Raw genomic sequence first — 72,089 nt, 5'->3', positions numbered from 1 at the left:
GGAGAAGGTTGGAGGAGGTTGGAGGGATTGCCACACACACAGCAGGGGAACAGCTGACGTTACTGAACCCCAATAACAGAGGAGGGACTGTTGACTGTGCGTACAGCACTTCTGGACGGCAACTGGCGGTGTTGGAGCCCAGGGACAGGTGGAGGAGGAGGAGGTTGGAGGAGGTTGGAGGGATTGCCACACACACAGCAGGGGAACAGCTGACGTTACTGAACCCCAATAACAGAGGAGGGACTGTTGACTGTGCGTACAGCACTTCTGGACGGCAACTGGCGGTGTTGGAGCCCAGGGACAGGTGGAGGAGGAGGAGGTTGGAGGAGGTAGGAGGGATTGCCACACACACAGCAGGGGAACAGCTGACGTTACTGAACCCCAATAACAGAGGAGGGACTGTTGACTGTGCGTACAGCACTTCTGGACGGCAACTGGCGGTGTTGGAGCCCAGGGACAGGTGGAGGAGGAGGAGGTTGGAGGAGGTAGGAGGGATTGCCACACACACAGCAGGGGAACAGCTGACGTTACTGAACCCCAATAACAGAGGAGGGACTGTTGACTGTGCGTACAGCACTTCTGGACGGCAACTGGCGGTGTTGGAGCCCAGGGACAGGTGGAGGAGGAGGAGGTTGGAGGAGGTAGGAGTGATTGCCACACACACAGCAGGGGAACAGCTGACGTTACTGAACCCCAATAACAGAGGAGGGACTGTTGACTGTGCGTACAGCACTTCTGGACGGCAACTGGCGGTGTTGGAGCCCAGGGACAGGTGGAGGAGGAGGAGGTTGGAGGAGGTAGGAGGGATTGCCACACACACAGCAGGGGAACAGCTGACGTTACTGAACCCCAATAACAGAGGAGGGACTGTTGACTGTGCGTACAGCACTTCTGGACGGCAACTGGCGGTGTTGGAGCCCAGGGACAGGTGGAGGAGGAGGAGGTTGGAGGAGGTTGGAGGAGGTAGGAGGGATTGCCACACACACAGCAGGGGAACAGCTGACGTTACTGAACCCCAATAACAGAGGAGGGACTGTTGACTGTGCGTACAGCACTTCTGGACGGCAACTGGCGGTGTTTGAGCCCAGGGACAGGTGGAGGAGGAGGAGGTTGGAGGAGGTAGGAGGGATTGCCACACACACAGCAGGGGAACAGCTGACGTTACTGAACCCCAATAACAGAGGAGGGAGTGTTGACTGTGCGTACAGCACTTCTGGACGGCAACTGGCGGTGTTGGAGCCCAGGGACAGGTGGAGGAGGAGGAGGTTGGAGGAGGTAGGAGTGATTGCCACACACACAGCAGGGGAACAGCTGACGTTACTGAACCCCAATAACAGAGGAGGGACTGTTGACTGTGCGTACAGCACTTCTGGACGGCAACTGGCGGTGTTGGAGCCCAGGGACAGGTGGAGGAGGAGGAGGTTGGAGGAGGTAGGAGGGATTGCCACACACACAGCAGGGGAACAGCTGACGTTACTGAACCCCAATAACAGAGGAGGGACTGTTGACTGTGCGTACAGCACTTCTGGACGGCAACTGGCGGTGTTGGAGCCCAGGGACAGGTGGAGGAGGAGGAGATTGGAGGAGGTTGGAGGGATTGCCACACACACAGCAGGGGAACAGCTGACGTTACTGAACCCCAATAACAGAGGAGGGAGTGTTGACTGTGCGTACAGCACTTCTGGACGGCAACTGGCGGTGTTGGAGCCCAGGGACAGGTGGAGGAGGAGGAGGTTGGAGGAGGTAGGAGGGATTGCCACACACACAGCAGGGGAACAGCTGACGTTACTGAACCCCAATAACAGAGGAGGGACTGTTGACTGTGCGTACAGCACTTCTGGACGGCAACTGGCGGTGTTGGAGCCCAGGGACAGGTGGAGGAGGAGGAGGTTGGAGGAGGTTGGAGGAGGTAGGAGGGATTGCCACACACACAGCAGGGGAACAGCTGACGTTACTGAACCCCAATAACAGAGGAGGGACTGTTGACTGTGCGTACAGCACTTCTGGACGGCAACTGGCGGTGTTGGAGCCCAGGGACAGGTGGAGGAGGAGGAGGTTGGAGGAGGTAGGAGGGATTGCCACACACACAGCAGGGGAACAGCTGACGTTACTGAACCCCAATAACAGAGGAGGGACTGTTGACTGTGCGTACAGCACTTCTGGACGGCAACTGGCGGTGTTGGAGCCCAGGGACAGGTGGAGGAGGAGGAGGTTGGAAGAGGTAGGAGGGATTGCCACACACACAGCAGGGGAACAGCTGACGTTACTGAACCCCAATAACAGAGGAGGGACTGTTGACTGTGCGTACAGCACTTCTGGACGGCAACTGGCGGTGTTGGAGCCCAGGGACAGGTGGAGGAGGAGGAGGTTGGAGGAGGTAGGAGGGATTGCCACACACACAGCAGGGGAACAGCTGACGTTACTGAACCCCAATAAAAGAGGAGGGACTGTTGACTGTGCGTACAGCACTTCTGGACGGCAACTGGCGGTGTTGGAGCCCAGGGACAGGTGGAGGAGGAGGAGGTTGGAGGAGGTAGGAGTGATTGCCACACACACAGCAGGGGAACAGCTGACGTTACTGAACCCCAATAACAGAGGAGGGACTGTTGACTGTGCGTACAGCACTTCTGGACGGCAACTGGCGGTGTTGGAGCCCAGGGACAGGTGGAGGAGGTTGGAGGAGGTAGGAGGGATTGCCACACACACAGCAGGGGAACAGCTGACGTTACTGAACCCCAATAACAGAGGAGGGACTGTTGACTGTGCGTACAGCACTTCTGGACGGCAACTGGCGGTGTTGGAGCCCAGGGACAGGTGGAGGAGGAGGAGGTTGGAGGAGGTTGGAGGAGGTAGGAGTGATTGCCACACACACAGCAGGGGAACAGCTGACGTTACTGAACCCCAATAACAGAGGAGCGACTGTTGACTGTGCGTACAGCACTTCTGGACGGCAACTAGCGGTGTTGGAGCCCAGGGGCAGGTGGAAAAGCAGAGGAACACAATGTAGGCCGAAGCCTGAGAAAGTCGAAAGGGAACCTTTAACCCCCCCCCCAAGGCGTTTGTAGCTGAAAGAGCCAGCTTGTGCAGCACAAAAGATGCAAAAGGAAAAGGTGGCTCTTTTCATCATGCTCCTTGCAAACACAGAACTAAACACTTTTAAAATGTGTCCCCTGAAGCCGTGAAACCGTCCCGGAGGTGGGACTTTCCTTCGTAATATGACGCAGCACAGCCATCATTACTACCCCCCCGCCGCCGTGCCCCGGCTCCTCAGCGTTGTTTGATTCCGTCCCGGAGCCTGCGCTGTTATGTTATCCCGTGGCCAGGCACACTTAGCGCTGCCCATCTTCTGACATCATTTGGTGTCAGGCTGGCTGCGCCTGTGCGGCCGCGCTGGCCGAGAGCCCGCCTCGCAGTGTCTTCTGATGTAATCCCACTGGGGGCCTGGGATCCATGGCCATGCGCAGTGCATATCCTCGCCTCTCACTCCCCTCCCTACGGCTTCTTTTTCAGACTGTGCGGTGTCACGGCCGTGGCATGCTATTAGGGACCAGCTGACACCGAACAGTCTGAAGAAGCCATAGGGAGATGAGTGAGAGGTGGAGGTTCAGATATGCACTGCGCATGTCCATAGATCCCAGGCCCCCAGTGGGATTAAATCAGAAGACACTGCGAGGCGGGCTCTCGGCCAGCGTGGCCGCACAGGCGCAGCCAGCCTGACACCAAATGATGCCAGAAGACGGGCAGCGCTAAGTGTGCCTGGCCACGGGATAACATAACAGCGCAGGCTCCGGGACGGAATCAAACAACGCTGAGGAGCCGGGGCGCGGCGCCGGGGGGGTAGGAATGACGGCTGTGCTGCGTCATATTACGAAGGAAAGTCCCACCTCCGGGACGGTTTTACGGTATCAGTGGACACATTTTATAAGTGTTAAGTTTTGCGTGTGCAAGGAGCAAAACCAAAATAGCTACCTTTTTCCTTGTGCAGCATTACTGCTGCACAAGGTGGCTCTTTCAGTAACAAACGCCTTGGGGGGGGGGGGACAGATTCCCTTACATTTCAGTTGTTGTGTCAGCGTGGCGGTCGCATGACACATTGCCGGCTACACAGCTGGGGATCAGCTGACGTTACTGAAACCCAATAACACTGGGTCGTATGTTTTGACTGTGCAGACGGCACATCTGAGCCTCAACTGGCGGTGTTGGAGCCCAGGAATTTAAGTTCAGGTGGTAGAAAGATGAACACAACAGGAGACCTGGATAACGTATACAGTGACCTAATTATTTAATCAGGAGGAGGAGTGGCAAATTCCTGCGAGATCCAGGCCTTGTTCATTTTCAGGAAAGTAAGCCGGTCAACGTTATCGGAGGATAGTCGCATGCGACGGTCAGTTAGTACACCACCTGCAGCACTAAAGACACGTTCCGATAATACACTGGCCGCAGGGCAAGACAGCACCTCCAATGCATACTGGCTTAGCTCTGGCCATGTATCCAGCTTTGAGACCCAAAACTTGAAAGGGGAAGAGCCGTCTGGGAGTACAGCAAGAGGGCAAGACATGTAGTCTGTCACCATCTGACGGAACCGTTGCCTCCTGCTGACTGGAGCCGTCTGTGATGGTGTAGACTTTTGTGGGGGGCACAGAAAACTGTGCCACAGTTGGGCCATACTGGTCTTGCCTTGGGCAGAGGCACTGCTTCTGCTCCCTCTTTGTGCAGAGCCTCCACCACTGCCTGGACGCACTGAGCTGCTTTGGAATGTACTAGCAGCACTTCTCTCAGTTGGAATGGAGAAGATGATGGAACTGACCAGTGTGTCTTGGTACTCCCGCATTTTTCGCTCCCGGTTCAACGGTGTGATGAGGCTTTCTACGTTGTCCCGGTAGCGAGGATCGAGGAGGGTGAACACCCAATAATCAGACATGTTGAGAATGTGGTCGATGCGGCGGTCGTTTCTCAGGCACTGCAGCATGTAATCCACCATGTGCTGCAGACTGCCAACTGCCCAAGAAACGCTGTCCCCAGCTGGAGGCGTGATCTCTGCCCGCTCGTCATCACCCCACCCTCGCTGTACACACTGAGTACTGGACAATTCGGGAACTCCCTCCTCTGGACGGATGTCTTCCTCCTCCATTGACTCCTCCTCATCCTCCTCACAAACTGTCCCCTGCCTACGCGTTTGTGAGGAACCACGTGGCGCTGACTGTCCAGAAGATGATGGAAGTGGTGAATCCTCATCCTCCACCTCTTCCACAACATCATCCCTTAGCACTTGCAGTGATTTTTCAAGCAGGCAGATAAGGGGGACAGTCATGCTGACTAGTGCATCATCTGCACTCGCCATCCGCGTGGAATAATCAAAGGGACGCAAAACCTGGCAGACATCCTTCATAGTGGCCCACTCTGTGGTTGTGAAGTCTGTACGGCGCTGACTGCGACTTTTTTGCGCCTGATACAGCTGGTACTCCATTACAGCTTGCTGCTGCTCACACAACCGCTCCAACATATGTAACGTGGAATTCCACCTGGTAGGTAGGTCACATATGATGCGATGTTCCGGCAGGCGGTGTCGGCGCTGCAGAGCCGCAATGCGCGCTTTTGCCGTGCTGGAACGCCGCAAGTGAGCACACTCTAGGCGGACCTTGTGCAGCAGTGCATCAAGATCCGGATAGTCCCTCAAAAAACTCTGCACGACCAAATTGAGCACATGTGCCAGACATGGGATGTGAGTGAGGTTGCCGAGGCCCAGGGCTGCCACCAGATTTCGGCCATTATCACACACTACCATGCCTGGCTGGAGATTCGCTGGCTCAAACCACACATCGCTCTCCTGCTTGATGGCATTCCAGAGCTCCTGCGCTGTGTGGCTACGATTCCCCAAAAAAATTAATTTCAAGACGGCCTGTTGACGTTTGGCCACGGCTGTGCTCATGTCGGTCGTAACAGGTACACGTTCATCACGGGTCCATGTGGAGGTGGACTGTGACGGCTCCTGCAGCGATGATTCTGAGGAACTGGTGTAAGAGGAGGAGTCAATGCGTACAGAATGGATTCCTGCAATCCTTGGAGTGGGCAGGACACGTCCTGCGCCACTCGCACGGTCTGTACCCGGCTCAACTACATTAACCCAATGGGCAGTGAGGGAAAGGTATCGCCCCTGTCCATGTTGACTGGTCCACGCATCGGTGGTGAGGTGGACCTTGCTACTGACGGCGTTCAGTAGCGCGTGTTTTATGTGTCCCTCCACATGCTTGTGCAGGGCAGGGACGGCTTGCCTGCTGAAGTAAAAGCGGCTGGGCACACTGTACTGTGGGACTGCCAATGACATCAAGTCACGGAAGCTGTCAGTCTCCACCAGCCTGAATGACAGCATTTCCAGTGACAGAAGTTTGGCAATGCCTGCAGTCAGAGCCTGTGCTCGTGGGTGGTTTGACGAGAAAGGCCGCCTTTTCTCCCATGCCTGTACTACCGATGGCTGTAGACTGGGCTGGGAGTGTGTGGTTGACTGGGAAAGTGGTGCTGCGGGTGGAATGACAGCGGGTCTCTGGACAACAGGGCCAGAGGTTCTTCCACGGCGATCCTGGGAGGAAGCCGAACCAGCTGCGTGTGAGCTAGAGGAAGAGGCAACACGAGCTGAAGAGGTGGTAGCTGCCGCTGTTGGTTGGCCTAGCTCTTCAGTGTGTTTGTCTAACTCCGCCGGGTGCCTGTTGCGCACATGTTTCCACATGTTGGAGGTATTGAGGTTGGCGACTTTTTGACCTCTTTTGATTTTTTGATGACACACCTTGCATCTGACATAGCAAATGTCATCTGCAACTGTGTCAAAAAAGGACCAGGCACTGCAAGTCTTGGGAGCCCCCCTTTTGACTTTTGGAAGAGACATGCTCCTTACGGGTGCCAAAGCGGAGGCTGCAGGATCCGCAGTCTTCCCCCTCCCTCTCCCTCTTTGGGCCGTACGGGGAATCTCTTCCTCAGAGCTGCTCCCACCACCTTCCTGTCCCTGACGCCAAGATGGGTCAAGGACCTCATCATCTACACTACCCTCTGCCCCCAACTGCTCCTCCTGGGTAGTCTCAGCAGCAGAGCACGCACCAGTAAGTGGCACCTGAGTGTCATCATCAGCTGATGCGGCCTGCGAGGTGGTGACCGGAGCCACTGGCCCACCCGCCTCTTCAGAGGAAGACAGAAAAAGCTGTTGGGCATCACTGCACCCTGCCTCTTCTTCCATTTCTCCAATGCTGCTTGGCTGGCCCCCTGTTTCCAAGCCAAGAGATGATTCAGAGAACAGAAGTAGAGACTGCTCCTGTCCTGGGATCTCTGTCTGCCTGGGCAATTTTGCAGGTGGTGAAGAGACAGATGGCTGCTCTCCAGTGCTCTGTGTCTGAGAGGATGTGGCACTAATGGAAGTTGATGCATTAGCTGCCATCCATCCCACAACGGCTTCAATTTGGTCTTCACGCAGCAGCGGTGTACGGCGCTCGGCGACAAAGCTGCGCATGAACGACTGTTCCCTTGTGAAAGTGGGTGCTGATGACTCACCGGTGCCCGCAGCAGGCACAGAATCCCCACGTCCCCTCCCTGCTCCGCGCCCACGCCCACGCCCACGTGCCTTACTCACTGCCTTCTTCATCTTGGTTGACTGATAAAGATAAGCAGAAAAGTACTAACGGCTTTGTGTGCTTATTCCTGAGCAACTCCTCCTAACAGGTATAAGACACACTAATTTTCTAAAGTGTGGACTAGACTTGAATATGAGCTAATGTGGCCTACACAAATGTAAAGTGGTGTAACTGGTGTGTTTGGTGAACTTTATTATTTATTTATTTTTTTGGGGCTGAACTGACAACGGATAGAGCTGCAATCACACGGAGACCGTGCAGACAGCCGTAAACGGCGCTGCAAGGCCCAAAAACCCTCCTCTACTTTATCCTATGTAGTGTTTTTCCACAAATTAGCTGGAGACGGGTGGAAAGACACTAATAGGATTTTTTAAAATAAATTAGCAGCAGACTACACTACTTTGAAAAAAAAGAAAATTGATTTGGCGGTATGACGCAGTGAAAAACCCTGAGCTGCAGACAACCAGGCTACGGCTGCTCACAGACTACAGGGCGAGCTGCAGTCACACGGAGACCGTGCAGACAGCCGTAAACGGCGCTGCAAGGCCCAAAAACCCTCCTCTACTTTATCCTATGTAGTGTTTTTCCACAAATTAGCTGGAGACGGGTGGAAAGACACTAATAGGATTTTTTAAAATAAATTAGCAGCAGACTACACTACTTTGAAAAAAAAGAAAATTGATTTGGCGGTATGACGCAGTGAAAAACCCTGAGCTGGAGACAACCAGGCTATAGCTGCTCACAGATTACAGGGCGAGCTGCAGTCACACGGAGACCGTGCAGACAGCCGTAAACGGCGCTGCAAGGCCCAAAAACCCTCCTCTACTTTATCCTATGTAGTGTTTTTCCACAAATTAGCTGGAGACGGGTGGAAAGACACTAATAGGAATTTTTGGAAAAAATGTGCAGCAGCCTGCACTACTTCAAAAAAAAAAAAAAAAGGACAGTATGAGGCAATGAACCACCCTCCCTGAACTGAATACAACCAGCTATGGATGGCCTATGTGGCTGCACTCAGACTAGAGAGTGGGCTGCACTCACACACACACACAGAGAGACCTTGCAGATCGCTGTGAAAACAGCGCTACAAGGCAAAAGGAAGGTGAATAGTAGGTGAACACAGCGGTTGCTAAATTAGCCTTTGGAAAGCACAAAGAAGCAAATCGCTATCTCTAAACTGTCCCTCAGTCAGCAAACAGCGTCCTGTCACTAACTGAATTCACAGCAGAGTGATCGCAAAATGGCGCCAGCGACTTTTAAACTGCATCATGACATCATTTCAGCAGCCAATCACAGCCTTGCCAGTAGTTTCATGCCCTCCATGCTAAACAGGATGTGCCCACACTTGGAATCTTTCTCATTGGCTGAATTTCTGAATTTTGAATAATTGAACTTCCGATTCCGGTATCCGATACGCGCCAAGTATCGGAATCCCGGTATCGGAATTCCGATACCGCTAGTATCGGCCGATACCCGATACTTGCGGTATCGGAATGCTCAACACTATTAAGGAATAAAGCCACTGAAGTGGTGTCTGTAGGCCAAAGCAAGAGCAAAGTCAAATGTAGAGGTCAGGAAGGATCCAGTATAACATTGCAAGTAACAGCAGGTACATCTCAGATTTAGAGAGAGATTCCTCCAGCCATATTCCAAATCAAATAGTAAGCTTTATTCCAAAAAGTTTAAAAGGTAGACATCCTCAAGTATATCTGAAGTTAGAAGTTATTTGCATATGCATTCAGACACCTGCTCAATCATTATTCATGTATTTATCACCAGAACCATCATCAGTGCATGAATACAAAACCAAAATCATCATCAATACATAAATAGAACATGAGAGCCATCAATAGTACATGGACATAGCACCAGAACCATCATCAGTAAATAAATACAGCACCAGAATCACCATCAGTTCATAAATACATCACCAGAACCACCATCAGTATATGAATACCATGCATACGTTATAAGTACCTGCTGACCTATTGACCTATTAACTGCCAAAGCAAAGCGATACTACTTTGTCCTCATCCAACTAGACCTGTCCTCTACCTTTGACACAGTGGACCATTCCGTACTATTACAGACCCTCTCATCTCTTGGCATCACTGACTTGGCCCTATCTTGGATTTTATCATACCTAACAGACCGGACATTCACCGTCTCCCACTCGCACACCACCTCCTCACCTCGTCCCCTATCTGTCAGAGTCCTGCAAGGTTCAGTCCTAGGGCCTCTGCTCTTCTCCATTGAGTCCCATGGCTTTCAGTATCATCTCTATGCCGACGACACACAGATCTACATCTCTGGACCAGTTATCACAACCCTACTAACCAGAATCCAACAATGTCTGTCTGCTATTTCATCCTTCTTCTCCACTAGATTTCTAAAAATTAAAATGCACAAAACAGAATTCATCATCTTTCCCCCATCTCACTTGACTCTCCCAACAAACTTATCCATTAAAGTAAATGGCTGCTCACTCTCCCCAGTCCCACACGCTCACTGCCTCGGGGTAATCCTTGACATTGATCTCTCCTTCAAACCACATATCCAAGCCCTTTCCACTTCCTACCGACTTCAACTCAAAAATATTTCCTGGATCAGTACATTCCTAAACCAAGAATCTGCAAAAACCGTAGTCCATGCCCTCATCATCTCCCGCCTTGACTACTGCAACCTCATGCTCTGTGGCCTCCCCTCTAACACTCTTGCACCCCTGCAATCTATTCTGAACTCTGCTGCCCCACTAATCCACCTGTCTCCCGCTATTCCCCAGCCTCTCCCCTCTGTCAATCCCTGCACTGGTTCCCCATTACCCAACGACTCCAGCTCAAAACCCTAACCATGACATACAAAGCCATCTGCAATCCGTGTCCTCCATACATCTGTGATCTCGTCTCCCAGTACTTACCTGCACGCAACCTCCAATCCTCACAAGATCTCCTTCTCTTCTCCCCTCTTATCTCCTCGTCCCACAATCGCATACAATATTTCTCCCCCGCATCCTCCATATTCTGAAACTCTCTCTTCCAACACATCAGACTCTTGCCTACCGTGGAAACCTTCAAAAAGAACCTGAAGACCTACCTCTTCCGACAAGCCTACAACCTGCAGTAACCACCGATACACCAAACCGCTGCACGACCAGCTCTACCCTCACCTACTGTATCCTCACTCATCCCTTGTAGATTGTGAGCCCTCGCGGGCAGAGTCCTCTCTCCTCCTGTACCTGTCATCACTTGCATTGATTAAGATTATTGTACTTGTTTTTTACTATGTATACCCCTCCTCACATGTAAAGCGCCATGGAATTAATGGCGCTATAATAAAAAATAATAATAATAATATTAAGTATTTGACTATGAGAATTGTAGTGTCAGATCAGCCTCATATACATTTGCATTGCACGAGGCTGCAACCCCCAGTATGTCCTTAACAATGGTAAGAAGATAGTGGGAGTTATTAACAGCCATCACCAGACTGCGGACAATATAGGAACCACAGTACTGATGAGATGCAGACAGTATCACAAATCAACATTACCATCCAAGTACATTATAGGTGATATCTTCTCTGATTGGGTCATTCTCTTCCTTTCCGTCTCCATCTTGTCCAGATGCCATGATAACTTTTAACAGCTACAATTTTTTTTCTGCAAGCTTGCCTATTCTGTAGTCTCCTGTAGCACATGCTGGTGCACTTATAATGCCCTCTGCATAAAAATATATTTTCATACTGTCTGCTAAATAAACCTCCCATGATATCATGATATACTGTATGGCCTCCACACTCACTGTCCTTATGACCTACCCCTGCAACACTGCCTGTCTTACTGAGCTATAAGGACCACACTGCCCTAATCAGCTATGACCACCACACCATCCATCTTTATGAGCCACAGCCTATACCATAGCTGTCACTCACTACTGTTTTCTCTTATGCTCTCTATAGCTCCACACTGTCCTGCCATGCTAATCTGTCTCTGAACTGTGCTCCATTTCATGCTACCCTCTCTCTATATCCATACTTTGCCCCTTCTTCAAACTATGCTTTCATGCTACCCATCAAGTGGCCCTCTCCAAACTGTACGCCCTCCTCACACTGTCTACCAACACATTATGATGGTCCCGAAAGCTGCCCATACAGTATGATATCCAACACAGCCCTTAATATACGAGATGATGTCCACCACAGCCCCTCATACAGTATGATATCCACTACAGCCTCCAATATAATGTCCACTACTGCCCCCATACCGTATGAAAACCACAGCCCTTCATAAAGTATGATGTCCAATACAACCCACATATAGTAAGAAGGTCTCCACAGCATGATAAACCCCACAGTCCCCTATACAGTATAATGGCTCCCACAGCACCAAATACACATTATAATGTCACCCACTACCCCCATGCAGTATGATGGCCCCCACGATCCCACATAGTGACATATAGATTAATGTCCATCCACCAGAGCCCAACTCATACAGTATGGTCACCACAGCCACCCCCCCCGCACAGTATGGTAACAACCACAGCCCGCCCATACATAGTATGATGTCTACCACAGCCCCATGCAGAGTATGATATTCCCCACAGCTCCTCATATAGTGTGATGCCAACCCCAGAACCCAGGCTCTCTATGTATAGTATGGTCACCAGCACAAGCCCACATATATAGTATGATGTCCATCATAGCCCCCATATACAGCATGATGGCCCCCAACAGCACCACATACGTTATGTTGGTTCCCCAATCCCTGATACAGTATAATAGCCCCCGCAGCCTCTTATGTACAGTATAATGTATACAGTATGTATACATGCCCCTCATACATAGATGCCCCATCATATGGGGGGCTGTACATATACAGCCCTCCATACAGTATGATATCCACCACATACCCCCAATATAAAGTATGATGTCTATCACAGCCCCCCCCCACACCTCAAATCCCTAATCCCTCAAATGCCTGAAATCCCCTGTATGGCGCCGTTCTCCAACAGGACACAGGCCGGAAGTAGTCTTGCTGGAGTAACCAATGGAGCAGGGAGCTGACTAGAGCGCCTTTGCTCCTGTCCCGGCACTCACATCAATTGTATTTGGGTCTTAAAGATGTGAATACAATTGCGAGTAGGGTTGAGCGAAACGGGTCGGCCATTTTCAGAAGTCGCCGACTTTTGGCAAAGTCGGGTTTCATGAAACCCGACCCGACCCCTGTGTGGGGTCCGCCATGAGGTCGGCGATCTTCTGAATCTGGTATCGGAATTCCGATACCGAGTTCCGATATGTTTGCGATATCGGAAATCGGTATCGGAATCCACATTTAAGTGTAAAATAAAGAATTAAAATAAAAAATATTGATATACTCACCTCTCCGGAGGCCCCTGGACATCGCCGCTGGTAACCGGCAGCCTTCTTTGCTTAAAATGAGCGCGTTTACGGCCTTCCATGACGTCACGGCTTCTGATTGGTCGCGTGCCGCTCATGTGACCGCCACGCGACCAATCACAAGCCATGACGTAATTCTCAGGTCCTAAATTCCTCATTCTAGGAATTTAGGACCTGAGAATTACGTCACGGCTTGTGATTGGTTGCGTGAGCGGTCACATGGGCGGCCGCGACCAATCACAAGCCGTGACGTCATCTAAGGCCCTTCACGCGCTCATTCTTAAGAAGGAAGGCTGCCGGAAAGAAGCAGGGCGCGTCCGAGGGTGAGTATATACCTAATAGGAATATACTCACCCTCGGCTTCTTTCCGGCAGCCTTCCTTCCTAAGAATGAGCGCGTTCAGGGCCTTAGATGACGTCACGGCTTGTGATTGGTCGCGGCCGCCCATGTGACCGCCACGCGACCAATCACAAGCCGTGACGTAATTCTCAGGTCCTAAATTCCTAGAATTAGGAATTTAGGACCTGAGAATTACGTCACGGCTTGTGATTGGTCGCGTGGCGGTCACATGAGCGGCACGCGACCAATCAGAAGCCGTGACGTCATGGAAGGCCCTGAATGCGCTCATTTTAAGCAAAGAAGGCTGCCGGTTACCAGCGGTGATGTCCAGGGGCCTCCGGACGGGTGAGTATATCAATATTTTGTATTTTAATTCTTTATTTTACACATTAATATGGATCCCAGGGCCTGAAGGAGAGTTTCCTCTCCTTCAGACCCTGGGAACCATAGTATCCCATTGCACTGCATTGGGTTTCATGTTTCGGCCGACCCCGACTTTTTTATAGGATCGGCCGATTTCGCTCGACCCGACATTTGAGAAAGTCGGGTTTCGTGAAACCCGACCCGATCCTATAAAAATAAAAGTCGCTCAACCCTAATTGCGAGCAGGGGTGAAGATACTGGTCGGAGCTCAGGTAGAGAGGGTTGGGCGGTGTTAGTGACTCCCTGACATTACTCATCTGTGTGCCTACGCCTCGGCCGTCAGTGCACTTAATACCTGCAACTAAAGGAAGGTACCAGGACGCTGCCAACACAGCACTGTCAGTTTTTGTTAATTGAAACTGTGCCCTTCAGGGAGGCAAGAGGTTGTGTCCTAGGTGGCTGCACCCTTGCCTAACCATCATCCTAGTAATGATAGTCATATGATGTGTGTTCTTTCACAAATATTTCCTGTACTGAAAAGCGAATGTAAAATGCAATGTAAACTTTAGTACACTTTCATGTTTTTATAGTTTCAGACCAGCTGCAGAAGCCTCTATTTCTTTGTTAAGACGCCCTTTTAACCCTTACAACAATACGTTTTTCTAGTTCTGCTTGTACAAATATGGTTTTCATTTTAAAGTTTATCCGTGGAAATGACTGTCTCCTCTATAAGGCCCTTCACCAGCTTTGCAAGATACTGTGTAAACATCCCATAAAATTAAATCATTTTATTTCCCCTGCCTCTCCCTAGTCTTATCCCTAATTTCCTTTTCGGCCAACTTTTGTCTGCTACGGTAGAACAGTAGGCTCATCTATGAGGATTTAGGTGAAGAGTGTTACAGAGGAGCATTTGCACTATGCCTAGATTTTATGTGGAATATTTGCACATTATTTGTCCAAGGAGGAAATAGTAGCAGTGTCTGTGTATGTGAATTCGGGTTTATACATATAATAATAATAATAATAATACTAGTAATAATAATAATATCCAGAGAAAAACTCTGCAAAGCTATGAATGGCCAAGGATATGACTGTGACTTTGGACCCTTAAACCCTTTGGGCTTATTGAGATTTAAAAAAAATAATTAAATAAATAATTTGCAGCTCCATCACTGCCCCTTTAATGGTGCCAGCCTTTATCAGCTTATTTCCTGCAGTGATCACACATTCAAATAACCACTGCAGCCATTCTTTCACCTCCGAGTTTATGATGAGTCGTACATGCGGGCATCACTGCCAAATTCAGTGATTGGCTGCAGTGGTCACATCAGTTAGGTATGGTATGTGGGCCCTAGAGTGTCGGGAAATATAGGAGAAGTGATATAGTTTATTTTCTTATTTAATCCATTATTATTATTATTATTATTTATTATTATAATCCATTCCCTGTTAGTACGGTAATTGTTTATGTATTCCGAAAAAAACGCTTAAAAGGAAGCTGTCAGCAGGATTTCACACTCATGTCGCCCTTTCAAAGACCAGCCCAGCAATACCTTCACATGACCGGCCCCGTCCTAGATAACCGAGAAGTTAGAATTTGAATTGATAGGCAAATAAGGCTCTGGGTCTAAAGTCTTCGTCACTCCAGCTCTATTCCCAGCCCAGAGCCACCTCCTCCTGCTTGACTCCAATGACTGAAGTCACACAGCACTGAGACTATAAGTCAAGCAGTAAGAGACGCGCTGGGCGTCCAGCTGGGCTGGGAGTTGGTGACTCTAGGCTCAGCACCTGTTCACACTTAGTCTATGTTTGGATGTGACGGTCAGTTTTTTCAAATGTATTATTTAGCCTTCTGACCGAGCACTCCGCCTCCTAGCCACAGGTGTTTTAATTGCAACAGGTCCATTACCCCTCCACAGAGAGAGAGAGAATGTTAGTCTAAGAAGAGGTTTTCATAGGTACCCATTCAGATGGAGATGTTTATTCTCAGCGAGGAAAGGAAAGCGTAGGACCTGGTATAATAGAGATGCCGTAAAGTGGCTACCAAGTACACATAAAATTGGCCATTTTTATGCGCTAAACGCTCTTATTTTTCATATTTCTAGTGCAGTAATGCAGTTCAATTTTCGTGTTTCATGTTTGCATGTCTCAGCGCTGCAGTGTGCTGCCTTATTTGCTTGACTATTTAAGAGTTGGTGACTCTAGGTTCAGCACCTGTTCACACTTAGTCTATGTTTGGATGTGACGGTCAGTTTTTTCAAATGTAATATTTAGCCTTCTGACCGAGCACTCCGCCTCCTAGCCACAGGTGTTTTAATTGCAACAGGTCCATTACCCCTCCACAGAGAGAATGTTAGTCTAAGATGAGGTTTTCATAGGTGCCCATTCAGATGGAGACGTTTATTCTCAGCGAGGAAAGGAAAGCGTAGGACCTGGTATAATAGAGATGCCGTAAAGTGGCTACTAGGTACACATAAAATTGGCCATTTTTATGCGCTAAATGCTCTCATTTTTCATATTTCTAGTGCAGTAATGCAGTTCAATTTTCGTGTTTCATGTTTGCATGTTTCAGCGCTGCAGTGTGCTGCCTTATTTGCTTGACTATATAAGAGTTGGTGACTGTAGGTTCAGCACCTGTTCACACTTAGTCTATGTTTGGATGTGACGGTCAGTTTTTTCAAATGTATTATTTAGCCTTCTGACCGAGCACTCCGCCTCCTAGCGACAGGTGTTTTAATTGCAACAGGTCCATTTCCCCTCCACAGAGAGAGAGAATGTTAGTCTAAGAAGAGGTTTTCATAGGTACCCATTCAGATGGAGATGTTTATTCTCAGCAAGGAAAGGAAAGCGTAGGACCCGGTATAAGAGAGATGCCTGTTGTGATCCGCTTTTTGGGCTCCCCTTGTGGTGGCTGGTGGTACTGGAGACTTGTGTGTTCTTTTCTGCCTCAGCTCACCTGCTTCCATCAGTTTTGGGAGTTCCCTATTTAGCCTTGCTCTCCAGTCACTTCCTTGCCGGTCATCATTGTAACCTGAGTCTTTCAGTTGCATGTTCCTGCTACCAGTCTGCTGATCAGCTAAGTGGACTCTTGTCCTTTTTGTTTTGTATTTTTTGTCCAGTTTACAGTTTGTCATTTCCTGTTACTGGAAGCTCTTGTGGACTGAAATTGCCACTCCTGTGTCATGAGTTGACACAGGAGTCTTAAAGTAATTTCAGGATGGGTTTTTGAAAGGGTTTTTCAGCTGACCGTGAAGTCCTCTTTTGTATCCTTCCTCTATCTAGTAAGTGGACCTCGCTTTGCTAAATCTACCTTCATACTGTGTATGTCTTTTCCTCTGAACTCACCGTTAATATATGTGGGGGCTACTATCATCTTTGGGGAATTTCACTAGAGGTAAGCCAGGTCTGTTCCTTCCTCTTCCAGGCGTAGTTAGTTCTCCGGCTGGCGCATGGCATCTAGGCAGCCGTAGGAATGCTTCCTGGCTACTGTTAGTTGTGTGGTAGATTTAGGTCACAGTCAGCTTGAGTTTCCATCACCCGAGGGCTAGTCTGTTATTTTGTGTTTCTGATGTTCCCATGCCATTGGGGAATCATGACAGTATGACCAGCCACTGTTAAAGTAATTGGCAGAAGAAAGGAGAGTAAAAGAAGTCTGTAGATTTTTTTTTTTTTTTTTCCTCACATGTTTGCTACTTAGTTGGCTCAGTTGTATTTCTGCTCTATTTACAGCCTTGCCTTTCTCTCCTTCTAATCCTTGAATGGCTCTGATCTCTCCGGTTTAAGGATGGACTCTCAGAGTTTGGCTGCAGGTTTAAATAATCTTGCTACGAAGGTTCAGAATTTACAAGATTATGTTATACGTACTCCTATTTCTGAACCTAAGATTCCTACACCAGAGGTATTTTCCGGAGATAGATCTCGGTTTCTGAATTTCAAATGTAATTGTAAATTATTCCTTTCTCTCAGACCTCACTCCTCTGGAGATCCTGTTCAGCAGGTTAAGATTGTGATTTCTTTGCTGCGAGGTGACCCTCAAAATTGGGCATTTTCATTGACACCAGGGGATCCTGCGTTGCTCAATGTGGATGCGTTTTTTCTGGCTTTAGGGTTGCTGTATGAGGAACCTAATTTGGAGATTCAAGCTGAAAAAGCTTTAATAGCCCTGTCTCAAGGGCAAGATGAAGCTGAGATATACTGCCAAAAATTTCGTAAATGGTCTGTGCTTACTCAGTGGAATGAGTGTGCCCTAGCGGCAATTTTCAGAGAAGGCCTTTCTGATGCCGTTAAGGATGTCATGGTGGGGTTTCCTACGCCCACAGGTCTGAATGAGTCCATCACAATGGCGATTCAGATTGATCGGCGTTTGCGGGAGCGCAAACCCGTGCACCATTTGGCGGTATCTTCTGAAGGGACGCCAGAGAAAATGCAATGTGACAGAATTCTGTCAAGAAGCGAGCGGCAGAATTATAGGCACAAAAATGGCTTGTGCTTCTACTGTGGTGATTTCGTGCATGTTATATCAGCATGCTCTAAACGTACTAGGAAGGTTGACAAGTCTGTTTCTATTGGCACTTTACAGTCTAAATTTCTTCTGTCTGTAACTCTGATTTGTTCATTATCAGTTATTACCGTGGATGCCTATGTGGACTCTGGCGCCGCTCTGAGTCTCATGAATTGGTCCTTCGCCAGGCGCTGTGGGTTTGATTTGGAGCCTCTGGAAGTTCCTATACCTCTGAAGGGTATTGATTCTACACCTCTGGCTTGTAATAGACCACAGTTCTGGACACAAGTGACTATGCGTATGACTCCAGACCATCAGGAGATGATTCGCTTCCTCGTGTTGCATAATTTACATGATGTGTTAGTGCTTGGATTACCATGGTTGCAATCTCATAACCCAGTACTGGACTGGAAAACTATGTCTGTGTTAAGCTGGGGATGTCGGGGGGCTCATGGGGACATACCTTTGGTTTCTATCTCGTCATCTATTCCCTCTGAGGTTCCGGCATTTTTGTCGGATTTTGGGGATATTTTTGAAGAGCCTAAAATTGGTTCTCTCCCTCCCCACAGAGAGTGTGATTGCGCCATAGATCTGATTCCAGGCAGTAAATTTCCAAAGGGTCGTTTGTTTAACCTATCTGTACCTGAGCATGCTGCCATGCGAGAGTATGTTAAGGAGTCCCTGGAAAAGGGACATATTCGTCCTTCTTCATCACCTTTAGGAGCTGGGTTTTTCTTTGTCTCTAAAAAGGATGGCTCGCTGAGGCCTTGTATTGATTATCGACTCCTGAATAAAATTACTGTCAAATATCAGTATCCGTTGCCGCTGCTTACTGATTTGTTTGCTCGCATAAGGGGGGCTAAGTGGTTCTCCAAGATTGATCTCCGTGGGGCGTATAATTTGGTGCGAATTAAGCAAGGGGATGAGTGGAAAACCGCATTTAATACGCCTGAGGGCCACTTTGAGTATTTAGTAATGCCTTTCGGCCTTTCTAATGCACCTTCAGTTTTTCAGTCCTTTATGCATGATATTTTCCGTGAATATCTGGATAAATTTATGATTGTGTATTTGGACGATATTTTGATTTTTTCTGAGGACTGGGAGTCTCATGTTCAGCAGGTCAGGAGGGTTTTTCAGGTCTTGCGGGAGAATTCTCTGTGTGTAAAGGGTTCTAAGTGTGTTTTTGGGGTTCAAAAGATTTCCTTTTTGGGGTACATTTTTTCCCCTTCTTCTGTTGAGATGGACCCTGTCAAGGTTCGGGCTATTTGTGACTGGACGCAGCCTACTTCTCTAAAGGGTCTTCAGAAGTTCTTGGGCTTTGCTAATTTTTATCGTCGATTTATAACTGGTTTTTCTGGTGTTGCTAAGCCTCTTACGGATTTGACTAAGAAGGGTGCTGATGTTGCCAATTGGTCCTCTGCCGCTGTGGAGGCCTTTCGGGAACTTAAGCGCCGCTTTTCGTCTGCCCCTGTGTTGCGCCAGCCTGATGTCTCTCTCCCCTTTCAGGTTGAGGTCGATGCTTCCGAGATCGGAGCGGGGGCGGTTTTGTCGCAGAAAAGTTCCCATTGCTCAGTGATGAGACATTGTGCGTTCTTTACATCGAAAATTTTCTGCCGCCGAAAGAAATTATGATGTCGGTAATCGGGAGCTTTTGGCCATGAAGTGGGCATTTGAGGAGTGGCGTCATTGGCTTGAGGGTGCTAGACATCAGGTGGTGGTTTTGACTGATCACAAGAATCTGATTTATCTTGAGTCTGCCAGGCGCCTGAATCCTAGACAGGCGCGCTGGTCGTTGTTTTTCTCTCGGTTTAATTTTGTGGTCTCATATCTACCAGGTTCTAAGAATGTGAAGGCAGATGCCCTTTCTAGGAGTTTTGAGCCTGATTCCCCTGGTGATTCGGAACCTACAGGTATCCTTAAGGATGGGGTGATATTATCCGCTATTTCCCCAGATCTGCGACGTGCTTTGCAAGAGTTTCAGGCGGATAGACCTGATCGCTGTCCACCTGGTAGACTGTTTGTTCCTGATGATTGGACCAGTAGAGTCATCTCGGAGGTTCATTCTTCTACACTGGCGGGTCATCCTGGAATTTTTGGTACCAGGGATTTGGTGGCTAGATCCTTCTGGTGGCCATCTCTGTCTCGAGATGTGCGTGTTTTTGTGCAGTCTTGTGATGTGTGTGCTCGGGCCAAGCCTTGTTGTTCTAGGGCTAGCGGGTTGTTGTTGCCCTTGCCTATTCCGAAGAGGCCTTGGACGCACATCTCGATGGACTTTATTTCTGATCTTCCTGTCTCTCAGAGGATGTCTGTTATCTGGGTGGTGTGTGACCATTTTTCTAAGATGGTTCATTTGGTGCCATTGCCGAAGTTGCCTTCCTCGTCTGAGTTGGTTCCTTTGTTTTTTCAAAATGTGGTTCGCTTGCATGGTATTCCTGAAAATATCGTTTCTGATAGGGGTACCCAGTTCGTTTCTAGATTTTGGCGGGCATTCTGTGCCAGGTTGGGCATTGATTTGTCTTTTTCGTCTGTCTTCCATCCTCAGACTAATGGCCAGACGGAGCGAACTAATCAGACTTTGGAGACGTATTTGAGGTGTTTTGTGTCTGCGGATCAGGATGATTGGGTTGCCTTTTTGCCGTTGGCGGAGTTTGCTCTTAATAATCGGGCTAGTTCGGCCACTTTGGTTTCCCCTTTCTTTTGCAATTCGGGGTTTCATCCCCGTTTTTCTTCTGGTCAGGCGGAGTCTTCGGATTGTCCTGGAGTAGATGCTGTGGTGGATCGGTTGTATCGGATTTGGGAACAAGTGGTGGACAATTTGAATTTGTCCCAGGAGAGGACTCAGCGGTTTGCTAACCGCCAGCGTCGGGTTGGTCCTCGCCTTCGTGTTGGGGACGTGGTGTGGTTGTCTTCCCGTTTTGTCCCAATGAGGGTTTCTTCTCCTAAATTTAAGCCTCGGTTCATCGGTCCCTATAGGATTTTGGAGATTATTAACCCTGTTTCCTTTCGTTTGGACCTCCCGGCATCTTTCGCTATCCATAATGTGTTCCATCGGTCGTTGTTGCGGAGATACGAGGTGCCGGTGGTTCCTTCTGCTGAGCCTCCTGCTCCTGTGCTGGTTGAGGGTGAATTGGAGTACGTTATAGAGAAGATCTTGGACTCCCGTATTTCCAGGCGGAGACTCCAGTATCTGGTTAAATGGAAGGGCTATGGTCAGGAAGATAATTCTTGGGTAACTGCCTCTGATGTTCATGCCTCGGATTTGGTTCGTGCCTTTCATAGGGCTCATCCAGGTCGCCCTGGCGGTTCTTGTGAGGGTTCGGTGCCCCCTCCTTAAGGGGGGGTACTGTTGTGATCCGCTTTTTGGGCTCCCCTAGTGGTGGCTGGTGGTACTGGAGACTTGTGTGTTCTTTTCTGCCTCAGCTCACCTGCTTCCATCAGTTTTGGGAGTTCCCTATTTAGCCTTGCTCTCCAGTCACTTCCTTGCCGGTCATCATTGTAACCTGAGTCTTTCAGTTGCATGTTCCTGCTACCAGTCTGCTGATCAGCTAAGTGGACTCTTGTCCTTTTTGTTTTGTATTTTTTGTCCAGTTTACAGTTTGTCATTTCCTGTTACTGGAAGCTCTTGTGGACTGAAATTGCCACTCCTGTGTCATGAGTTGACACAGGAGTCTTAAAGTAATTTCAGGATGGGTTTTTGAAAGGGTTTTTCAGCTGACCGTGAAGTCCTCTTTTGTATCCTTCCTCTATCTAGTAAGTGGACCTCGCTTTGCTAAATCTACCTTCATACTGTGTATGTCTTTTCCTCTGAACTCACCGTTAATATATGTGGGGGCTACTATCATCTTTGGGGAATTTCACTAGAGGTAAGCCAGGTCTGTTCCTTCCTCTTCCAGGCGTAGTTAGTTCTCCGGCTGGCACATGGCATCTAGGCAGCCGTAGGAATGCTTCCTGGCTACTGTTAGTTGTGTGGTAGATTTAGGTCACGGTCAGCTTGAGTTTCCATCACCCGAGGGCTAGTCTGTTATTTTGTGTTTCTGATGTTCCCATGCCATTGGGGAATCATGACAGATGCCGTAAAGTGGCTACCAGGTACACATAAAATTGGCCATTTTTATGCGCTAAACGCTCTTATTTTTCATATTTCTAGTGCAGTAATGCAGTTCAATTTTCGTGTTTCATGTTTGCATGTTTCAGCGCTGTAGTGTGCTGCCTTATTTGCTTAACTTAAAGGGTCTGTCAGGTCTAAAATTAGATGTCTGCAGTCACTCTGTGTGACTGCGGACTTGTGAATCCTGCCACGCGCATTGTGTGCTGCGAGAATTCTCCGATTTGTGGTAAAATGTGCAGCAGAACACAGATGATTGTGAGCACCCAATCAGCTTATTATCATGGAAAACCTGATACAAATAGGCATCTTTAAGTGTAGACAACCCCTGTGATGTGTGTCACAGAGGCTGACGAACTGGCTCATTTCAAAGCCTACCAGTTCCCGGTCAATATAGGAGCTGTGACAGAGATAGAGGGTTAGCTTTGCTGTTGAAATGTGCTAGTCAGTAAAACCAGCCCTCATTTACAAACATCACTGCTTTGGGGCCAACATAGGAAATACACAAACCAGAAGTGGAGCTGCCATTGAAAAATCAAGGCATCATTTTTTGGTTGATGTATGTGAGAAAGTTATATATCTTGCTATTTTACAAAATTTAACAAACTTTACTCGCACTGATTCCCTTTAAAATAAACTAGTGAGAATTACTATGACTGGAGTGTGAAAAGGAAATAGGAAAAAGTTTGTACCTTGTCCCTGTTTTCGTGTGGGTTTCCTCTGGGTTCTCTGGTTTCCTCCCACACTCCAAAGACATACTGATAGGGAATTTAGATTGTGAGCCTCAATGGGGACAGTGATGATAATGTCTGTAAAGTGCTGTGGAATAAGATAATAAACTTAATTCTGATTGTAGAATTAAGTTTATTGTTTATAAACTTAATTAATCCTCAACAGTGCATACTTGGAAGAAAAATTCAGGCAATTATGTTCTTTCTTGTTGCTTTGGTTTCCTCACTATCCACAATACATGGAGACACTTGCATCAAAGATAGACTCTGTATGATGCAGCATCATAGTACATAGAATAGCAGCACAAATTACACCTCACATATAACTGAATACCAGTTTCAGTTTTACCCATAGGAGCCAACTACAAATACAACCCCTCATAGGAATTTACCAGCATAAATGCCCCTAAAAATCAATAGCTTTTCAACAATCTCTTTTACAGATATTCACAGCTGTGCTCAGATGTCCTAAGGTCCATACGTGACAATTTAATTTCCTCTTAAAGAATGCGACAAGGAAATTACAGTAAATAGCGAGGACCATTTGGGAAAGAGACAGATTTTAATAAATTTCCTGTCCAATAATATACAAGGAACTGTAATAAATAATACATTGGGAGCAATTCCTGACATATAGGACCCTATCTTATTCAAAGTATGTTTTCCATTTCTTCAAGATGGTTCAGAATAGCATAGTGTAGAATATAAGTAACAAAAGGAATGCTGATGCTCTTCCAAACCATCATATGCTGAAGAAAACACTTTTATCACTTGTTGGGTCAATTGGCCTCATGTATATTTTTGGCAAATATGCAAAATGTAGTCCTTAAAAGCAATACTAACACACCCTAAGATAGGTATACTTGTCCTAAAGGGAAATATATGGGACTTTAAAAAAAATGTGCCTAAGCACTAACAGGAATGTAGAGTGGGTACGGAAAGTATTTAGACCCCTTTAAATTTTTCACTCTTTGTTTCATTGCAGCCATTCGGTAAATTCAAAAAAAGTTCATGTTTTCTCTTATTTGCAAATTTAATAAAAAAGTTAAACTGAAATATCACATGGTCATAAGTATTCAGACCTTTTGCTCATACACTCATACTTAAGTCACAAGCTGTCCATTTCCTTGTGATCCTCCTTGAGATAGTTCTACTCCTTCATTGGAGTCCAGCTGTGTTTAATTAAACTGATAGGACTTCATTTGGAAACGCACACACCTGTCTATATAAGACCTCACAGCTCACAGTGCATGTCAGACCAAATGAGAATCATGAGGTCAAAGGAACCGGCCAAGCTCAGAGACAGAATTGTGGCAAGGCACAGATCTGGCCAAGCTTAGAACAGAATTTCTGCAGTACTCAAGGTTCCTAAGACCACAGTGGCCTCCATAATCCTTAAATGGAAGAAGTTTGGGACCACCAGAAGCCTTCCTAAACCTGGCCATCTAGCCAAGCTGAGCAATTGTGGGAGATGAGCCTTGGTGAGAGAGGTAAAGAAGAACCCCAAGATCACTGTGACTGAGCTCCAGAGATGCAGTAGGGAGATGGGAGAAAGTTCCACAAAGTCAACTATCACTACAGCTCTCCATCAGTCGGGCATTTATGGCAGAGTGGCCCAACGGAAGCCTCTCTTCAGTGCAAGAAATATGAAAGCCTGCATAGAGTTAGCTAAAAAACACATGAAGGACTCCCAGACTATGAGAAATAAGATTCACTTGCCTGATGAGATAAAGATAGACCTTTTTGGTGATAATTCTAAGTGGTATGTGTGGAGAAAACCAGGCACTGCTCATCACCTGCCCAATACAATCCCAACAGTGAAACATGGTGGTGGCAGCATCATGCTATGAGAGTGTTTTTCAGCTGCAGGGACAGGAAGACTGGTTGTCATTGAAGGAAACAAGAATGCGGCCAAGTACAGAGATATCCTGGATGAAAACCTCTTCCAGAGTGCTCTGGTCCTCAGACTTGGCCAAAGGTTCAACCTCCAACAAGAAAATGACACTAAGCACACAGCTAAAATAACAAAGGAGTGGCTTCAGAACAACTTTGTGACCATTTTTGACTGGCCCAGCCATAGCCCTAACCTAAACCCAACTCAGCATCTCTGGAGAGACCTGAAAATGGCTGTCCACGAACATTCACCATCCAACCTAATGAGGATCCCCAAATGCAGGTGTAAAAAACTTGTTGCATCATTGCCAAGAAGACTCATGACTGTCCTAGCTCAAAAGGGTGCTTCTACTCAATACTGAGCAAAAGGTCTGAATACTTATGACCATGTGATATTTCAGTTTCTCTTTTCTAATAAATTTGCAAACATCACTACATTTCTGTTTTTTTTCAGTCAAGATAGGGTGCAGAGTGTACATTAACGAGAAAAAAATGAACTTTTATGAATTTACCAAATGGCTGCAGTGAAACAAAGAGTGAAAAATTTAAAGGGGTATGAATACATTCCGTACCCACTGTAGTTGTTAACAGTGGCAACTACCTGCCTGTTGTACCTGGCACTAGTCATTTACCACTCCTGCCAGAGGTACAGCAGCTCCCTGTCAACAGAGCAGTGGTTTGTCTTCCTCTTGACAGGGCAGGACTACTGGCGTCATGCTGATTGACAGACAGTTTCCCCCAATTAGGCAGCAGAGAGCCAGCTGTCAATCAGCATGACATCAGTAGTCCTGCCCTGTCAACAGGAAAAGAAACAGCTGCTCTGTTGACGTGACATCAGCGGTAATCTGTTACCGCTCTATGCCGGCGGAGAACGGGGCCAGGCCCAACTGGCTGGTAGGTAGCAACTATCTGCCCCTTAGTGCTTAGGTACATATTTTTTTTATTAAAGTCCCAGATATAAATTATAACTTTCTATTTTTCTGTGTTGGTGCCGCAGTCATAGCTTTTCTGATGTAGGTGTGAGCTATGAGATGACTACAGCCAAGTTGGAGTTAAATTCTCCTGAAATGCATATATAGGGCCAGGATCTGCTCTCTGGTCCTGCCTGCTTTCTCCCAAGATAACATTATCTTATCTCATATTAGGAATTCCCAGGACAGCTTCTATTACCCAGTGCTGATCCTGATTGCATTTGGTCTCTGAAAGCCACATTGTATCCTGCGCAAAACAGGCTCAACAAAGTGCTTTGTAACATATTTAACAGAAGAACAGGCACTTCCCTTTGCTTTAAATCAATTGCAATCATTTTTTTTCTCTTTCTCTTGGCCTGTCTGCTTTAATGCTGACAAAATAAAGAGAGGGAGAATTCCATGCATATCTGAGCAAAGCCGCGCTGCTTCTTACTCTTGTCAAGCCCTAATCTCCCCTAAAATGGACTGGTCCATGGAGGATTGGCCCAGTTGCCTTTTTTGCTGTCATTCCAGGCTTTCTCACTACGGGAGGTTTTGATCCCTCTTTGATACAGGGTGCCAACCCCGAGGTGATTGATTGACTCCTGGCTGGATATTAATAAGTTACACTTTTCCATGTTCCACCCAGCTGGAAACCCCCACGCATCTATAACCGAGGGGGGATTAGAGAAAGTGTTGGATTTGTCTCTGGGAAAGGGGGGAGCTCTTCAAATCCACACAGCTTCAGAGATTCTGAAAGTGTGAGACATCTGTTTATGCCTCAAATTGATGGGGTGACATATTGATAAGAGATCTCCCATAATGTCTTTAGGATACTTTGTATGCTCTCACCGTGCTGGACCTGGTAGATATATTCCATATCCCTGGCCTTTAATCCACTCAAGTCACAAAACAATGACATTTTGGAATAATTTAAAGAATTAAAAGGGTTTTAAAGAGTTTAACTTAGGCCTAAAAGCAAGTTATTGTGTGGACTGTGGCATCTTTTGATAGGATAAGCTTATCCCCAAAAGAATTATTTGGAGCATATGCTTCGCAGACAGACGTCTCTTCTCCAGGATACTATGTCAAAATGAAAAAGATTAGTAAGAAAGGGAGGAAAAGGATACATAAGAAGCAATACATCAGACATCCATACTCTACATATTATAGCATTATTTGGCGGGGCTGAATCCCCTGCACTGGATACTGCTTGTTGCAGACTCAGTTCATAAAAAATACGTCATTGGGGACAGACCTAATTGATTGCAGGGAAACATCAATGTGCCTGCACTCTTAATGATCCCGCGAAGTCCTGGTCCGTAAAACTTGATTGAACTTTTACTCTTGATAGTAACCTACATGGCCTGAGTCCCACATGTATTTCGCTGTATGTAAGAAAAGATCATTTGGCACTTGTATTCCTTCATTAATATGCTGTAAAGCTATGATGTTGTTGACCTCTCCCAACAACAAATGGCTCACAAGTGTGTACACAACAATGTGTGCAAGTGATATGAAAAGTAAACCTCCTTTTTCAAGACTGTATAAAGACATAACACAATATGGCTCAGAGCCTGGGAACTGCTGGAGACAAGCCTGAATTAGCAGCCGAGACTGGAATGGAGCACTATACTCCAGATCCCCAGCCTCCTGAGCACTGCAGATCTTTCAGTGCCGGCACTTGGGGCTTTTGTCCCTTTTACAGCCATAAGTTCTTTGGCACCAGTTGAGGGTCTAATGCGTTCCCCTGTGAATGGGACGGATTCTTCCTCTCCACAGCTTTCCATTACAGCATGAAAAAGCCACCTCCTGCTTTACGTTTTATTCCATAGCTATGGATCTAAATGATGTTACATTTCTGCCTTATTATTTTTTATTTGTCTTCCAGACTTTGTGTTCCAAAGAAATAATGAAAGCAGATGGGAAAGTCAGGGAGAAAAACAGTTATTTCAGATCTGATTCAACACTCATTCATCTATGATAAGTGGATGTATACTTAGAGTATTCCCATCTTATAAAGTGATGATATTTTGCTAGAATAGTCCATCACTTTATAATCGGTAAGAGTCAGACCTCTTGGATCCCCACCAATCCTGACAATAATTGGAAAGCACTGCTGGGGTGTAGCATTCTGGCCTTCTCAATATTCTTCATTAGTGCTCTGGCCACCCTCTGTGTGGATAACTGCGGCATGGCCCAATTTTATTGAACGTGACCAATTGTTGCTCTTTGCATATTTAGTTGACCGATAATATGGTTGTGCCGAAAAATCCTAAGAGGAAACAGAGGTCTAAATCAGTGCTACGGCCCTTTCATGAGGTCATAATCGGAGTTATACATGACCTTTACTTTATAAGATAAGAATGCTTTTTTGACCAATAATTTAATTCATTTAAGCACTACATATGCAATTCTTCTGAATTTAATTTTAAATAGTATAAAAGTTCAAAAACTACAAATCCTCTAATTGCCTGGAAAAGATATGTATAGCACTCTGAAGGCTCATAGTATGGAACTCCTGTCAAGGCCATTAATGCAAATAAAATCTTAGAAATGTCCAAGTAAGCTCAGCATATCATACTAGGCGAAAACGGATGGCAACCAATGATAACAAAGAACATACTGCACTAAAGACTTTTCTAGCTCTTTAAATTGTAAAAATGGCCCCAAACATTATCCCGTTTAGGCAATAGATGCCTGCCTTGTGGGGGATTCTACACAGGTGGTGCAAACGGAAGAAGCCTTGACTTTTTCTCAAGGTGTACTGCAAAAATTATCCATTTAGGCAATATCAATAGCTTTGTTCTTTTGCTCAGGGAAAACACAAAGACTTGTCCACAAGCCATCAAAAATGATATGATGGCTAAGGAAGCAGAAACAAGAATGCTGTTTTGAAATTAAAGAAGCATTGGATTCTTCCCAACTCACAATTAGGAGTTAAAAATATATATTTTTGGAGTCAGGAGCAGTTTTTTTATTCTAAAAAATGACTAAACAATTACAATGGCTTATCAAGCCATCCAAAAATTATCCCATTATATATGGAGCAGGGACAAGTTAGCAGTTTTAAAATGTAAGAAGCAATGACGTATCAACAAAGCTGTGAAAAAATGATCCCTGTTTTGGGAGGAGGTTCATGTTTATCTGCTCTAAAGAAGGTATGCTTTCCAGCAGTTGCACAGTATAGCTATACAACACATGGGACAAGCACAGAAGATGTGTGTGCATCTAGTGTGAATGACAGTAAAAATGGCAGTGGCCAAATGGTCTGTTGGCAATCATGGCAGCAGAATAGTGTAGAAAACAAAGTTGAACAAAAATAATGATTAAAATGAATCATAAATGGCGGTGATATATTTTTATATACTGTATATTTATGTATATACAGTACAGACCAAAAGTTTGGACACACCTTCTCATTTAAAGATTTTTCTGTATTTTCATGACTATGAAAATTGTACATTCACACTGAAGGCATCAAAACTATGAATTAACACATGTGGAATTATATACTTGACAAAAAAGTGTGAAACAACTGAAATTATGTCTTATATTCTAGGTTCTTCAAAGCAGCCACCTTTTGCTTTGATGACTGCTTTGCACACTCTTGGCATTCTCTTGATGAGCTTCAAGAGGTAGTCACCGGGAATGGTCTTCCAACAATCTTGAAGGAGTTCCCAGAGATGCTTAGCACTTGTTGGCCCTTTTGCTTTCACTCTGTGGTCCAGCTCACCCCAAACCATCTCGATTGGGTTCAGGTCTGGTGACTTGGAGGCCAGGTCATCTGGCGTAGCACCCCATCACTCTCCTTCTTGGTCAAATAGCCCTTACACAGCCTGGAGGTGTGTTTGGAGTCATTGTCCTGTTGAAAAATAGATGATGGTCCAACTAAACGCAAACCAGATGGAATAGCATGCCGCTGCAAGATGCTGTGGTAGCCATGCTGGTTCAGTATGCCTTCAATTTTGAATAAATCCCCAACAGTGTCACCAGCAAAGCACCCCCACACCATCACACCTCCTCCTCCATGCTTCACGGTGGGAACCAGGCATGTAGAGTCCATCCGTTCACCTTTTCTGCGTCGCACAAAGACACGGTGGTTGGAACCAAAGATCTCAAATTTGGACTCATCAGACCAAAGCACAGATTTCCACTGGTCTAATGTCCATTCCTTGTGTTCTTTAGCCAAAACAAGTCTCTTCTGCTTGTTGCCTGTCCTTAGCAGTGGTTTCCTAGCAGCTATTTTACCATGAAGGCCTGCTGCACAAAGTCTCCTCTTAACAGCTGTTGTAGAGATGTGTCTGCTGCTAGAACTCTGTGTGGCATTGACCTGGTCTCTAATCTGAGCTGCTGTTAACCTACGATTTCTGAGGCTGGTGACTCGGATAAACTTATCCTCAGAAGCAGAGGTGACTCTTGGTCTTCCTTTCCTGGGGCGGTCCTCGTGTGAGCCAGTTTCTTTGTAGCGCTTGATGGTTTTTGCCACTGCACTTGGGGACACTTTCAAAGATTTTCCCAATTTTTTGGACTGACTGACCTTAATTTCTTAAAGTAATTATGGCCACTTGTTTTTCTTTACTTAGCTGCTTTTTTCTTGCCATAATACAAATTGTAACAATCTATTTAGTAGGACTATCGGCTGTGCATCCACCAGACTTCTGCACAACACAGCTGATGGTTCCAACACCATTTATAAGGCAAGAAATGCAGAAATCCCTCTTATTAAACCTGACAGGGCACACCTGTGAAGTGAAAACCATTCCCGGTGACTACCTCTTGAAGCTCATCAAGAGAATGCCAAGAGTGTGCAAAGCAGTCATCAAAGCAAAAGGTGGCTACTTTGAAGAACCTAGAATATAAGACATAATTTCAGTTGTTTCACACTTTTTTGTTAAGTATCTAATTCCACATGTGTTAATTCATAGTTTTGATGCCTTCAGTGTGAATGTACAATTTTCATAGTCATGAAAATACAGAAAAATCTTTAAATGAGAAGGTGTGTCCAAACTTTTGGTCTGTACTGTACATGTACTGTATATATAGTGAAAAAGGACAAGAAAAAAACACACACAACCACAGCCATTCCTATACTGCGTTTGGTAGTACTTTTGTCTGGACAAAAAGTGCTAATAGTGGTCGTGCTTCTGCTGCTGCTTTTATTTTTTTTACATTTCCTAACCCACTGCCCCCCACCCAGTGTCATTGCCACTTTTAATTTTACCAAACATTTTGTACAACGCTATAACATTTGACGATCTTTTTAATTCTAATACTTCAACCATTTCTGAAAAGGATATAAAAAGTAAGCAAAATGTAGTAGCAGGTCACCACAACATGTATGGTTATCATAATGGACTTGTGAAGCAGGAGTGCAAAAACAGATTTGCATGGTTAGAGGTCTACATTTTTAAAACATATTTTGTTTTTTCAAAATTCTGTCTCATTCTTAAAAATGGCAAGATAAGAAATGCTAGGTAGGTACACATCCAAAAAGCCAGCACTTGCAGAAGCATGTCAAATGTAACCAGTAAAACAGATATGCAAAATAAAAATTATTTGTGACACGCATACTCTCTAAGTTAGATAGTCACAGTTAAATGTCGGGATTTTGAGGGATTTTTTTTTGTATTTTCAAAAAAATCAATTATTCCCTCTTTCCCTCCTAAATTATAGGCCAGTGAGTCTAACCTCTATTGCTGGTAAAATATTTGAATGGTTCCTGAGGAATGTTATTCTGCATTACCTCAATTAGAATAAATACCTCAATTAGAATAACTGTTTAACTACATATCAGCATGGGTTTATGAGGAATCGCTCCTGTCAAACCAATCTAATCAGTTTTTATGAAGAGGTAAGCTATAGACTGGACCAAGGTGAGTTATTGGACGTGGTATATCTTGATTTTTCCAAAGCGTTTGAGACCTGCCAGACAAGAGGTTGGTACACAAAATGAGAATGCTGGGTCTGGGGGAAAATGTGTGAAAATGGGTAAGTAACTGGCTTAGTGATAGAAAGCAGAGGGTGGTTATAAATGGCATATTCTCTAACTGGGGCACTGTGACCAGTGGGGTACCGCAGAGGTCGGTGTTGGGGCCTATTCTCTTCAACATATTTATTAACGATCTGGTAGAAGGTTTACACGTAAAATATCGATATTTGCAGAAGATACAAAACTAAGTAAAGCAGTCAATACAAGACAAAATAGTATTCTGCTACAGATGGATCTGGATAAGTTGGAAACTTGGGCCGAGAGGTGGCCGATGCGGTTTAACAATGATAAATGTAAGGTTATACACATGGGAAGAAGGAATCAATATCACCATTACACACTGAACGGGAAACCACTGGGTAAATCTGACATGGAGAAGGACTTGGGGATCCTAGTTAATGATAAACTTACCTGGAGCAGCCAGTGCCAGGCACCGGCTGCCAAGGCAAACAAAATCATGGGGTGCAGTAAAAGAGGTCTGGATACACATGATGAGAGCATTATACTGCCTCTGTACAAATCCCTTGTTAGACCGCACATAGAGTACTGTGTACTGTATTGGGCACTGGTGCTCAGGAAGGATATAATGGAACTAGAGCGAGTACAAAGAAGGGCAACAAAATTAATAAAGGGGATGGGGGAACTACAATACCCAGAGAGATTAGCAAAATTACGATTATTTAGTTTAGAAAAAAGACAACTGAGGGGCGATCTAATAACCATGTATAAGTATATAAGGGGACAATACAAATATCTCTCCGAGGATCTGTTTATACCAAGGAAGGTGAAGGTCACAAGGGAGCATTCTCTGTGTCTGGAGGATAGAATGTTTTTCCACCAGCATAGAAGAGGATGCTTTGCTGTTAGGGCAGTGAGAATCTGGAATTCCTTGCCTGAGGAGGTGGTGATGGCGAACTCAGTCGAGGGGATCAAGAGAGGCCTGGATGTCTTCCTGGAGCGTAACAATATTATTGTATCTTACAGTTATTAGGTTCCTTAGAAGGACGTAGATCTGGGGATTTATTCTGATGGAATATAGGCTGAACTGGATGGACAAATGGCTTTTTTCGGCCTTGCTAACTATGTTACTATGTTACTGTGTTACTCTTTCACAAAAGGGATTACTCAAGAAATGCAGAAACTCAGTAAAGTTGCTTGTGGCTAGCAAATACACCATCTCTGTGCATTATGAATGAAGGAAAAAAATGTGTAATTGTAATTCAAATGTTGCAGAACAGATGGCAGCTACACCTTATCACTGACCGATCTGGCATTGCTGCACCTCTTCTACCTTTCTCTCATACTATCAATTGAATTATGAGGCCCATGAATTTTAATCAAACAGCATGCAGACAGTATACTGATCGATGTTATGCAATAGAGCTGTTCGGATGAATGATTTCTTTCCTCAGTCTGACAGTACGTGAGAAAAAAATACACGACTTTCAACAAGACTCACCTATTTAAGTCTATGAACATCTGTATGGAATTCAATTTTTATTGGTACATTTCTATTATAAACCTAAGAATTTGATGTTGTTTTATTTATTATTAATGGCCTTCAGCTCCTTGGCCATGGTGACTTGATGGAGGGGCACTTTGTAGTCAGATCGATCTTGTACAAGCCTAGATAGGTCCACCAAGTTCTTCTCCACTGTTATTTTGATTGTATCAAGCCATCAGGTTGCTGGTCTTCCTCTCCACTTTTTTCCTTCTATTCTTCCAACCATGATACCCTTCTCCAGTGATTACTCTCTTTGTATAATGTGTCCATTGTAGGCAAGTTGGTAATCTTTTTTTGAGTGACATGTTTGGCTTGATTTGTTGCAAAATTGATTTGTTTGTTTTTCTTGTCATCAATGGTAAGGTTCTCCTTCTCCAACATGTTGACTCTTCTTCTGTTTGTTTCTTTATCGTCCAGGTTTCGCATCTATATGTTTCTACAGAAAAGACCAAACTATGTATGAGCCGTGTCTTTGTCACCAGTGAAATGTTTCTTAATTTGAAGACCTTGTCCAGTGACTTCACTGTTGATTTGCCCACAGCTATTTTCCTATTGACTCCGGTGTTGTCTCTGCATCTTGAGTGATCATTGATCTGAGTAGGTTGAAGTCTTTTACATCTTCCAATTCATCGTCGTCCATTTCAAATGTGTCCTGGTTAAACCCGGCAGTTAAATCTTTGTCTTATTGTATTGAGTAGGAGTCCCATGCTAAAGCTTTCCATCTTGACAATCCGCAATAAGTCCTTCATTCCTTCTACGCTTGTTGCCATCAATGTTAAACCAGCTACGTATTTAAGATTGTTGATAATTTGTCCAGCAATTTTGATTCTTTCCTGAAAATAGCTTCTGCAAATAAATTAAAGGGAAATGGTGAGAGGATGCAGCCTTGTCTGACACCTCGCCCTACTTTGAACCATGCCGTGTTCTGTTTGGACTCTTGCTTCTTGGTCAATGTAAAGGTTCCCAATAAAAATGATTAGATGGTTCATCATACCCATATCCTGTATGGTATTCCAAAATGATTCTTCTGATCAACACAGTTGAAGGCTTTGCTGTAAGTTGATGAACCAAAAATAGATCTCCTTGTTTTATTTTTTTGGCCTTTTCGATTATCCATCTAATGTTAACAATTACATCTCTTGTTTTTCTGCCTTTTCTCAATCCTGCTTGTTTCTCTAGCAGCTCTTTGTCACAGTAAGGTTGTAGCTTTGTTTATAGGATTTTCAGTGAAGTTAATCGAACCCAAACTGTAAAGTTCGGGGTTCATGCCGGACACCTAGCGGATGGAAATTGATGAAAGATGAAATTCATCTGAATTTTCTAGATGAAATGCTTAATAATTTTTTATTGCTGCAGTTGCACAACACATTCCTCCTTGGAACACTTGTCCATTGCTTTCTCTTCCTAACTCTATTGTTAAGCTTAGAGCTATGAATTACTCTTATAATCATAAATCAACGTAAAAATGGATGCTGCATTTCTTGTCTGGGCTCTTATACAAGCCCAAATGGTTGCACTTGAGGACATGTCAGCCTTCAACCGGTTCCCAAAGTATTGGGGGAAGAGGGATGGACCCTAAAGCATAACATATAAATATGGGAAGGCCACATGATCTTATTGGCTATGGGGATGAGGAGGGGGAGGAGGAACACCCCTATTTGAAAGAGATAAAACCAATCAAGGAATATGGGGCAGAACTTGCTCCACAGTCTGGGACACAGAATTAACACTATCAGTGTCCACAAAATTTGTTTGTTTCAAATCAAATCTCTCATTTCTAGTACGGTGCGGTGAACTCCGTGTCTGGCGGCAGATGTATCCACCCTCCCTCCCTCTTTCAGCTCCAATATACCATTAAAGGGCCACTGTCACCCCCTCCAGCCGTTATAAACTAAAAGAGCCACCTTGTGCAGCAGTAATGCTGCAGTCTAACAAGGTGGCTCTTTTAGTTTTTGATTCCGTTATTCCCTCAATAAAGCGTTTTAAAATTTGCCCTAACTACCTGTCTGTAGACCTGGAGGCGGTCCGAAGCCTCCTCTGTGAATCTCCCAATGGCCATCACTCTTCTCTTCTGGGGATGTGGTCGCCGCCCCCTTCGTGCTGTTTCTTCTTAAATCCGGCGCCTGCGCTGTGCGTGCCTGCCTGGGACAGGCGCAGTCTTCATTGTCCGTCATAGGTCAGATGCAGGGTGCCTGACTGCGCCTGTGCGGGCAGTGCGGCCACCCTGTTGCTGAATCCCCGCCCCGCACTGTGTTATTCATTATGCACAGTGCGGGGCTGGGGTTCCTGGGCATGCGCACTGCGCTGTTCAGACGCTCCCCCAGCTCAGATGCTCCCCCAGATCCCCCGCCTTCCAGCGTTGTTATTTGCGGCTGCTTCATTCCAAACGCTGGCAAGGAAACCTGTATATTACGGCAACGCTGGAAGGCGGGGGACCGGGGGAGCGTCTGAACAGCGCAGTGCGCATGCCCATGAACCCCAGCCCCGCACTGTGCATAATGAATAACACAGTGCGGGGCGGGTATTCAGCAACAGGGTGGCCGCACTGCCCGCACAGGTGCAGTCAGGCACCCTGCATCTGACCTATGACGGACAATGAAGACTGCGCCTGTCACAGGCAGGCACGCACAGCGCAGGCGCCGGAATTAAGAAGAAACAGCGCGAAGGGGGCGGCGACCACATCCCCAGAAGAGAAGAGTGACGGCTGTTAGGAGATTCACAGAGGAGGCTTCGGACCGCCTCCAGGTCTACAGACAGGTAGTTAGGGCAAATTTTAAAACGCTTTATTGAGGGAATAACGGAATCAAAAACTAAAAGAGCCACCTTGTTAGACTGCAGCATTACTGCTGCACAAGGTGGCTCTTTTAGTTTATAATGGCTGGAGGGGGTGACAGTGGCCCTTTAAGTGTCTTGCGGTAGATGCACCCGCCCTTTCTCCCTCTCTCAGTTTACATATACTACTAGGTGCAGTCTCCTTCTAAGGTACTTTGCACATACAGATTCCTCTCTGGGAACCACGCTATATATTTGCCCAGCACATTACGTTACTGATGAAGGTCTATGTGGACCGAAACGTTTATCCCATGTGCTACAGTAAAATTATTCTCACGCATTTAAGTTGAGTGCTAGGTTTGCTTCTACTATATTGACTGTTTTGGAACCTAACCTTTGCACCACCCCTTAGCTGTGCACACGGTGCTTCTTGTATACGTGATTAGGTATGTATTTTTCACTTGAACTGCCTGTTGTCTTTTGTTACTTGGACCTGTCTGCATCCTTTAGGCTATTAGGCTTATAACTAGATATTGCTAAGCAAGGCCTTTATCGGTGATGTTTTCATTTTTTTCAGTGAATTATTCTTACAACGACATAAAACCTAGTACTAGAGAGCATAGCACACCATCATCATGTGCCTGCACTGGAGTGAACTCCTAAATCCAACAGTGTACCCTGAAACTCCTTGACCCAAATGCAACATCTTTAATGAGGCCTCCACTTACCAAGGAGCACATGAGGGCACATTCTACTTCTGCTCCTCTATAACTATCAATTCCATCATTAAGAAATAATTTGCTGGAACAAGATTTTTTTTGCCTTACTGCCACTTCCCTTTTCCCATGTTGCTCCTCTCCTACATCTCCAGCTTTCTGATTCTTGGATGTGTGCTCTGCTGATGTTGATGCATACCCCCAGAATAATCGCTTTTTAGGATGTTTTAGGAGACTGTATGTCCCCGGGTGATGTGCCATCTCTGCTGGGATCCCAAGCATCTTCCATATTTTTCTTGCTTGGCTGCTATGGCTATGATTTCATCCTTGTAAAGAAGAGTATCGTTATCTTTAATGTGAGTGTTCTATGAAATCCTCTAAAATTCTTAAATCAAAGTTTTTAAGTTTATAGCCAACACTTTTCTAACACAGTGTTTTAACTGAATTATTGCCTTTAAAAGTGGCAGAAACTAGATAAAAAGACCTAAGGAGAAGTTGACATTTCCCATGGTTGCTTTGCACTAGCTGTCAGTAGAATGCAGATTTTATTTTTCACTGCGGCATGTATACTATAAAAGCTTACAGATAGTGTAGCTTCTTTAGAAATAAAAAAAATAGCGTTCCCAGCTGCTCAACCTCTCATTATCAAGTCAGTGAAATCTGTAAGTAATGCTATCAAATATAGAAGTTATATGCTAGTAATGCAATTACTTAAAGGGCATTCAAACCGTCAAACGGATTTATTTTAATTGTTTATTTGCTTCCTAAATGCCAAGTTAAGTAACTTTCTAAAAAGATTTTCAACCGTTTTGCTGTTGTTGTGTCTAAGTCCTTTACTTAGCTGAGTGCTTTTGCAAAAATGTTGTAAATTTGTCCAAGCTATTGCTCCTGGTTCCGACTGCTCTCTGCCTTCCACTCCCTTCACTTATACAGGTATAGCATGGGTTGTACACTAATCTGTAGTAGAGAGGAGAAAAAGTATCTCAGGGAGTACAGAGAAAACTGGCTATAGGTAAGACAGAAAGAACATGCAGTTGTGCTCAAAAGTTTACATACCCCGGCAGAATTTTCGCTTTCTTGGTCTTTTTTCAGAGAATATGAATGATAACACCAAAACTTTTTCTCCACTCATGGTTAGTGGTTGGGTGAAGCCATTTATTGTCAGACTACTGTGTTTTCTCTTTTTAAATCTTAATGACAACCTAAAACATCCAAATGACCCTGATCAAAAGTTCACATACCCCATGTCTTAATATCGTGTACTGCCCCCTCTAACATCAATGACAGGTTGAAGTCTTTTGTGGTAGTTGTGGATGAGGTTCTTTATTTTCTTAGATGGTAAAGCTGCCCACTCTTCTTGGCAAAATGCCTCCAGTTCCTGTAAATTCCTGGGCTGTCTAGCAATAACTGCGTGCTTGAGATCTCCCCAGAGTGGGTATGTAAACTTTTGAGCACAACTGTATAATACAAATATCCAGTATTGTAGCTATCTGTGATGATACATGGAGCCAAGTGAGCATCGCAGCATTCTGGATACACATCGACCTTACAGCCATCATGTATTACTGGCAGGGGCACTCACATGAGAAACTTGGATCAGGCTGCAAAATGGTCTGAAAATGATTAAATGAAGGAGCAAAGATTGAAATCCGAAACTTAGTGCAATTTTATGGGCTAAAACCCATTAACATTTGTAAAAATATTTTTTTACATGTCAAAGGTCTCATTATCCTTTAAAGCTTATTTCCACTAAGGAGTAGTGCTTAGTCCTTCTCATCACCATAGAACATCAACAATACAGAACGAACAAAGTTAATGTAGGTTGTAGATCTTTTCAGTCTTTAAATCAGCCAAAGACGCAGAAAGTCATATGTTAACATATACAGTATGTGCAATGTATTAATATTCCGGCCACACGTGATAATTGAAACAATATTTATTGAAAATATCTGGAAATTGAATTATTTGAAAAGTAAACTATTAGTATTTTTAAGAAGTCAAAGATGCCAATAATCTTTGTATTTCTTTATGTGTTAGCTTCTAGATGTCTAGTTTGAAATGAAGCCAAAAATAATGAAAGCAAATCCGGCAAAGGACTACATGGAGTAAACCCTACTGGCAACCCTAATGGAGCGGAATTACATTGTCCTTCTATTTAACCAAATTATTAAGTAGATGACCTTCACTCACAACAGGACTAAATGAGGCATAACATAGATGTCCTGACTCCATAAAATAAGATAAGGGCTAGGATAATGACATAGGTGAAACAAACTAACAAATACTAAAATTGGTTGTAGCACTTATAAGGGGTTACACCATGTAAGTATTGAGCACTGATTGATAAAGTTCCCTGCTCCATTCCAATGATGGAAGCAAGTTGCTGCAAGGAGAATGTAACCACTTATAAAATATGTTCAAAGTGCTGCCCATTGTGTTGGATTGTCAATGCAACCCTCTTCTCCCACTCTTGACACACTGACAGGTCATAACTATCTATGTTATGCCTCATTTAGTCCTGTTATGAGTGAAGGTCACCTACTTAACTTCCTGTTTGTGACACATTAGTATATGGGAGGGGGAAAACTTTTCAAGATGGGTGGTGACCATGGTGGCCATTTTGAAGTCGGATATTTTGGATCCAACTTTATTTTTTCCAACGGGAAGAGGGTCATGTGACACATCAAACCTATTGAGAATTTCACAAGAATAACAATGATGTGCTTGGTTTCAACTTAACTTTATTCTTTCATGAGTTATTTACAAGTTTATGACCACTTATAAAATGTGTTCAAAGTGCTGCCCATTGTGTTGGATTGTCGATTGTCAATGCAACCCTCTTTTCCTACTCTTGATACACTGATAGCAACACCACAGAAGAAATGCTAGCACAGACTTCCAGTATCCGTTGTTTCAGATGCTGCACATCTCGTATCTTCACAGCATAGACAATTGCCTTCAGATGACCCCAAAGCATCTAAAACAATGGATACTGGAAGCCTATGCTAGCATTTCTTATGCGGTGTTGCTATCAGTGTGTCAAGAGTGAGAGAAGAGAGTTGCACTGACAATCCAACACAATGGGCAGCACTTTGAACACATTTTATAATTGGTCATAAACTTGTAAATAACTCATGAAAGAATAAAGTTAAGTTGAAACCAAGCACACCATAGTTTTTCTTGTGAAATTCTCAACAAGTTTGACCCTCTTCCCATTGGAAAAAATAAAGTTGGATCCAAAATGGCCTACTTCAAAATGGCCACCATGGTCACCACCTATCTTGAAAAGTTTTCCCCCTCCCATATACTAATGTGCCACAAACAGGAAGTTGATATCACCAACCATTCCCATTTTATTTAGGTGTATCAATATAACTGGCCCACCCTGTATATTGCCTTTATTTCTATTTTTTGTGTTGTTTCAATACACACAAAGGAAATAAACATGTGTATAGCAAAACATGTGTAATTGTAATAGTTTTCTTGGAGAAATACTTCATTTTCTAGAACTATTTCAAGGGTGCCAACACTTTCGGTAATGATTGTATCACGTACAGTGACTTCATATACCGGCTCTGTTACTTTGATGTAAGCTCACAAGCTGAGCCCACATCTTTCCTGGCAGATGATGGCTGTGATAATCAGACATCACCTGCCTCTAGCAGCCCGAATTTCAGAATTGTTGGATGTCCCAATAATCACACCCCAAGTTATTTCCTATCCATACTTTTTTATGGAATAATCCTTTCATAATCAACAAAGGTTTCTGCGGTTTCTTCCCATTGTGATAAAAGCCTTCAAGCTCTGTTCAGACTTTTTTCATTGTTTTTTTTTCATTTAAACTGAGTTCCCAATCTAATTGATGCAGCTCCACTGATTCTTGAACGTTTTTTTCTTTTTCGGGGGGCTCCTTTGTTACAATGTTATGCTCCCAATAAAAATGTAAATTTGCCCTACAACTAACTGGACATTTTTCACCGAAGCTCTCTGTGGGTGTGGCCAAGTTTTGATTGGCTGGCATCAGAGGAGAAAAAGCAAAGGCCCAAAGAGAATGTCTGTGGTCTATGCCTAGTTGGTTAAAGGGAAAATTTGCACCATTTTAACCAGGGGACAAAACTTTGAAATGGAGGGTCACAGAGGAAAAAGAAAAACTGTTCCAGAATCAGAGGAGTAGCACCAATTGGAGGCATTATTCAGTTTAAATAATAGGAAAAATCCAATAAAGGTCTAATTTTAATGTGCTTTTTTGGGGTTTGTTCCTTTTAGCGTTTTTTTTTTACCTATTACACTGTATATCATAGAGGATGGCAAACGGAGATTTTGTATATAAAAGTCAAAAGACACAACCTGAACGGGCTGTAACCACAACAGGTATTCTGGTGTCTACTGTCTACACCTAAGGCTTGTTCTTTGCTGTTCCATCTGGAAACAGCCATGTGGTTTAAATGAGAGTAGCCTGTGAAATGGGGTTAGATGTTTCATTTCTTGGGGAGTAGAGGCGGGAGAGTCCAGAGGGAGGACGGGGTGACAAATCCTGGAACAAAGAGTGAGGCATTTTATTTATGAGCATCTTATTACAAGCCCTGTTTTGAATTTCTTTTTAAGACAGTCGTGTCTGGAAGAGTAAAATATGAGGGGAACATTGCCAGAGCAGTGATGCGAGATTTCACATCCTCTGACACAGAATAAAAGGGGCCTTGTGCTCAGCTGATACTCTGTATGTTTTAACCTCCTCTTTGTAACAGAAATAGACGTATCCTTACCAGCCATGCATAATTTGTTACCCCTGAGCTGAAGTGAAGGATACAATTATTGCAGGGAAGGATACTGAGCTGAATTTTCTAGATATCCAGATAGTTTTTTATTTCTAGAGCTCTGATTCTGTTTTGAAAGGAGTAACATTTATATGCATTAACTTGTAACCTGAATTTCTCAAATATCTCTCTCTTAAAAGATGTAATGGTTACATTTGTTAGAATCCAAGTTTCGGCCATTTCATCTGTTTAACTGTAAGGCTAATTCCACTTTTCCGATCAGCCATATTTGAAGGCAAGCTATCTTTGCTTTTTTTCTCATCCTCATATATAGAACACTTAGAGGAGTTTTCAAGATTCCAACAAAAGGATCCTGTAAAAACTCTTTTATTGTGACATATAAAAGTTTTTTAAAGGATACTTTTGCTGAAATTTATTTTTTTCTTGCTCTTACAGTACCACAAGCCTCATGCTATTGGCATACTTATCGTGCTGGTAAGCTGACTTGGCCTTTCTATTCAAATTTCAATTTTTATTATATAAAATTATAAAAACATGGCTGCTTTCATACAGAAACAGTTCTACTCTTGTCCATAGGCTGTATCTGAAATTGCAACTTATTAACATTTATTTAAAGGGACTCCATCAGGGCAGAATGACTGGTCAAGCTATGTCTCACCGCTCTGTGCATCAAAGCGGGGATCAATTATTTAAATTCACCTTTCCACCTGCTTTTTTCCCCTCAATCTTCACCCCCTCTTTGATTGACAGCTCTCATTTCATAGGGCCAGAGAAGGTAGAAGATAGATGCCAAACAAGCAGGTGGGAAGGTGTAGTTCAATGATCGGCCCCACCGTGAAGCACCGAGCGCCAGTTCTTGATTTTAACAGTCATTCTGCACTGACAGAGTCTCTTTAAATGCAAGTCACACTACATGAAATAGAGTTGTGTCAGTTCAGGAATAAAATAGTCATCTTTTCTAACCTCACACAACACATTTACATATTACTGAACATTAACATTTCTACCTAGAATTTCATAACTTAATTTATGTCTGTAAACTGACATTTCAGGGATTACAGCTGAAAGATTATACTGTGTTTATTTTTCTTAGCCGCATGCAGAGATACAATGGCATGTAAAAGTTTGGGCACCCGCAGTCAAAATTACTGTTATTATGAATAGCTAATCAAGTTGAAAACTAAATGATCTCCAAAAGGCCTAAAATTAAAGATGACACATTTCCTTTGTATTTTCAGCAAAAACACAACAAAACAAAACAAAACAAATGATATATACAGCTCTGGCAAAAATTAAGAGACCACCACATCAAAAATCACTGAAAAAAAGGCAGAGATGCTTACCTGCCCAGGGCCCAAAACAAATGCACTATCAGGAAGCAGTGGACCCAAGTAATTATAGCAACAACACAGGTGCAGCAATACCGATACTGCACCCTAAAAAATAGATAAAGTGCACAAAAACATATGAATATATGTAAGGTATGGACCTTGGTAATAGGCTGTAAGCCGGATGCTCTGCATTACATTTTACTCAAAAATATACCTATATATATAAAAATGAGTGTATGTGTGTATGTGTGTGCGTATTGACGAAAATGTCATAATGGTTGCCGTGGTGATGATGATATCATAAAGGTTGCCAAGGTGAAGATGATGTCATAATGGGTGCCATGGCGACGATGATGTCATAATAGGTTGCGATGGTGATGGTTATGTCCTAATGGTTGCCATGGTGACAATGATGTCATAATAGCAATAATAATGGCAACCATGGTGACGATGATGTTAGAATGGTTGCCATGGCAAAGATGATGTCATAATGGGTATATGGGCACGGAACTATGGGATGGAGGATGTGTGATGCGTATATGGGCACGGGACTATGGGATGGAGGATATGTATGATGGGTATATGGGCATGGGACTATGGGATGGAGGATGTGTATGATGGGTATATGGACACAGGACTATGGGATGGAGGATGTGTATGATGGGTATATGGGCACGGGATTATGGGATGAAGGTTTTGTATGATGGGTATATGGGCACAGGACTATGAGATGGATGATATGTAGGATGGGCATGTAGGCACGGGACTATGGGATGAGGATAATCATTATAATTTGTTATAACTAACTACAGTTAGTTACTATGCCCGGGCAACGCCGGGCTCTTCAGCTAGTATACCTATGAAGAGAAAAATCAGTCAAACTGAACATTTTGCAGTGGTCTCTGAATTTTTACTAGACCTGTATATACTGTATATATATAGCTCAAAAAATAAAGGGAACACTTAAACAACACAATGTAACTCCAAGTCAATCACACTTCTGTGAAATTAAGCTGTCTAGTTATAAAGCAACACTGATTGTGAATCAATTTCTCCTGCTGTTGTGCAAATGGAACAGACAACAGGTAGAAATCAGAGGCAATTATCAAGACAACCCCTATAAAGGAGTGGGGGTGACCACAGACCATTTTCTGTTCTCATCCTTTTTGGCTGTTTTGGTCACTTTTGCACTTTGTCATTGCTGTCACCCCTAGAAGTACAGTAGCATAAAGTGGTGTCCACAACCCACAGAAGTTGCTCAGGTAGTGCAGCTCATCCAGGATGGCACATGAATGCGAGTTGCGGGAAGAAATCTAGTTGTGTCAGTCAGCACAGAGTCCAGAACATGAAGCCGATACTAGGAGATAAGCCAGTACACCAGGAGACATGGAGGGGCCATAGGAGGGCAACAACCAAGCAGCAGGACCACTATCCCCTAGCTTGTGCAAAAAGGAAAAAGGTGGAGCAGTGCCAGAGCCCTGCAAAATTACCTCCAGCAGGCCACTAACATCCATGTGTCTGCTCAAACTCTCAGAAACAGACTCCACGAGGGTGGTATGAGGGCCCGACGTCCACAATTGGTGTTGTACTTACAGCCCAACACCATGCATGGTGATTGGCAATTGTCAGAAAACATCCAGATTGGCAGATTTGACATTGGCGCCCCAAGCTTTCACGGGTGAGAGACGCCATGGACAATGCTCTGCTGCCTGCAAAATCCTCCAGCATGACCGGTTTGGCAGTGGATCAGTAATGTTGTGGGGAGGCATTTCTTTGTAGGGCCACACAGTTCTTTATGTGCTAGTTAAAGGTACCATGACTGCAATTAGATACAGAGATGAGATCCTCAGACCCCTTGTGAGAGCATATGCAGGTGCACAGGGCCCCGGGTTCCTTCTGATGCATGACAATACAAGTCCTCTTGTGGCTAAAGTGTGTCAGCAGTTCCTGCATGATGAAGGCATTGATCCTATAACCTGAATCCAATCGAGCTCATCTGGGACATCAGGTCTCGTTCCATCCACCAAAGCCACGTTATATCACAGACTGTCCAGGAGTTAACTGATGCTTTAATCCAGGTCTGGGAGGAGATCTCTAAGGAGAACATCTGCCGTCTCCATCAGGAGCATGCCCAGGCATTGTAGAGAGGTCATACAGGCACGTGGAGGCCACATCCACTCCTGAGCATCATGTCCTTGTCTTGAGGCATTTCAACTGAAGTTGTATCAGGCTGTAATTTGATTTTCCACTTTGCTTTTGAGTATCATTCCAAATCCAGACATCAATGGGATATTCATTTTGATTTACATTGATCATTTTTATGTTTTATTGTTCTCAACACATTCTACTATGGTATGAATAAAGATTTGCAACTGAAATATTTAATTCAGTGATATATAAGATGTGGTATTTTAGTGTTCCCTTCTTTTTGAGCAGGGTATATACAGTACAGACCAAAAGTTTGGACACGCTTTCTCATTTAAAGATTTTTCTGTATTTTCATGACAATGAAAATTGCAAATTCACACTGAAGGCATCAAAACTATGAATTAACACATGTGGAATTACATACTTAAAAATAAAGTGTGAAACAACTGAAATTATGTCTTATATTCTAGGTTCTTCAAAGAAGCCACCTTTTGCTTTGATGACTGCTTTGCACACTCTTGGCATTCTCTTGATGAGCTTCAAGAGGTAGTCACCAGAAATGGTCTTCCAATAATCTTGAAGAAGTTCCCAGAGATGCTTAGCACATGTTGACCCTTTTGCCTTCACTCTGCGGTCCAGCTCACCCCAAACCATCTCGACTGGGTTCAGGTCTGGTGACTGTGAAGGCCAGATCATCTGGCGTAGCACCCCATCACTCTCCTTCTTGGTCAAATAGCCCTTACACAGCCTGGAGGTGTGTTTGGGGTCATTGTCCTGTTGAAAAATAAATGATGGTCCAACTAAACGTAAACCGGGTGGAATAGCATGCCGCTACAAAATGCTGTGGTAGTCATGCTGGTTCAGTATGCCTTCAATTTTGAATAAATCCCCAACAGTGTCACCAGCTAAGCACCCCCACACCATCACACCTCCTCCTCCATGCTTCACGGTGGGAATCAGGCATGTAGAGTCCACCCGTTCACCATTTCTTTGTCGCACAAAGACACGGTGGTTGGAACCAAATATCTCAAATTTGGACTCATCAAACCAAAGCACAGATTTCCACTGGACTAATGTTCATTCCTTGTGTTCTTTAGCCCAAATAAGTCTCTTCTGCTTATTGCCTGTCCTTAGCAGTGGTTTCCTAGCAGCTATTTTACCATGAAGGCCTGCTGGACAAAGTCTCCTCTTAACAGTTGTTGTAGAGATGTGTCTGCTGCTAGAACTCTGTGTGGCATTGACCTGGTCTCTAATCTGAGCTGCTGTTAACCTGCGATTTCTGAGGCTGGTGACTCGGATAAACTTATCCTCAGAAGCAGAGGTTACTCTTGGTCTTCCTTTCCTGGGGCGGTCCTCATGTGAGCCAGTTTCTTTGTAGCACTCTATGATTTTTGCAACTGCACTTGGGGACACTTTCAAAGTTTTCCCAATTTTACAGAATGACTGACCTTCATTTCTTAAAGTAATGATGGCCACTCGTACTTTACTTAGCAGCTTTTTTCTTGCCATAATACAAATTCTAACAGTCTGTTCAGTAGGACTATCAGCTGTGTAAACACCAGACTTCTGCTCAACACAACTGATGGTCCCAACTCCATTTATATAAGGCAAGAAATCCCACTTATTAAACCTGACATGGCACACCTGTGAAGTGAAAACCATTTCCGGTGACTATCTCTTGAAGCTCATTAAGAGAATGCCAAAAGTGTGCAAAGCAGTCATCAAAGCAAAAGGTGGCTACTTTGAAGAACCTAGAATATAAGACATATTTTCCGTTGTTTCACACTTTTTTGTTCAGTATATAATTTCACATGTGTTAATTCATAGTTTTGATGCCTTCAGTGTGAATTTACAATTTTCATAGTCATGAAAATACTGAAAAATCTTTAAATGAGAACGTGTGTCCAAACCTTTGGTCTGTACTGTATATATACAGCTCTTGCGAAAATTAAAAGACTTCTGCAAATTTTTCAGTTTGTCTGATTTTTCTCTTTATAGGTATATTTTTGAGTAAAATGTAAATTGTCAGTAGTTTATAGAATAAAAGAACAACATGTCTCCTAAGTTCCAAGCAATACATTTTATATTTAATTTCTGAGAATGAGAAATGGTCAAAATAACAAAAAAATGCATTGCTTGCAGATCTCAAGTAATGCAAAAAAAGTTCATAATCATTTACAAACAGCAATACTAATGTTTTAACTCAGGAAGAGTTCAGAAATAAATATTTTGTGGAATAACCATGATTTTTAATCACAGCTTTCATGCGTCGTGGCATGGTTGCCAACAGTCTTTCACATTGCTTTTGGGTGACCTTATGCCACTTCTGGTACAAAAATTTAAGCAGTTCTTCTTTGTATGATGGCTTGTGAATGTCCATCTTCCTCTTGATTACATTCCAGAGGTTTTCAATGGGGTTCAGGTCTGGAGATTGGGCTGGCCATGACAGGGATTTGATGTGGTGGTCCTTCATCCACACCTTGATTGACCTAGCTGTGTGGCATGGCTCATTGTCCTGCTGGAAAAAAACAGTCCTCAGAGTTGGGGAACATTGCCTGAGAAGAAGGAAACAACTGTTTTTCCAAGGATAACCTTTTATGCGGCTTGATTCATACATCCTTCGCAAAGAACAGCCTTCCCAATTCCAGCCTTGCTGAAGCATCCCCAGATTATCACCGATCCTCCATCAATTTTCACAGTGAGTGCAAGACACTGTGACATGTACATCTCTCCAGGTCTCCGTTTAACCATTAGATGACCAGGTGTTGGGCAAAGCTGAAAATTAGACTAATCAGAGTAGATTACCTTACTCCAGTCCTCTATGGTCCAATCCTTATGGTTTTTGCAAACTTCAGCCTGGCCTCCTTTTCTTCTCATTGATGAAAGGCTTTTTTCTAGCTTTGCATGACTTGAGTCCTGCCTCTAGGAGCTTGTTGTGAACTGTTCTTGGCATGCACTTCACCCCAGCTTCCATTTGCCATTCCTTTTCTAGGTCACTTGATGTCATCCTGCAGTTGCTGAGTGACATTCGAATAAGATGACGGTCATCCCGATCAGTGGAGAGTCATTTTCACCTTCTGCCGGTCTGTAGCTTCGTTGTCCCCAATGTCTGGTGCTTGACCTTGTTGTAATGGACTGCTGTCTTAGAAATTTTAAGGATGGAGGCAACATGACCCTCATTGTGTCCCTCTGCTAGTAAAGCCAGAATTGAGCTCTTCTTTTCCTCACTCAAGACTTTTCTTTTCAACTCCTTTGGCATAGTTAAAAGTTATTTTTCCATTCCTATTACTTTTGGGATATTACTAGCACTTGTTTTGCCATCCAGCTTGTCCTATGGCAAGGGGATTGTGAACACCACAGCAGTGTTTTTTATACTTTCTTTCATTAAATAAGATTTGGTTCAGGTGATCACCTAATCAGAAGCACATTAAGTAGAATGAAGATGACCTCTCCTGCGTCCTCACCATAAAATTCAGCGTCAGAAGTATGCAAAAGGACATCTAAGCAAGCCTGAGGCATTTTGTAAACAGGTCCTGTGGACCAATGAGGTACAAATAGAACCACTTTTGCCATAGAGAAAGGTCAAGAATCAGCCCAGAATTACATGGGATGACCTGGTCAATGAATTGAAAAGAGAGCTGGAACCACAGTCTCAAACATTACCATTAGTCACACACTATCATGGATTAAAATCCTACAGGGCATGTAAGGTCCCCCTGATCATGATAGCACATGTTGAGGCCCGTTTGATGTTTACCAATGACCATCTGGATGATCCAGAGGAGGCATGGGAGAAAACCATTTGGTCAGATGAGACCAAAATAGAACTTTTTGGTATCAACTCCACTTGCTATGTTTGAAGGAAGAAAGATAAGTAGAACCCCAAGAACACTGTCCCAACCATGAAGCATGGTGGGGTAAACATCATACTTTAGGGGTGCTTTTCTGCAAAGGGGACAGAACAATTGCACCTTATTGAAGTGAGGATGAATGGGGTCATGTATCGCTAAATTTTGGGCAACACCCTCCTTTCCTCAGTAAGAGCATTGAAGATGTGTTGTGGCTGGGTCTTCCAGCATGACAATGACTCAAAACATACAGCAAAAGCAACTAAGGAGTGGCTCTGTAAAAAGCATTTCAAGGTCCTGGTATGGCATTGCTAGTCTCTAGTAGAAATGAGCGAACCTTTTAAGGTTCAGTTCGGCTATGTTCGCCAAACTTCCCCATGTTCACCGAACAGTTTGCTGAACAAAACTGATTACCATTGAATTCAATGGGAGGCAAAACCAAACACAGACAACATCTTCAGGGTAGCCCAAAGCTGCCAAAACAGCTCAAATTAGAGGCAAACACAAGGATTAGTTACATCAATTGACTCATCAATTGTGCTATAAATAAATAATTTAAAAACAAACAGTGAGGGGTTACCCCCCCATTTCACCATCCAAGCTAAAGCTGACAGCTGGGGGCTGGTGTTCCTAGGCTGGTAAGGTGCCATAGATATTGACCCCCCCAGCCTAACGATAGCAGCCCGCAGCCACCCAGAAAGGCGCATTTATTTGTATGGTCTAGTGACATCAAGTTCAAAGGTTAGTTATGGAGAGTCGTCTATAAGTCTATAAGTCGTCTATACCCCTTACCCTAAAGTGACATTGTATGAAAAAGACAAGGGCTTCAAGAATTAGGTGTAATGTGAGTATATACTGTGGGTTTTTTTTAAATTTAAATATTTTTCTCTTTATTTTAATTTTTTTTCTTTACTTGGAGCATGGGCACTGGCTCATGACTACGCCCATCAGCCGCCGCCTGCTCCCACTCCCACAGCAACAGCAGACATAGGCTGATGGGAGTAGAAATCTCTCTTTGTTAAAGGAACACCCGTATCATGACCTTTACCCAGGAGATCAAGTGACATTTACCCATCACAAAGGAGATAGGGGATGGTATGTGTAACATCCCTGCCGGCATCACTGCATGGCCTTCCATCCCCCACCTGCCTGATATATCAACTCACTCACCCTGTGCCATGCTGTGAGATCTGTCTGCTGCCGGCTCCATGCCGTGTGCTTCATGGCTGCTTGCTCTGTGTACACTTTCTGGCTTTGTGCATAGGGGGGCGGTGCTGGCAAATCCGGATTCTTATTGAGTGGCTCTGCACTTCTCTGCTCTGGTCACCACTACCTGTGGCTCTGTGCCTCTTTGTGTTGCTCGCCACAACCTGTGGCTCTATGCCTTCTGGCTCTTGCCTTTGCCTTCTGCGGTTCTGGCACTTGGCGTTCCCTCCAGCATCCCCGCTCTTGGCTCCGCCTCCAGCATCTCCGCTCTTGGCTCCGCCTCCAGCACCTCCGTTCCTGGCTCCACTCTTAGCTCTGCCTCCAGTGGCTCTGTCCTTAGCTCTGCCTTCTCCTTCTCAGTCTTCTCCTTCTCTGCTCTTCGCTCCGCCTTCCTCTTCTTTGATCTTAGCTCCGCCTCTGCTCTTGAATCTGCCTCCTGCGTTTCTGTTCTTGGCTCCTGCTCTTGGCTCCGCCTCCTGCATTTCTGTTCTTGGCTCTGCCTCCTGCTCTTAACTCCGCCACCTGTGGTTCTGCTTTGCATCTGCTCTTGCTCTACCTCTGTTCTGCAACTTGCCATACAGGTCTACCTGTTTGTTTATATTCAACAGTCCGAACAGGTCCCTACCAGTTCCCATATACCCTCCAGTCTGAACAGGTTTTTACCTGTCTCCATACACCCGCCTGTATATCAGTTCCTACCAGAGTATCAGCCTAGTCCATCTTACCTGAGAGTGTGCCAGTTGTGCCCGCCTGCCTGCCTGTGTCTCTGCCATGCTTGCCTGTCTGCCAGAGTGCCAGCCATGCCCATCTGTCTGCCTGTATCTCCGTCAAGCCAGTCTGCCCATCAGGGCCTCTGCTGTACCCATCCATCAGCCAGTGTCGCAGCTGTGCCTGCCTGCCTGTGTCTTGTCCCCCAGTGGGTTTCAGCATCCACAGTCAGACTCCACCCTGGAGTGGTACCTGGTAGCTACCTGCCGCACAAGTCTGACCTCACCATAAGAGGCTCCAGCGAACACCTAGGAAGCTACTTAGTTATGCCCCTTCCAGGGAAGTCTGGTCTGTGGTCCAGTGGGGCCACACCCCCGCACAACTGCACCAACCAGTCTGGGCGCGAGCATTACAGTATGCTCTTAATGTCAACAGATGCACTGAGGAGGATGCTGAGTCAATGCAGTCACAGGCCACACAGACCCCAGCTACTGAACTAAACCCATTAGAGTCACCCATTGTGGTTTTACCACGCACTGGCAGCGTGGGTAGAACATTGTTCATTTGCAAGTGACCAGGAACCAAAACCGTTAGGCGTAGCCGAAGAATGGTCTGAAGAGTTATGCCTTGCAGCATGCCCAAGACCTACGTTGGGGGTTTGGAACGGTTCCCTCATGTAATTACAGTTGGTGAAAAAGGACTCCCTGGTATGGGAACTCATCACCTGTTGCACTTTGATGGAGGTGCCAAGTATGTTATGTTTTGCACCTGAAAAATGTGTGGCACTTCTGATATGTTTGCACTTTTGTTATTTATATTTATGTAACATTCAAGCAAAAGAACCTCCCATAAAGGGAAGTAAAAGTTGGTGTTACCTGTTAAAGTTGAAATTCATTTCCAAAAATGTTGCATGTATCAACAGTTTTTACTTTGTTCCAGCCTGGGACGTGCTGTGTTTAACAGGGGGATATGTGGTGCCCATGAGGGTCCAGATGCCACAGAGGTACTGCATCTCAGCCAGACGTGTATTATCCCAACTCTCTGGTAAGAAGGGAACATTAAGGGAACATTTTACATAACTCTAACACCTGCATCCAACACCTCACTTCTCTAGTCAGGGCACCTGGGCATACCCTAAGGGAAGATGGCTTCATCCCAGGCTGGAGAGGGTTAATAGGTAGAGGGTGTGGGTGGAGGAAGGTAGGAAAGAGGGGGGATCTAGGACACATAGAGTTAGACACAGGGGGTTGGAGAAAGGAAGTGGAGCTGGACAGATGTGCAGGTCTGCAGCTCCTGACAGGCTGAAGGGAGAAGAAAGGCAAGAAGCTCCCAGGAAGCTAGAAGGGGTTCCAGGGACACAGGAAGTGCGGAGGTCACCCGTGGGACCCGTATCCAGAAGTGGAGGAACCAGGCCGCAGAAGGGGACCGGCCCCTGAATTAGTGGGAAAACTTCAGGCATCAGCTAACAATCCAGAGGCTGCTGTGATTGCAGGTGCAGCAGCCACAATTGCACCTACTCGCCGAAAAGGTGAACACAGAGGGTCCAGGGGACAGAGTGTACATCGCCTGACAAGACCTGCATTCACTGACTGGCTTGGGACCCTGGGTGGCAAGTGCAGGGCAGGAGAGGCAGTAGCCAGCGCAGTAAGATGGCCAGGAGAGGCACATTTATAAGAAGAGTTCTGGACAGGTGCCCGACTTGCTGGAGAGTTTCCTGAACTTCTTACCCGGAGGACACAGCACCCCAGCTGGGGGCCCGAACTGTAAGTAAAACTGTGAAAACTGCAACATGCTGTGTCCTTCCATTTCTTCCTGGCATCACCTACTCTGCACCACTACCTGCCACTAGCAATATTGCCACCCACATCACTAACTGCCCTGGGGACCAAGCTCTACCTGTGGAGAGCTTTAACAACTCAGCTGCTTTATCATCTGCCACAGAGGACTGCACAGCAGCGTCAGCTAACATCTCCATTGCTGAGTACCACAGGTGGTGTCACGAACATTACTACATTAGACTTTATTCCCTTTAAAAAACTTCTCCCTTAACTTGGACGCCCAGGGCTACGGACTGGGTTACTGCCACTGTGACCACCCCTTTAAGGACCACCTACCCAGTACCCCACGGTTCTAGCAGGTGCCCCATAGACAACCTGTATGCCCATATAAACAACTCAAAAACGCAAAAGGGTGAAAGATTGCCTTTAATTGAAAGCTCACCTTCCAGCTTTTTTCATTAGTAAAATTTACTTTTCAAGACTTTTGATAACCCTGTCCCAATTTCTCTGAGATGTGTTGCTGTCAGCAATGTGTAAATGGTTAATTTCTTCAGATTAAATGGAAAAATATCTTACAGCCTCTGATCTGTGTAGTAGGTTCTCTTTTGAATAAAATAAAATGTGGACAGCAACAATCAACAGACACGCACAAAGATTAGATAATATAATATGAATATTTACTAACCAGTTTATAAAACAAAGGAAAGGATAGAAGATAAACAGTGTATAAGTAACAAATACATAACAGCAGTTACTCTAAATAACACCGACTAACAGTATACACAGGTACACTTAAACAGAATTAACAATTATATGCAAGCAAATTCCATAGTGATTAACCCATTCTATGAATAAATCAATAAAATGATAGTATTATGCCAGTACTTTAGTAATCGCCTACTCAAAGCAGTTTTTGAATTGTTTCTTACAGAAGAGACCTTTTCTTCTATCTAACTGAACCTCAATAAGGCTATTTATATATGCACATATATATTCAGATGCAAGGTGGTACGGTACGTCCTTAAAATAAAGTAGAAGGGTCCCTGCTGGGCTGAGAAAACAAGAGACAACACAGTAGTTTGACAGTAAATGGCTTCACCCAATCACTAACCACGAGTGGAGAAAAAGTTTTGGTGTTATCATTCATATTCTCTGAAAAAAAGGCCAAGAAAGAAAAATTATGCTGGGGTATGTAAACTTTTGAGCACAACTGTATATACAGTATATGTATGTACACATACACCGCTCCCCATTGAAGCTACAGTACCAAGAAGGAAAACTTGACGAAAATCTTGAAAATCACAAGATTAATAGATGTGTTAATGATATGGAAATGGTAAAAAAATGAAACAAAATGTTCAGAACATCTCAATTTATTCAGTATTGAGCATAAATGCTAAGTCCAGAAATATACACACACCTTAACATGCTATCAGTAAGACCGGGGTCACACTTGCGAGTGTAATGCGAGAAACTCACACGAGTCTCTCACATCAATACTCGGCACTGCCATCGGCGGTTCGGACCGGAGCATTCAGTTGCATAGAAATACATGCAGCCGCATGCTCTGGTCCCGAGTGCCGGCGGCAGTGCCGAGTATTGATGCGGAAGACTCGTGTGAGTTTCTCACATTACACTCGCAAGTGTGACCCCAGCCTAAGGTTAATAATGGTTGTCTGAGGAAGGTTCTGCCATGCTGAATGCATTTGTGCACAAAAACCAGCAGCTACTGTTGCAATTCAGACCATTGTTGCCCAAGATGTGCTCATTGGGAGACAAGTACTGAGATACTGCAGTACATAGTAGCACATTTAGGCCACACAGACTGCTGACCTTAGCATTAGCAATATGCCCCAAATTCCCCCCCAAAAGGTATTAATGAGAACCTGTTCACAAGCTGCAGGCTTTTTAATTATTAAAATGAGGCCACTGTGACCTAGTTCAGCCAACAGCACATTGGTCGCCCCCATTCAACATGCAATTCCTTCTTGTTCTATCCCTGATCACATTGTAATATGTAAAAATAACATGGATGCCAATCCATCTCTAAGCTGTGGCCAATGTAGTCAACATCTGAACATTTTTAGTAATGCAGTACACAATTTTTCTGAAAAATATTTATTTCCATTAAATCATTTTGCCAATAATGATTATTTATCTATCTATCTATCACATATTCTGTGAGCATATATTATTTTTTTCCCTTTTCCTAGTCTACTTTACATTAAAACATCCATATTAATGGCAGTTTTTGAAGTCTTCCTCTTGTAGTATATATTATGTTAAAGAGATAGTATTAATCACTGTCTTTGGCACATTTTCTCCCACAGGCGCAGTAATGGAGGCAGTGGATATTGTCATTAGTCTGTCTCCTATGTAAAAGTGTCAGTATCATCTCCCTATTGTGGGGGCAGATATCCAAGAGGGATTCAGAAGGATAATTTTGTCCTAGTTTAAACATTCGGGCTTTCCATAATTATGCTTAATTAGATGCAGAAAACAACGCTGGCCCCTAGCTGAGGAATTAGTGCAGATTCCTATAAAGTAAAGGAATCCCACAGAGTTTTTCCAAAGTAGGGGTAACAAGTAAGGGCTGCGAGACTGCACTATAGGCATCAGGGGAAATACTCTGGGCACTAATGTAAACTTTTAATTACTCCACAATTCCCTTTATATGCGCAGGAAGCAGTATCTAGTTAGGTGTCCTATAAAATCACTCAACTGAATACACTTTATAGTCAGAAAAGTTCCTGAGTATATTAACGAGGATTAAATAAAGAAGACACGAGACTGGAGGAAGTCATCTTTCATCAACGCGGTAGACATTACAGAGAGCACAGATGCGCCTCTAATCTTTCAGGTACTTTGGGGAGAAGTCCACGGCCATCATATCCTTCATCTTCTCATTTGGCACAAATAAAGGAAATCAAAGGTTAACGCCTGGCTAGAAAATAAAGAATCCGGTGATTCTACCATGGCATTTCAATACTCGGCTTCTCTTTGTCTGTTTAAGACTTCATAAGCATAAATCAAATTATGACAATGTTGATAGGCTTTGGAGTGCAATAAGATTATTAAATACTTGGATTGGTCATTTATAGGTGTCCCATGTTCAATTAGACCTCATTATCAATCAGAACTTCAGAACAGCAGTCATTTCAGTTGCCTCCAACGTCATAAATGCATATTACCACGCATTTCAATCTCGGCATGCCTCAATAACAGAAAGAACAGAAAAACATGTGAGTTCAATATTCAAATGGTGGCACTGTTAGAGGTACTGTAGCTTGCACTAATGGGGGTACGGCAGCTGTTAACTTTGGCATACTGGTAGGGGTGTTATGATCGCAGTTGCAGAGGGTGCGACTGCGTTCGGGCATGTGCCGGAGGGGGCCCATTGACACCCTCGCCTATTTCAGCAGGATATTTGTCCGAAGACGCATATTTAGCTAATGAGTATAGCATTGCAAAGACAACGTGCGCATGGCAGTAACTTCATGCGATGCCAGTGGCTGGAATGCTGAAGTCAGTTGCCGGCCTATAGAGGACACAGCAAGTCATAGGAGTAGGGTAAGGTAAGAGGAATTGTTTATTTTTTTTAAGTGTGTTGGAACAAGCAATAAAACAGTGGACATTATGATAGGGAGAAGCACAGGATGGGGACATTTCTTACAGGCTGCAGCCAAGGATGGGGATATTATAATAGGAAGGGGTCAAGGATGTAGGACATTCTTAATGGCTGCAGCCCAGGATAGTGACATTATAATAGGAAAAATCCCAGGATGGGTGACATTTCTTAAAGGACGTTGCCAAGGACAGAGACGGGGGACATTTCTTACAGTAAACATTCAATAATTGAGACATAGTAAGGGGCCCAGGATGGGGGACATTGTTATAGGAAAGGACCCAGGATGGAGGGCATCTCTTATAGGATGGGGGCCAGGACAGAGGACATTATTACAGGAAGGGTCCATGATGCGAGACAAAATTATAGGAAGGTGCTAGGATAGAGGACATTATTACATATGGGGGCAAACACATATCTTTATGAGATTTAGAATGCTGCAAGGGTACATCTGATCAACATGCAGGTAGGGAGACCAGGCCCAAATTTTGCACCGAGGCCCATTCGACTCTAGTTACGCCACTAGGTACAGGGGATACTTTGATACTAAGGTGAACACTTTGGGTTTTACTGATGTAGGATCTATAGGCCCACTTACACCAGTTTGTGGATGTGAAGCTACTTGAAATGTCCCAAAATATTTGCGCAACACACAATTGTGAAACAATTTTGTGGCTTTTTTTGGGATTGCCTACCAGCAGTATCAATTTTTTGTAAACTGAATAGAGCTTAGCAAAAAGGGGGTCAGCACAATCTAAACCACAGATGTGGCATACAATTGTTGGAAACGTACTCCAGTCTCTCACTGAAGTACACTTCTTATGCTGGCAAATGCCAGCTAAAAGATGTCCACAATTCAATAAAAGTCATATGCCTTTAATAAATTTTGTGAATCTCATTAAAGCCCATCAAGACTGGTATGCAAAATGCCAATTGTTATGAAAGGAACCCTTACAGTGTGACTGACAGTGGTAGGATACCACTGCAGCCCCTGATGGGGTACTTAGGCTGACAGTGATGAAGTACTGTGGTTTCCTTGTACTAATGAAGGTTCTGGGAATTATTTTTTAAGGGAAATATGGATGCACCTATGGGGAGGAGTACAAGGGCTGATGATATAACTAGTATATATTGGCATGGAGGCATTTTAAGAGTTATCTTTACGAAATTTCTGGCACAACACCTCTGTCATGGTTAGGAAATGGTTAATGTCCTGTTCTCTCAGGGTTAATCTTGTTGGGCCTCTCTTTCAAGATCGGAAGGGTATTTATACTCAATTCTAGCTGGGGTTCTTTGTCAGCTAGCTATACGCTCTTCTTTGGTTTGTGTGCCTGACTCCTGGAGTGTGTGCTCGGTCTGCACTGTGTTTACCTTGCTCTCCGTGCTTTACTCTGTTTGCTATTCTGGATTTCTGACCTCTGGCTTTGCTTCCGACAATCCCCTGTCTCGTCCCTTTGGTACCTCATGATCTCCTGGCTCTGATCTTTGCTTCTTTGGAAACTCTCTAGTGTTTATCCCTTCTCTGTTTCCCAGTGTCTGGTTCTGCCCCTGACCTCGTCCCACTCTGTCACATGTCTAAGGTCCTGTTGGTGACAGGTTAGAACCCGACGTACAGTTCAGCTCCATTGCTGCTGTATGCAGCTCTTTCCGCAGCATTAATACCATGGAGCTGTGACAACTAGTGTTGAGTGATACCTTCCGATATTCAAAAGTATCGGTATCGGATTGGATCGGCCGATATCCAAAAATATCGGATATCGCCGATACCGATACCCGATACCAATACAAGTGAATGGGACACAAATATCGGAACGTAAATCAGCCCTTTCTGTCCTTCTATATGCTGTTCTGGAGGGGGGAAGAGTGTGGGCGGTGGGTGGGCGGACACTGTGAGTGTCTGTGTGTGCGGGCGGGGTCTGTGCGGGATCTAATTCTATGCGGCGCTGTATCCGGGCTGCCCAGGCTCGATGCGGCGTGCCAGGGCTAGATGCGGCGTGGGGGGTGTCTCTGCAGCGTGGGGGGTCTCTGTGCGGTGAGGGGGTGTGTCTCTATGGCGTTGGGGGTGTCTCTGCAGCGTGGGGGGGTCTCAGTGCGGCGTGCGGGGGTCTCAGTGCGGGCATCGTCCGATGGGACTACAAGTCCCATCGGGCTATGCCTGCTACACTGACAGTGATTGACACATTAGCCAATGATGAGACAGTAGTAGTCCCATCATCCGGCTAATGTGTTGAATGAAAAAAGAAAAATACTCCATACATGCTACATACTACATACATTCATACATGCTACATACATGCTACATACATTAATTCTACATACATACATACATGCTACATACATACATACATACATGCTACATACATACATGCTACATACATACATACATGCTACATACATACATTCTACATACATACATGCTACATACATGCTACATACATGCTACATACATACATTCTATATACATACATACATACATGCTACATACATACATGCTACATATTACATACATGCTACATACAAACATACATACATGCTACATACATGCATGCTACATACTACATACATGCTACATACATGCATTCTACATACATACATACAGTACATGCTACATACTACATAGATACATGCTACATACATGCTACATACATACATTCTACATACATACATACATGCTATATACTACATACATACATGCTACATACATCCATACATGCTACATACATGCTATATACATACTACATACATGCTACATACATGCATGCTACATACATACTGCATACATACATCCATACATACATGCTACATACATACTACATACATCCATACATACTACATACATGCTACATACATACTACGTGCATACATACTGCATACATACATACATACAGACATACAGTACATTAAACAAAGATTACATACTCACCATTACTTGTCATTTTGATCCCCGAAGCCAGTGTCATCTGTAAAAAATGTGAAAAAAACAAACAACCAATATACTCCCTGTCCGCAGAAATCCACAAGTGTCCCACGACGATCTCCCGTGGAGAGCAGCAGCAACACCTGTTGCAACCGCTCTCCAGGGGCCCCAGGAACACAATGATGGGAGGAAGGTATCCTTCCGCCACTGTATTCCTCCGCCGCTGTTAAAAAAAGTCCCTAGTCTCACTTTATGGCATTGCTGTATGAGACATTTTCCCAGGCAGCAATTGCCATAAAGTGACACTTTGAACTATAGTAACCTCAGTGATGCACTGCAGGTGCCATTGTCTCCTGTCAGTGTGTCACTGAGGGTCCTATAGAGCAGTGACATCACCCGATGTCACTGTTCTATAGAGGAGATCATCGTGGGACACTCGTTATTAATTGGACTACGGCGGACAGGTAGTATACGGTTTATTATTTTACATTTTTTGCAGGTGCTGAAGTATGGTAAGCATGGTGAAATGAAGAATATTAAAATACTTTTTCCTAATGTGTGTGTTTTATTAACCCTTTTCTTACTATTGGATTAATAACGGATAGGCATCTTATTGACGCCTCTCCGTTATTAACCCAGCTTAATGTCACCTTACGATAGCAAGGTGACATTAACCCCTTATTACCCTATATCCCACCGCTACACGGGAGTGGAAAGAGAGGGGCTAAGTGCCGGAATTGGCGCATCTTACAGATGCGCCATTTCCGGGGCAGCTGCGGACTGGTATTTGTAGCCGGGGGGTGCAATATCCATGGCCCCTCTCTAGGCTATGAATATCAGCCCGCAGCTGTCTGTGTAGCCTTTCTGGCTATAAAATATAGGGGGACCCCACGTCATTTTTTGGGGGGGTCCCTCTATTTTAATAGCCAGTAAAGGCTACGCAGAGAGCTGCAGGCTGATATTCATAGCAGGCTACAAATATTGGCCCCCCGCCATCGGCTTTCCCCCTCTGGCGCAGAAAATTGCGTTGGAGCCCACGCCGTTTTTTTCCGTTTTTTTTTTTTTTTTAAATTCAACGCTCATAAAGGCCTCTTTCACACTTGCGTCTGTACGGGTCCGTCGCTATGCGACGTTCTGAAATTTGTACATGACGTGGGCAGCGGATGCAGTTTTACCATACTTCAGCGCCTGCAAAAAACGTAAAATAATAAACCGTATACTACCTGTCCGCCGTAGTCCAATTAATAACGAGTGTCCCATGATGATCTCCCCTATAGAACAGTGACATCGGGTGATGTCACTGCTCTATAGGACCCTCAGTGACACACTGACAGGAGACAATGGCTCCTGCAGTGCATCACTGAGGTTACTATAGTTCAAAGTGTCACTTTATGGCAATTGCTGCATGGGAAAATGTCTCATACAGCAATGCCATAAAATGAGACTAGGGACTTTTTTTTTTTACAGCGGCGGAGGAATACAGTGGCGGAAGGATACCTTCCTCCCATCATTGTGTTCCTGGGGCCCCTGGGGAGTGGTTGCAACAGCTGTTGCTGCTGCTCTCCACGGGAGATCGTCGTGGGACACTCGTGGATTTCTGCGGACAGGGAGTATATTGGTTGTTTGTTTTTTTCACATTTTTTACAGATGACACTGGCTTCGTGGGGAACAAAATGACAAGTAATGGTGAGTATTTAATCTATGTTTAATGTACTGTATGTCTATATGTATGTATTGTATGTATGTATGCAGTATGTATGCATGTAGTATGTACAGTCATATGAAAAAGTTTGGTCACCCCTATTAATCTTAAGCTTAATGTTTTATAAAAATGTTTTATTTTGCAACAGCTATTTCAGTTTCATATATCTAATAACTGTTGGACACAGTAATGTTTCTGCCTTGAAATGAAGTTTATTGTACTAACAGAAAATATGCAATCTGCATTCAAACAAAATTTGACAGGTGCTTAAGTATGGGCACCCTTATCGTTTTCTTGTTTTAGATACTCCTACCTACTTTTTACTGACTTACTAAAGCACTTTTTTTGGTTTTGTAACCTCATCGAGTTTTGAACTTGATGCTGCAGATCTCTGGAGGTGGCCTGAGGATTGTCCTTGACTGATCTCACCATTCTTCTTCTCTGCCTTTCTGATATTTTTCTTGGCCTGCCACTTCTGGCCTTAACAAGAACTGTACCTTTGTTCTTCCATTTCCTTACTATGTTCCTCACAGTGGAAATTGACAGGTTAAACCTCTGAGACAGCTTTTTGTATCCTTCCCCTGAACAACTATGTTGAATAATCTTTGTTTTCAGATCATTTGACAGTTGTTTTGAGGAGCCCATGATGCCACCCTTCGGAGAAGATTCAAACAGGAGAACAACTTGCAAGTGGCCACTTTAAGTAGCTTTTCTCATGATTGCATACACCTAGCTATGAAGTTCAAAGCTCAATGAGGTTACAAAACCAAAAAAAGTGCTTTAGTAAGTCAGTAAAAAGTAGGTAGGAGTAGTTTTTTAGGGTCGAGTCGGGTTTTGTGAAACCCGACTGTCTTAAAAGTCGAGTCGAGTGAAATCGGCCGACCACCGTGAAAAGTCGGGTTTCGGCCGAAACACGAAACCCAATGCAGGAATTTAATTTAATTTTTTTTTTCTCTCTCGCTCTCTCTCTCTCTCTCCTCCGTCTCAGCACAGAAAATTTCGTATTGCACATTCCAAATCCCTACTGCGCACAAGCAATAACATGACGATAGGCGTTGACTCCCCTAAGACCTATGTCATCACTCTGCCCACGCTCATTCATTGGCTGAAAAAATGGCGCTAAATGCGTCATGCGAAACGCGACTTTGCCGCCAAGATCGCGTACCGCCTGGCCGACCCCGCACAGGGATCGGGTCGGGTTTCATGAGACGCCGACTTTGCCAAAAGTCGGCGACTTATGAATATGCACGACCCGTTTCGCTCAACCCTAGGTAGGAGTATTTAAAACAAGAAAATGATAAGGGTGCCCATACTTATGCACCTGTCAAATTTTGTTTGAATGCAGATTGCACATTTTCTGTTAGTACAATAAACCTCATTTCAAGGCAGAAACATTACTGTGTCCAACAGTTATTAGATATATGAAACTGAAATAGCTGTTGCAAAAAAAAACAAAACATTTTTATAAAACATTAAGCTTAAGATTAATAGGGGTGCCCAAACTTTTTCATATGACTGTATGTAGCATGTATGTAGTATGTATGGATGTATGTAGTATGTATGTATGTAGCATGTATGTAGTATGTATGGATGTATGTATGCAGTATGTATGTAGCATGTATGTAGTATGTATGTATGTAGCATGCATGTAGCATGTATGTAGTATGTAGCATGTATGTAGCATGTAGTATGTATGTAGCATGTATGTATGTAGTATGTATGTAGTATGTAGCATGTATATAGCATGTATGTATGTTTGTAGTATGTAGCATGTATGTAGCATGCAGTATGTATGTAGCATTTATGTATGTAGTATGTAGCATACATGTAGTATGTATGTATGTAGCATGTATGTAGTATGTATGTGGTATGTATGTATGTGGTATGTACGTATGTAGCATGTATGTATGTAGTATGTAGCATGTATGTATGTAGCATGTATGTATGTAGCATGTATGTAGCATGTATATACATATGTATATAGTATGTATGTAGCACGTATGTAGTATGTATGTAGCATGTATGTATGTATGTAGAATGTATGTATGTAGCATGTATGTATGTAGTATGTAGCATGTATGTAGCATGTATGTATGTAGCATGTATGTATGTAACATGTATGTAGCATGTATGTATGTAGCATGTATGTAGCATGTATGTAGCATGTATATATGTATTTAGCATGTATGTAGCATGTATGTATGTACGTAGCATGTATGTAGCATGTATGTAGCATGTATGTATGTATGTAGCATGTATGGAGTATTTTTTTTTACATTCAACACATTAGCCAGATGATGGGACTACTACTGTCCCATCATTGGCTAATGTGTCAATCACTGTCAGTGTAGCAGGCATCGTCCGATGGGACTTGTAGTCCCATCGGACGATGCCTGCACAGACACAAAGACCCCCGGCAGTCCGCACAGACCCCCCCGGCAGGCCGTACAGACCCCGGAGAGGCAGCACAGACCCCCCAGCAGGCCGTACAGACCCCGGAGAGGCCGCACAGACCCCCCGGCAGGCCGTACAGACCCCGGAGAGGCCGCACAGACCCCCCGGCAGGCCGTACAGACCCCCCGGCAGGCACGCACAGACCCCGGAGACGCCGCACAGATCCCCCGGCAGGCACGCACAGACCCTGGAGAGGCCGCACAGACCCCCCGGCAGGCACGCACAGACCCCGGAGAGGCCGCACAGACCCCCCGGCAGGCACGCACACTCGCACAGACCCCGCCCGCACAGAGACACGCAGTCTCCACCCACGAACCGCCCACACTCCATTATAGTGATTTTTGCACAGTGGGGACTTCTGATTCCGATTTCCGATATCGCAGAAATATCCGAACTCGGTATCGGAATTCCGATACAGCGAATATCGGCCGATACCCGATATTTGCAGTATCGGAATGCTCAACACTAGTGACAACCTATTTGTGAGCCATTTTACTGCCACTGTCATGGCAGCATTGTTGTGAATACTCCTTGGGGGTATTAAAGCTTGCAATTATATGGAATCACTTTTTTAAAGTGAATCTGCCATCAGGAGTTTACATCCCAATCTAATCAGATGTATGTAAAGGTGCAATAATGCTGAATAAATCTATTCCTTGCTTGTAGAAATTAGTTTAGTTGTTTTAGAAAAATACGTAGCTGAAATCTTATACAAATGAGTCACAAGTGGAGGGAGGGTAAGATAAGGCCATTGCCTCTTTCCTTACTTCCTGCCTGCTGCCTGCCTCCATTTCATAGGAAGATCTTGTGCAAGCAGCGATATTGCCTGAGGTGGTGCAAGCAGATCTCCCTAGGAAAAGCAAGTCACTGACGGTTATTTGTGAAAGACATGAGGCAGGCAGCAGGTGATGGAAATTTGGAGAAAGGCAAATGTATTATCCTACCCTACTGCACTTGCAACCCATTTGCATTAGGTTTCACCAATGGATTTCTCTAAAACAAAAAAAATGATTTCCACAAGCAATGTATGGATTTATTCAGTTTTACAGCACCTTTACATATGTTATTAGTTTGTGATATGAAATACTGATGACAAATTCCCATTAAGAATTTTTAGAGCATTTTGTACTGTTATGCTAAAGGGATGACTGTGGTTAAGATTATGAGGATGTCACAAGTTAAAGAGGTTATCCAGGACTATAATTTTTTTGACTGTGAGCCTAAGAACTAAGAGGCAGGTAGTTAGCAGCTACCTACCTGTTCTGCCCAGGGCAGATCTCTGCCAGTACAAAGCAGTCACTGACCACTCCTGACGGTAATTATGTGGCTTTGCCTTTCACTGATGTCAACAAGGCAGTGTATTCTCTTCCATTCTGCTCTGCTGATGGTGTGTGACTGCTGATGTCATGCTGATTGATAGCAGACTCCACTCTGCATAACTGTGGGAAGCATGCTGTCAATCAGCATGACACCAGCAGTCACGCCGCATCGACAGGGCAGCCCGGAAAAATAAGAGCTGCCATGTTAATGTGGAGCAGCTAAATCACCAGCAGAAGCGGTAAGTGACTTCTTTGAGCCTGCACCGGATAGAACAGGTTGGTAGTTGCTAACTTGTGACCAACTACCTGCCTTTTAGTTTTTTAGCTCATTGTCTTTATCAACAACAATGTGTACCATGAGTGTCGAAGATTAATTCAGTATAATAAATATTTGCAGCAATGTTATAAAAAAATTAACAATATGTTGCCAATTACTGGACTTTACGACAAAGTATTGTTAAATGGATTAACTAAGAAATGTAAGTATGAATGGACTAGTAATTAGAAAATATTCACATTTGTGCCTACATGCCTCTGCCCATAGCAACATCACAGCTGAAGACATTTATTGTGTAATCCACTTCAGATGTCAAAATTTCCTCTAGCCTGAGCAGACTAGAAGGATGGTTTCCACTTATGGACTTCAGGTCTTTGTTGTGATCTCTTGACTTGTTGTTTACCTCCCATAATCCAATGCTAACGCTGTGATTTGTCTACTTCTTACATCCCTACATCTGACTTTCTCAAGTAAATGTGTCGGATGTCAGCAGACATACCCAGGGAGTAGACTGGGAAAAGATTGATTTCTTTAGCTTTGGCTAAGCTGAGGAACATGGTTATTGTATCATATAACACAATGTGTAGTGTCACTCTGGACGGGACTGTCTCATCAGATTGTCTAAATTGAGGCCAAAAACTGCATCATTAATATCACATTAAGTAACAGTAGTTGTGTCTAGTGTTGAGCATTCCGATACCGCAAGTATCGGGTATCGGCCGATACTTGCGGTATCGGAATTCCGATACCGGGATTCCGATACTTGCCGCGTATCGGATACCGGAATCGGAAGTTCTAAGATTCAAAAAGCAGAAATTCAGCCAATGAGATTGATTCCAAGTGTGGGCACATCCTGTTTAGCATGGAGGGCATGAAACTACTGGCAAGGCTGTGATTGGCTGGTGTAATGATGTCATGATGCAGTTTAAAAGTCGCTGGCGCCATTTTGCGATCACTCTGCTGTGAATTCAGTTAGTGACAGGACGCTGTTTGCTGACTGAGGGACAGTTTAGAGATAGCGATTTGCTTCTTTGTGCTTTCCAAAGGCTAATTTAGCAACCGCTGTGTTCACCTACTATTCACCTTGCTTTTGCCTTGTAGCGCTGTTTTCACAGCGATCTGCAGGGTCTGTGTGTGTGTGTGTGTGAGTGCAGCCCAGTCTCCAGTCTGAGTGCAGCCACATAGGCCATCCATAGTTGGTTGTATTCAGTTCAGGGAGGGTGGTTCATTGCCTCATACTGTTCCTTTTTTTTTTTTTTTTTCCCAAGTAGTGTAGTCTGCTGCTAATTTATTCAAAAAAATCCTATTAGTGTCTTTCCACCCGTCTCCAGCTAATTTGTGGAAAAACACTACATAGGATAAAGTAGAGGAGGGTTTTTGGGCCTTGCAGCGCCGTTTACGGCTGTCTGCACGGTCTCCGTGTGACTGCAGCTCGCCCTGTAATCTGTGAGCAGCTATAGCCTGGTTGTCTCCAGCTCAGGGTTTTTCACTGCGTCATACCGCCAAATCAATTTTCTTTTTTTTCAAAGTAGTGTAGTCTGCTGCTAATTTATTTTAAAAAATCCTATTAGTGTCTTTCCACCCGTCTCCAGCTAATTTGTGGAAAAACACTACATAGGATAAAGTAGAGGAGGGTTTTTGGGCCTTGCAGCGCCGTTTACGGCTGTCTGCACGGTCTCCGTGTGACTGCAGCTCGCCCTGTAATCTGTGAGCAGCTGTAGCCTGGTTGTCTCCAGCTCAGGGTTTTTCACTGCGTCATACCGCCAAATCAATTTTCTTTTTTTTCAAAGTAGTGTAGTCTGCTGCTAATTAATTTAAAAAAATCCTATTAGTGTCTTTCCACCCGTCTCCAGCTAATTTGTGGAAAAACACTACATAGGATAAAGTAGAGGAGGGTTTTTGGGCCTTGCAGCGCCGTTTACGGCTGTCTGCACGGTCTCCGTGTGACTGCAGCTCGCCCTGTAGTCTGTGAGCAGCCGTAGCCTGGTTGTCTCCAGCTCAGGGTTTTTCACTGCGTCATACCGCCAAATCAATTTTCTTTTTTTTCAAAGTAGTGTAGTCTGCTGCTAATTTATTTTAAAAAATCCTATTAGTGTCTTTCCACCCGTCTCCAGCTAATTTGTGGAAAAACACTACATAGGATAAAGTAGAGGAGGGTTTTTGGGCCTTGCAGCGCCGTTTACGGCTGTCTGCACGGTCTCCGTGTGACTGCAGCTCGCCCTGTAATCTGTGAGCAGCTGTAGCCTGGTTGTCTCCAGCTCAGGGTTTTTCACTGCGTCATACCGCCAAATCAATTTTCTTTTTTTTCAAAGTAGTGTAGTCTGCTGCTAATTTATTTTAAAAAATCCTATTAGTGTCTTTCCACCCGTCTCCAGCTAATTTGTGGAAAAACACTACATAGGATAAAGTAGAGGAGGGTTTTTGGGCCTTGCAGCGCCGTTTACGGCTGTCTGCACGGTCTCCGTGTGACTGCAGCTCGCCCTGTAGTCTGTGAGCAGCCGTAGCCTGGTTGTCTCCAGCTCAGGGTTTTTCACTGCGTCATACCGCCAAATCAATTTTCTTTTTTTTCAAAGTAGTGTAGTCTGCTGCTAATTTATTTTAAAAAATCCTATTAGTGTCTTTCCACCCGTCTCCAGCTAATTTGTGGAAAAACACTACATAGGATAAAGTAGAGGAGGGTTTTTGGGCCTTGCAGCGCCGTTTACGGCTGTCTGCACGGTCTCCGTGTGACTGCAGCTCGCCCTGTAATCTGTGAGCAGCTGTAGCCTGGTTGTCTCCAGCTCAGGGTTTTTCACTGCGTCATACCGCCAAATCAATTTTCTTTTTTTTCAAAGTAGTGTAGTCTGCTGCTAATTAATTTAAAAAAATCCTATTAGTGTCTTTCCACCCGTCTCCAGCTAATTTGTGGAAAAACACTACATAGGATAAAGTAGAGGAGGGTTTTTGGGCCTTGCAGCGCCGTTTACGGCTGTCTGCACGGTCTCCGTGTGACTGCAGCTCGCCCTGTAGTCTGTGAGCAGCCGTAGCCTGGTTGTCTCCAGCTCAGGGTTTTTCACTGCGTCATACCGCCAAATCAATTTTCTTTTTTTTCAAAGTAGTGTAGTCTGCTGCTAATTTATTTTAAAAAATCCTATTAGTGTCTTTCCACCCGTCTCCAGCTAATTTGTGGAAAAACACTACATAGGATAAAGTAGAGGAGGGTTTTTGGGCCTTGCAGCGCCGTTTACGTCTGTCTGCACGGTCTCCGTGTGACTGCAGCTCTATCTGTTGTCAGTTCAGCCCCCAAAAAATAAATAAATAATACAGTTCACCAAACACACCAGTTACACCACTTTACATTTCTGTAGGCCACATTAGCTCATATTAAAGTCTAGTCCACACTTTAGATAATTAGTGCTTCTTATACCTGTTAGGAGGAGTTGCTCAGGAATAAGCACACAAATCCGTTAGTACTTTTCTGCTTATCTTTATCAGTCAACCAAGATGAAGAAGGCAGTGAGTAAGGCACGTGGGCGTGGGCGTGGGCGCGGAGCAGGGAGGGGACGTGGGGATTCTGTGCCTGCTGCGGGCACCGGTGACTCATCAGCACCCACATTCACCAGGCAACAGTCGTTCATGCGAAGCTTTGTGTCAGAGCGCCGTACACCGCTGCTGCGTGAAGAACAAATTGAAGCTGTTGTCGGATGGATGGCAGCTAATGCATCAACTTCCATTAGTGCCACATCCTCTCAGACACAGAGCACTGGAGAGCAGCCATCTGTCTCTTCACCACCTGCCAAATTGCCCAGGCAGACAGAGAGCCCAGGACAGGAGCCGTCTCTACTTCTGTTCTCTGAATCTCTTGGCTTGGAAACAGGGGGCCAGCCAAGCAGCATTGGAGAAATGGAAGAAGAGGCAGGGTGCAGTGATGCCCAACAGCTTTTTCTGTCTTCCTCTGAAGAGGCGGGTGGGCCAGTGGCTCCGGTCACCACATCGCAGGCCGCATCAGCTGATGATGACACTCAGGTGCCACTTACTGGTGCGTGCTCTGCTGCTGAGACTACCCAGGAGGAGCAGTTGGGGGCAGAGGGTAGTGTAGATGATGAGGTCCTCGACCCATCTTGGCGTGAGGGACAGGAAGGTGGTGGGAGCAGCTCTGAGGAAGAGATTCCCCGTACGGCCCAAAGAGGGAGAGGGAGGGGGAAGACTGCGGATCCTGCAGCCTCCGCTTTGGCACCCGTTAGGAGCATGTCTCTTCCAAAAGCCAAAAAGGGCGCTCCCAAGACTTGCAGTGCCTGGTCCTTTTTTGACACAGTTGCAGATGACATTTGCTATGTCAGATGCAACGTGTGTCATCAAAAAGTCAAAAGAGGGAAAAATGTCAGCAACCTCAATACCTCCAACATGTGGAAACATGTGCGCAACAGGCACCCGGCGGAGTTAGAAAAACACACTGAAGAGGTAGGCCAACCAACAGCGGCAGCTACCACCTCTTCAGCTCGTGTTGCCTCTTCCTCTACCTCACACGCAGCTGGTTCGGCGTCCTCCCAGGATCGCCGTGGAAGAACCTCTGCCCCTGTTGTCCAGAGACCCGCTGTAATTCCACCCGCAGCGCCACTTTCCCAGTCATCCACACACTCCCAGCCCAGTCTACAGCCATCGGTAGTACAGGCATGGGAGAAAAGGCGGCCTTTCTCGTCAAACCACCCACGAGCACAGGCTCTGACTGCAGGCATTGCCAAACTTCTGTCACTGGAAATGCTGTCATTCAGGCTGGTGGAGACTGACAGCTTCCGTGACTTCATGTCATTGGCAGTCCCACAGTACAATGTGCCCAGCCGCTTTTACTTCAGCAGGCAAGCCGTCCCTGCCCTGCAGAAGCATGTGGAGGGACACATAAAACACGCGCTACTGAACGCCGTCAGTAGCAAGGTCCACCTCACCACCGATGCGTGGACCAGTCAACATGGACAGGGGCGATACCTTTCCCTCACTGCCCATTGGGTTAATGTCGTTGAGCCGGGTACAGACCGTGCGAGTGGCGCAGGACGTGTCCTGCCCACTCCAAGGATTGCAGGAATCCATTCTGTACGCATTGACTCCTCCTCCTACACCAGTTCCTCAGAATCATCGCTGCAGGAGCCGTCACAGTCCACCTCCACATGGACCCGTGATGAACGTGTACCTGTTACGACCGACATGAGCACAGCCGTGGCCAAACGTCAACAGGCCGTCTTGAAATTAATTTTCTTGGGGAATCGTAGCCACACAGCGCAGGAGCTCTGGAATGCCATCAAGCAGGAGAGCGATGTGTGGTTTGTGCCAGCGAATCTCCAGCCAGGCATGGTAGTGTGTGATAATGGCCGAAATCTGGTGGCAGCTCTGGGCCTCGGCAACCTCACTCACATCCCATGTCTGGCACATGTGCTCAATTTGGTCGTGCAGAGCTTTTTGAGGGACTATCCGGATCTTGATGCACTGCTGCACAAGGTCCGCCTAGAGTGTGCTCACTTGCGGCGTTCCAGCACGGCAAAAGCGCGCATTGCGGCTCTGCAGCGCCGACACCGCCTGCCGGAACATCGCATCATATGTGACCTACCTACCAGGTGGAATTCCACGTTACATATGTTGGAGCGGTTGTGTGAGCAGCAGCAAGCTGTAATGGAGTACCAGCTGCTTCAGGCGCAAAAAAGTCGCAGTCAGCGCCGTACAGACTTCACAACCACAGAGTGGGCCACTATGAATGACGTCTGCCAGGTTTTGCGTCCCTTTGATTATTCCACGCGGATGGCGAGTGCAGATGATGCACTAGTCAGCATGACTGTCCCCCTTATCTGCCTGCTTGAAAAATCACTGCAAGCGCTAAGGGATGATGTTGTGGAAGAGGTGGAGGATGAGGATTCACCATTTCCATCATCTTCTGGACAGTCAGCGCCACGTGGTTCCTCACAAACGCGTAGGCAGGGGACCGTTTGTGAGGAGGATGAGGAGGAGTCAATGGAGGAGGAAGACATCCGTCCAGAGGAGGGAGTTACACAATTGTCCAGTAGTCAGTGTGTACAGCGAGGGTGGGGTGATGACGAGCGGGCAGAGATCACGCCTCCAGCAGGGGACAGCGTTTCTTGGGCAGTTGGCAGTCTGCAGCACATGGTGGATTACATGCTGCAGTGCCTGAGAAACGACCGCCGCATCGCCCACATTCTCAACATGTCTGATTATTGGGTGTTCACCCTCCTCGATCCTCGCTACCGGGACAACGTAGAAAGCCTCATCACACCGTTGAACCGGGAGCGAAAAATGCGGGAGTACCAAGACACACTGGTCAATTCCATCATCTTCTCCATTCCAACTGAGAGAAGTGCTGCTAGTGCATTCCAAAGCAGCTCAGTGCGTCCAGGCCGTGGTGGAGGCTCTGCACAAAGAGGGAGCAGAAGCAGTGCCTCTGCCCAAGGCAAGACCAGTATGGCGGAACTGTGGCACAGTTTTCTGTGCCCGCCACAAAAGTCTACACCATCACAGACGGCTCCAGTCAGCAGGAGGCAACGGTTCCGTCAGATGGTGACAGACTACATGTCTTGCCCTCTTGCTGTACTCCCAGACGGCTCTTCCCCTTTCAAGTTTTGGGTCTCAAAGCTGGATACATGGCCAGAGCTAAGCCAGTATGCATTGGAGGTGCTGTCTTGCCCTGCGGCCAGTGTATTATCGGAACGTGTCTTTAGTGCTGCAGGTGGTGTACTAACTGACCGTCGCATGCGACTATCCTCCGATAACGTTGACCGGCTTACTTTCCTGAAAATGAACAAGGCCTGGATCTCGCCGGAATTTGCCACTCCTCCTCCTGATTGAATAATTAGGTCACTGTATACGTTATCCAGGTCTCCTGTTGTGTTCATCTTTCTACCACCTGAACTTAAATTCCTGGGCTCCAACACCGCCAGTTGAGGCTCAGACGTGCCGTCTGCACAGTCAAAACATACGACCCAGTGTTATTGGGTTTCAGTAACGTCAGCTGATCCCCAGCTGTGTAGCCGGCAATGTGTCATGCGACCGCCACGCTGACACAACAACTGAAATGTAAGGGAATCTGTCCCCCCCCCCCCAAGGCGTTTGTTACTGAAAGAGCCACCTTGTGCAGCAGTAATG

The sequence above is a fragment of the Ranitomeya variabilis genome, chromosome 2, assembly GCF_051348905.1.
Source record: "Ranitomeya variabilis isolate aRanVar5 chromosome 2, aRanVar5.hap1, whole genome shotgun sequence".
Lineage (NCBI taxonomy): Eukaryota > Metazoa > Chordata > Amphibia > Anura > Dendrobatidae > Ranitomeya > Ranitomeya variabilis.
This window is presented reverse-complemented; position numbering follows the sequence as displayed.